At 45.5% G+C, this 72089-nt stretch overlaps 1 protein-coding gene and 1 pseudogene across 1 annotated transcript; one reads left to right on the top strand and one right to left on the bottom strand.

Moving 5' to 3' along the window:
• Positions 1-35685: 35685 nt before the first annotated feature.
• On the top strand, positions 35686-36971 carry LOC108159954 (guanine nucleotide-binding protein subunit beta-like protein 1). Its single transcript, XM_017293620.2, is given in 4 exon segments — positions 35686-35887; positions 35949-35988; positions 35991-36461; positions 36523-36971. Coding segments are annotated over 4 exon segments (969 nt in total). The 5' UTR covers positions 35686-35749; the 3' UTR covers positions 36843-36971.
• A 1226-nt stretch (positions 36972-38197) lies between these two features.
• On the bottom strand, positions 38198-71341 carry LOC117193337 (annotated as a pseudogene).
• Positions 71342-72089: the final 748 nt, after the last annotated feature.

Raw genomic sequence — 72089 nt, 5'->3', positions numbered from 1 at the left:
GGGAGGATCTCAATGCACTCTGGTTATTACTTCTGATGTTAACCATTGTCAGTGTTTTACAATTCCTTTTAACATTGTATGTAAAACATAATAAGATAACGAGGGGGAACGTTGTGAGTTGCTGCGGACACCGCAACTCTACAGTTATACCCGATACTAAGTCAGTATGGCTCTCCTCCGGCAGACGCCGCTAATATTAAACGACACGACAAAGAGTGCGTGCGAGAGAGACAGAAAATCAGTCTGAGCGTGACGTCGGGCGCTGCGTAGCCAGTGCAAATTGATTTGTTCCTTTTGGCTATAAAAATGATCTGATCTGATTCAGATTCACCAATCTGATAGATATGATCATTATCTAAGATTCTGCGTTTTTAGTTTTCTCGAATGTGCAATATTGTGGATGCAACAGATTTTCGTCCTTTGTGGGGGCGGAAAGGGGGGGGGAGAAATCCTGAGATATACGTTTTATAGTGAGATCTAACAGAAGTGCGGATACCAAATTTGGTTACTCTAGCCTTAATAGTCTCTGAGATTTGTGGATGCCCCAGATTTTCGTCCTTTGCGTGGGCGGAAGGGGGTGTGGCGAAATTTGGACACGAAACGGTCAAGGTCCGATATCACAGGAGTGTGGATACCAAATTTGGTTGCTCTGGCTCTTATAGGTTCTGAGATCTTTGAACTCATATTTTGCAATTGGCAAAGCCGACCATGAAACCTGTGTGTTAGAGAGAGACAGAGCGAGAAAGAATGAAATTGTTTTCTTGATTCTGGCTATAATAATTATACGATCTGATCAAGAATATATATACTTTATGGGGTCGGAAACGATTCCTTCTGGACGTTACACACATCCACTTTTACCACAAATCTAATATACCCCAATACTCATTTTGAGTATCGGGTATAAAAAACCCCCCAACATTGTAGAAACCAATTTTTGAGAGAAAATCATGGGTTGGTTCGGTTCTGACGATAGTCAGACCAAAGACAATACGGCCAATGTGGTCAATAGTTACAAAATAATAGACCACAGGGAGGATCTCAATGCACTCTGGTTATTACTTCTGATTTTAACCATTGTCAGTGTTTTACAATTCCTTTTAACATTGTATGTAAAACATAATAAGATAACGAGGGGGAACGTTGTGAGTTGCTGCGGACACCGCAACTCTACAGTTATACCCGATACTAAGTCAGTATGGCTCTCCTCCGGCAGACGCCGCTAATATTAAACGACACGACAAAGAGTGCGTGCGAGAGAGACAGAAAATCAGTCTGAGCGTGACGTCGGGCGCTGCGTAGCCACTGCAAATTAATTTGTTCCTTTTGGCTATAAAAATGATCTGATCTGATTCAGATTCACCAATCTGATAGATATGATCATTATCTAAGATTCTGCGTTTTTAGTTTTCTTGTATCGTCAATATTATGGATGCAACAGTTTTTCGTTCTTTGTGGGGGCGGAAGGGGATGGGGCGAAATTTTGAGATATACGTTTTATAGTGAGATCTAACAGAAGTGCGGATACTAAATTTGGTTACTCTAGCGTTAATAGTCTCTGAGATTTGTGGATGCCCCAGATTTTCGTCCTTTGCGGGGGCGGAAAAGAGTGTGCCGAAATTTTGACATATTCCTGTCGAGCTCCGATATCACAGGAGTGTGGGTACCAAATTTGGTTGCTCTAGCTCTTATGGGTTCTGAGATCCTTGAACTCATATTTTGCAATTGGAAAAACCGACCATGAAACCTGTGTGTTAGAGAGAGACAGAGCGAGAAAGAATGAAATTGTTTTCTTGATTCTGGCTATAATAATTATACGATCTGGTTCAGATTTTGCGCTCTAGAAGATATAGTCATCCTCTATGATTCTGCGTTTTTGGTTTTCTTATATCTTTAAAATTGTGGATGCCACAGATTTTCGTCCTTTGCGGGGGCGGAAGTGGGCGGGGCGAAGTTTTGAAATATTTTTGTAGCAGTGACATATCACAGAAGTCTGGGTCCAAAACATCGTTGCTCTAGCTTTTATAGTCTTTGAGCACTAGGCGCTGAAGGGGACGGACGGAAAGACGGACGGACGGACGGACGGACAGACGGACACCGTCTATGGGTATATGGGGTATATTAGATTTGTGGTAAAAGTGGATGTGTGTAACGTCCAGAAGGAATCGTTTCCGACCCCATAAAGTATATATATTCTTGATCAGCATCAATAGCCGAGTCGATTGAGCCATGTCTGTCTGTCCGTCTGTCCGTCTGTCCGTCCCCTTCAGCGCCTAGTGCTCAAAGACTATAAGAGCTAGAGCAACGATGTTTTGTATCCAGACTTCTGTGATATGTCTGCTACAAAAATATTTCAAAACTTCGCCCCGCCCACTTCCGCCCCCACAAAGGACGAAAATCTGTGGCATCCACATTTTTAAAGATACGATAAAACCAAAAACGCAGAATCGTAGAGGATGACTATATGTTCTAGAGTGTAAAATCTCAACCAGATCGTATAGTTATTATAGCCAGAATCAAGAAAACAATTTCATTCTTTCTCGCTCTGTCTCTCTCTAACACACAGGTTTCATGGTCGGCTTTGCCAATTGCAAAATATGAGTTCAAGGATTTCAGAACCTATAAGAGCCAGAGCAACCAAATTTGGTATCCACACTTCTGTGATATCGGACCTTGACCGTTTCGTGTCCAAATTTCGCCACACCCCCTTCCGCCCCCGCAAAGGACGAAAATCTGGGGCATCCACAAATCTCAGAGACTATTAAGGCTAGAGTAACCAAATTTGGTATCCGCACTTCTGTTAGATCTCACTTTAAAACGTATATCTCAGAATTTTGCCCCACCCCCTTCCGCCCCCACAAAGGACGAAAATCTGTTGCATCCACAATATTGCAGATTCGAGAAAACTAAAAACGCAGAATCATAGATAATGACCATATCTATCAGATTGGGATCAGATCAGATCATTTTTATAGCCAAAAGCAAGAAATCAATTTGCAGTGGCTACGCAGCGCCCGACGTCACGCTCAGACTGATTTTCTGTCTCTCTCGCATGCACTCTTTGTCGTGTCGTTAAATATTAGCGGCGTCTGCCGGAGAGTGCCATACTGACTTAGTATCGGGTATAACTGTAGAGTTGCGGTGTCCGCAGCAACTCACAACGTTCCACCTCGTTTTTTGTAATATTGGTGTTGCTCGGTGCAGATGCCACAAGAAGGGGGTAGTCGACAGTATCATACGCGATCACGCGTAAACAAAACAGTGGACCAGATAGGAGAAGTGTCAGGGGCGATGTTTGATCAAGATCGGGAGGAACTTGGAGCTGTGGGTGGGTTGCCAAGAACACCGGTCCAGGCCAGGTCAGAAGAATGGCCAATGTCCGATCCTACACCCACGCTTGCTTCCGAACTGGCATCAGCAGTCAACGTATCGTTGGCCCAGGCTCATGCGACACACAGGGCAGCGAACACTGACTCGATTAGTCGGGTGTTGCAGGAGGAGTTGCGTAAGGGGTTTATCGAGATGATGCACCAACTCAACGAGGTACTCCAGCCGGTTAGACAGCTGCAGCAGCAGAAGGAACCGCATCGGGAGGAGGTTCACCACGAGCAGGAGTATCGAGGAGCAATCCCGAAAAGGAAGCCGTCTAGCACGACTGATGCGCCGATTCCGCCACGAAAACCAGTTTTGGCTCGCTCGGGGCGAGGTGGTATTGGTCCGGAACCGTCTTCAGGAGTAGGACCGACCGCATCCAGTGAGCAGCATCAACGGGGTGGGCATCAAGCGCGAAATTGCCGAAACCCAATAGCACTCAGACACTCGGGTCAGGGTAGGACAGCTGGTGGGATCCTCGAGAAGATCCGCATCCAAATCCCCCGGGTTATAGACCTTGGCCACGGTGGGGCCGAGTCGAAAAATGGGACGTGACATTCGACGGAGACAGCAACAAAATGACCGTCGAGGATTTTGTGTTCTGAATTGAATTCCTACAAGCCCAATGCCGCTGTCCGTGGGATGAAGTTCTAAAGGGATTTCATCACCTGGTTACAGGAAACGCGCGGGAATGTTACTGGCAGTACATCCGTGATCATGGCGGTGGTGTTTGGCAGGAACTAAGGGGCGACTTAATTGCTCGTTTCCGAGGCACGGCGTCCGAGTTCGACCGCATGAGAGAACTGCGAGAAAGAATGCAGCGTTCAAACGAGAGTGTGGAAGACTTTTTCCATGTCATGAGAAAGCTGGCGTCGAGGTTGGAGATGCCACCACCTGAAAAGGAGATGGTAAAAATCGTCAAAAAGGCACTCACAGATGAGATAGCGAGTTTCGTCTACGGATTACGGGTTTATTCCTTAGACCAACTGCGGGATGAGTGCGTGGAAATAGAGGCACATCTGAAGAGAAAGGCTCGATCTTCGTGGCGAGGAGCACCCAAAGCCACAAACTATGGTCGCGGGGCGAATGCGAACGTCAGCGAGGTCGCGCAGGATCGGTCGAGTAGCGATGAAGAGTCAGAGGTCATTGAGGAAGCGCAAGTGACACAGCGTGTTCCACAGAAGTTGATTTGCTGGAACTGCGGGCAGACCGATCATGGCTTTAGGGACTGTATGGCATCGGAGAGGCGAATTTTCTGCTACCGGTGTGGAAAGCCCGATGCATATTGTCCAACCTGTCCGAATTGCGCGGGAAACGTGAAGAGGGGTGCGATCCAAGCAGGCGAATCACGCTCACAGAAGGGGCCTGCGCAGAGAAAGTAGAAGAAAATAAAAATGAATTAGATAGACGTAAATTGCATGCTAGGTTAAGGAACTTATCATATGAAGAGCGCTTAAGAAATTATTTAAAAACCAGAAATAGAATATTTTCTGAACTACGAGTGGATGGAATGCGAGCACTGTCGGTGCGGGTGAGAAAGGCGAGATCCCGGTTTAAGCAAAGGCGAGCTATGAGGAGGCAGGTGATTGCTTCAGTAAAGCGTTGTTGCAAGAAAGACCCGAGAGTTTTCGCAGAAATCTCTATAATGGGCGAGTCCGTGCGAGGCCTGTTGGATTCAGGCGCTACACACAGCATGCTAGGGTGTAATGGTCAGGAATTCCTGGAGAAGCTGGGCGTGGAGGATCGTCGATATTCTTCTATAGTGAAGATAGCGAATGGGGAAGATCGCGCAATCGTTGGCCGAGTAGAATTACCGGTGAAATACAAGGGAGAGGTAAAAAGATTAACGTTTTTCGTATGCCCTTTCTTGGAACAGGAAATTTACTTGGGGGTAGACTTTTGGCGGGTATTCTCATTGGCACCTGAGGTGATGGGAGAAGGTCCAGTAGGGGCAACTCACAGATTAGTGGAAGAAGTGCTGGCTGATCAAGCCGCTCACTATGTGGAAGGCCCGGAGAAGGAGATAGTGCAGGAAGAATGGGAGTTGTCATAAGAGCAAAAGGCAGCCTTGGATCAGGTGAAGGCAGAGTTTCTGACTTTCGAAGCCGTAGGCCTGGGGAGGACGTCGAGAGAGACTCACAAAATTCAGTTGGTGGAGAAGGCCGAGCCTGTGAAGGATCGACATTACCCGCTGTCGCCAGCGATGCAGGAAGTGGTGTGTGGTGAGGTGGACAAAATGTTGGCTTTGGGAGTCATCGAGTTCAGTGATAGTCCGTGGAGCAACCGTACCACCGTGGTGCGAAGGCCGGGCAAAAATCGTTTCTGTCTCGATGCCCGAAAGCTCAACAAAGTAACCATCAAGGACGCTTACCCACTTCCTAGCATCGAGGGGATTTTGTCGATCAGACGATATATATCTCCAGCGTCGACTTAAAATTCGCTTTTTGGCAAATCGAGCTGGACGAGCAGAGTCGACCATATACGGCGTTCACGGTGCCGGGACGGCCTCTGTACCAGTTCCGTATGATGCCCTTTGGCCTCTGCAACGCCGCACAACGCCTATGTAGACTGGTCGATAAGGTGATCTCGACGACTTGCTGATTATAGCTGAGGACTTCCAAACGCACGTGAAGATTCTGCGACAGGTTGCCGAGCCTCTACGAGAAGCAAATTTAATACCTGGGATTTATCCGGATCGTGTGTCGGCCATTTTGCGCATTCCCGAGCCGCGATCTGTTCGAGAATTGCGTAGTTTCCTGGGAACTGCGGGCTGGTACCGGCGCTTTATGAAAAACTATGCTGAGATGGCCGGTCCGCTCACAGACGCCCTGAAAAAGTCGGGAAATGGAAAGTTTAAATTGACGGAGGAGGCAAAACGAGCCATGGGGAGCTAAAAGCTGCACTTACCTCGGCACCAGTCCTGGTACACGCGGATTTCAAGCGGCACTTCTACATACAGTGCGACGCCTCACATTATGGGGTAGGAGCCGTACTCTTCCAACGGGATGACGAGCAGAGCGAGAGGCCCATAGCGTTTTTCTCTGCCAAACTGAATTGCCACCAAAAAAACTACTCGGTGACAGAGAAGGAGTGTCTGGCAGCCCTCATGGCGATCCTTAAGTTTCGTCCGTACGTAGAGCTTATGCCGTTTACTGTCATAACTTACCACGCCAGTCTCAAATGGCTCATGACCATGAAGAGCCTGGATGGTTGCTTAGCTCGTTGGTCCCTTCAACTGCAGGCCTTCGATTTCGGCATAGAACACCGGAAAGGAGCGGACAATGTAGTGGCAGATACATTGTCGCGCAGTATTGAAGAGCTGGAAGTGGATCCGAGTAGTATCCTGGGTTTTGAAACGGTGGAGTTTGAATCTGGAGAATATCAGGAGTTAAGGAAGGAAATAACAGAGAACCAAGACCGCTTACCTGATCTCCAGATTGTTGACGGCATGATATTCAAGCGCATGCGCTTTGAACGATTGGATGATCCGTCTGGAAATTGTGGGTTCCGAGTTCGCTGACGGCCGCGTTGATAGACAAAGCACATTCGGAAGAGAAGACAGCGCACGGAGGAATCGCGAAAACCTTGCACTTATTGCGTAGGCAGTTTTACTGGCCGAACATGGCGATAGAGGTGCGGGATTATATCCGACGGTGCACCGTGTGCAAGGAGTCGAAAGCGCCGAATTATCGGATGCAGGTCGGGATGGGGCAAAAAGTGGTCACTGAGCGCCCGTTCCAAAAACTTTATATTGATTTTTTGGGCAAATATCCGCGGTCAAAGAACGGTCAGGCGTGGATATTTATTGTAGTTGACCAGTTCTCTAAGTTCACATTCCTAAAGACCATGACCAATTTCACAGCAAAGGAAGTTGTAAGATTCCTCGTTTACGAAGTGTTTTACAAGCTTGGAGTGCCGGAGATGATGCACTCGGACAATGGGGCTCAGTTCGTCTCGAAAACTTTTAAGGAGATGACCGATGCATTCGGAGTCACTCATATGAGGACGCCAGTGTATTCTCCGCAGAGTAACGCAGCCGAACGCGTGAATCGCACAGTACTCAGCGCGATTCGGGCGTATCTGGAAGACGATCACCGGGACTGGGATGTGCATCTGCCGGAGATAGAACTGGCTATTAGGAACTCGGTTCACGAGGCGACAGGCGTAACACCATTCTTTGCAGTCTTCGGGCAGCAAATGTATTTGCATGGGTCATGCTACAAGCTGGCAAAGCGACTGCGGTCAATCGGCGAGCTGACATATCGCTGCTGGAGGGTCAGGACAAGCGACAACTCATCCAAGAGAGGATTCGCGCTAGTTTACATCAGGCATACGAGCGTAGTGGGGTAAGGTACAACCAGCGAGCTCGGGTGTTTTACGCGAGGCCGGGACAAGAGGTATTCCGCCGAAATTTTGTCCTTAGTGACTTCGGAAAAGGCTTTAATGCCAAGTTCGCGCGCAAATTCATCCGATGCCGGGTAGTGAAGCCAGTAGGAGAGAACGCGTATGCTCTGGAGGACCTTAACGGCCGTCCCATAGGAGTGTACCACGCCAAAGACCTGAGAATGTAGTGAGGTGTGGGTGTGGCCTACGTTGTGCGCGGCAGAAGAATGCAGGGCACGCCGGCGTGTGCTCAATAGTGTTCCTTAATACGGTGGGCATGCCCACGCGTCTGTTGTCCCTCCTGGGACTGACGACATACTCGTGGTGGTGTTCCAGTCCCACCTGAACGATAGGGAGCCAGGGCTGAGGGCGACGCGCCATCTAGCGGAAGTCCAGGGAGGCTCGATGGTGTATGGGGACATCGGGGGGAGCTGGAGCCGTACTGGGGATAGGATTAGTTATATGTATTAGCAAAGACTATACAATACCAAGATGTCGCATGAGGAACAAATGCTTTTTCAATTTTCGTTTGACGCTTCATGGTACGGGCGCGCAGGGCTAGTACTTCAATTCTCTTTTACGCTACCTTCGCCTCCGAAGTGCTACTCGGCTTCGTCAATGCCTCGGTCAGCACGAGCTCGAGCCCATGATGCAATTATACAAGGTGGTCTCGTCGGGAGCCGAAGTTCGTTGGTGTTGTCCCTTATCGTCAGTGCATGCTTGCTTGTTGATGATGAAGGTTGTTCACGGACGAATTTTTTGATATATTCTTAACCCTTATGTCCCGACAACAACAAAATTATAAAAAGCATATAAAAAAATACCACAGAATTAGAAGTAATATTTATATATTATGTAAAAGAACATTTTAATATAACTAAAAATGTTGAAGAAAATTTATTAAGGGCTGCATAAAATTTAAATATTAATATATCAGTAAAATCATTTTATTTTAAAATTTTAAAACCCTCGGGCCTGTTAAGGGTTAATCAACACACTCACAATACTATGAATACTACTATCACAATACTCACAATACTGTTGCCGAACAGACGAAACCGATGGGCAGCGGGGTCGCGGTAGAGACGAAGTACAGGCGAAAAGGGAATTGAAACCCCGCGCGCTCCCTCGTGCCTTTTGGGTCCTAATGTTAGGACCCGCCATAGAACAGCTTTTTGGTCGCTCATGCGACATCTTGGTATTGTATAGTCTTTGGTATTAGTAATGGGGAAAAAGGGATAAATAGGAGTGAAAATAATAGAAAACGTGGATTGGATTATGGAAATCGTGGAGCGTGGACGGAAGAGTAACGTCGAAATTTGAAATTTTGTGCTTAAAACAGAAAGTTTGAAGTGAGTACAGAAAAAGCGGGCGAGAAAATAGGTTGTAATGCAAAAAATTTTACTCACAGCCGGCAAGGAATATAGCCACCAGTACCGGGCCAGAAGCTTTCCTGGAGAGGAACACTGGAGTTCGAGAAAGTCGACTGCAGAGAAGAAGACTGTCCAACGGAACCTGAGTGAGTTCGTTCCAGTTGCGCGTGTGTGAGCCAAGTAGCGCGGGACGTGTGAAGGGGAGGGTGAAAGAGGACGATTTAGCTGCCAGGGCGATTCTAGCCACACCGCACGATCGTTGCATCGCCTTCCAGTGCGTGCCACACGTTTGGTCTCATTCACCACGTAAAAACCCGAAACCCTATTCACACACACACACGCGCACACGTATACACGGACCTATATAAATTTGGGGCTGACCGGCCACGGCCAGCGATCGCCCGCGTCGTTTGAACTTAAAGGAAAAAAAACATAATCCGCACTCCAAACACCGTTCCACATTAAATGTTATTTTGTTCTGTGTGTTGTCCTTTATTTAGTATTTAGTATTAGCTTAAACCATTTAACGTAAAATCTTGGCCATTGAAAAAAATATGTAAAAACACCAACACCTTTCACGAACCTAAATCTGCGATCAGCTGTTCGGTTCCAGAAGATTAACCCTTAGTGGGTATTTGGTCCAGTGATTTGTGGAAAAATATTGTTTATTGTTTATGTCCCGGGGACCCTTAACAAGAGCTCTTGGTAGGTTAAGTCTCCGTAGGGGCCCGAGTTAAATTAACTCCCGTAAAACTGGATCCACTCATCTACACATATTCCATTACGTATGGGTGAGGGTATCCCTGTTGGTTGAACGAAATTTCAGCAGTTATTTCCTTGTTTGCCTTTGTGTCGAACGTTTTGGTGTTTCTTTTTGGTTAGTGATAATTTTGAGTATAGCTATTTATTAATGAGAAAGATGAAATTGTCAATTTATAATTATTAAAGCTTGGATATATACTGAAGCATGCTGCAGTAAATTTAAAATAGAGGGAGGACGCGTGGCGTAAGCCATGGATTAGGCCAGCCGTTACCGTTCCAGCAGAGGGTGGCCAAAATGAACGTTGTGTTTGGTCACAGGTAGGGCGGGCGCGCGAAGTGATAACACCCAAGCTTCACCCACTTGATAGCCGTCTGTTTATGATTTTCTTTGTCTTGTTATGATCCGCCTCTTTGCCACCCTGGCCTATCGTTCCCAGCTAGCTCACGGGGAAGTCGGGGTGTTTCCGACCCGATAAGCCAGGGGACGGATTGAACAAAACAAAAACAAAAAAAACATGCAAAAAAAACAAATCTAATTTATAGGACAGACTTGTCCTCGTTGGCACTTTCGTCAGCGGGGATAGTTGGTTTCGTTATCCCTAGCAGGGTCCCACCCTTCCATGTGCGGCACCTTTTGAATTCGCTCCCTTTTAATATTCAGGGTCCCGCTCTTCTTCTCGCTCTCGTCCCACCCAACTACCGTTTTCTATTCACTCATGACTCTTTTCAAAAATTCATTTTATATCCATTATATTTTCTTATTTATCTTGAACATTATTAATTAATAATCTCGGATTGGATAACGGAAACAAATACTAACACAAAAATACTAACAAAACTAGGGGAACGTTGTGAGTTGCTGCGGAGACCGCAACTCTACGGTTATACCCGATACTAAGTCAGTATGGCTCTCCTCCGGCAGACGCCGCTAATATTAAACGACACGACAAAGAGTGCGTGCGAGAGAGACAGAAAATCAGTCTGATCGTGACGTCGGGCGCTGCGTAGCCACTGCAAATTGATTTGTTTCTTTTGGCTATAAAAATGATCTGATCTGATCCAGAATCAGCAATCTGATAGATATGGTCATTATCTATGATTCTGCGTTTTTAGTTTTCTCGAATCTGCAATATTGTGGATGCAACAGATTTTCGTCCTTTGTGGGGGCAGAAGGGGGTGGGGCGAAGTTTTGAGATATACGTTTTATAGTGACATCTTAAAGGAGTGTGTGTACCAAATTTGGTTACTCTAGCCCTAATAGTCTCTGAGATTTGTGGATGCCCCAGATTTTCGTTCTTTGCGGGGGCGGAAGGGGGTGTGGCGAAATTTTGACACGAAACGGTCAAGGTCCGATATCACAGGAGTGTGGATAACAAATTTGGTTGCTCTGGCTTTTATAGGTTCTGAGATCCTTGAACTCATATTTTGCATTTGGCAAAACCGACCATGAAACCTGTGTGTTAGAGAGAGACAGAGCGAGAAAGAATGAAATTGTTTTCTTGATTCTGGCTATAATAATTATACGATCTGGTTCAGACTTTGCACTCTAGAAGATATAGTCATCTTCTACACTTCTGCGTTTTTAGTTTTCTCGTATCGTCGAAATTGTGGATGCCACAGATTTTCGCCCTTTGTGGGGTCGGAAGTGGGCGGGGCAAAGTTTTGAAATATTCTTGTAGCAGTGACATATCACAGAAGTCTGGATCCAAAACATCGTTACTCTCGCTCTTATAGTCTTTGAGCACTAGGCGCTGAAGGGGACGGACAGACAGACGGACGGACGGACGGACGGACGGACAGACAGACGGACAGACGGACAGACGGACGGACGGACAGACAGACAGACAGACATGGCTCAATCGACTCGGCTATTGATGCTGATCAAGAATATATATACTTTATGGGGTCGGAAACGATTCCTTCTGGACGTTACACACATCCACTTTACCACAAATCTAATATACCCCAATACTCATTTTGAGTATCGGGTATAAAAAACGAGGGGGAACGTTGTGAGTTGCTGAGGACACCGCAACTCTACGTTTATACCCGATACTAAGTCAGTATGGCTCTCCTCCGGCAGACGCCGCTAATATTAAACAACACGACAAAGAGTGCGTGCGAGAGAGACAGAAAATCAGTCTGAGCGTGACGTCGGGCGCTGCGTAGCCACTGCAAATTGATTTGTTCCTTTTGGCTATAAAAATGATCTGATCTGATCCAGATTCAGCAATCTGATAGATATGGTCATTATCTATGATTCTGCGTTTTTAGTTTTCTCGAATGTGCAATATTGTGGATGCAACAGATTTTCGTTCTTTGTGGTGGCAAAAGGGGGTGAGGCGAAATTTTGAGATATACGTTTTAAAGTGAGATCTAACAGGAGTGCGGATACCAAATTTGGTTGCTCTAGCTTTTGTAGTCTCTGAGATCTAGGCGCTAATGTTTTACTCTAAGCAAAGCCGGCTATACTACGTGTGTGTTAGAGAGAGACAGGGCGAGAAAAAATGAAATTGTTTTCTTGATGCTGGCTCTAATAATAATACGATCCAATTCAGATTTTGTAGTCTAAAAGATATAGTCATTCTCTACGATTCTGCGTTTTTGGTTTTCTCATATCTTTAAAATTGTGGATGCCACAGATTTTCGTCCTTTGTGGGGGGGAAAGGGGGCGGGGCGAAGTTTTGAAATATTTTTGTAGCAGTGACATATCACAGAAGTCTGGATCCAAAACATCGTTGCTCTAGCTCTTATAGTCTTTGAGCACTAGTCGCTAATAGGGACGGACGGACGGACGGACGGACAGACGGACAGACAGACATGGCTCAATCGACTCGGCTATTGATGCTGATCAAGAATATATATACTTTATGGGGTCGGAAACGATTCCTTCTGGACGTTACACACATCCACTTTTACCACAAATCTAATATACCCCAATACTCATTTTGAGTATCGGATATAAAAATGAACAAACAGAGAGAAACGAACCTTTTTAAAACATCTCAATAAATATGAAATTTTTACAACATAACATTCAATCTATTAAAGCCAATAAAAACGACCTAGTATTCTACTTAAACAATGTAAACTTCGACTTTGCCATTCTGGCTGAAGTTTTCTCTCACGATCTCCGTTTTAGGAAACTAGCCAACTTCAATATGTTAGAAAAACATAGAGAGGACGGTTATGGAGGAGTGGCGATTGCCTACAAAAAAGACTTAAGAGTTAAAAGACTGATATATGAGACAGAGCAAGATATAATTATAGCAAGGACCATCAACAACAAAAATAAATTTTTTATCACCTCAGTATATTTTGAACCTTTGTTGTCTCTTGCATCCTTCAAGCAAGCGATTAACAATCTCCTTGAATATTTAGATGCATTCGGAAAAGTCATAATTGCAGGAGATTTTAGCGCAAGACATACCTTTTCTGGAGACAGAACCAACAGTGGAAAGGGAACTTTTCTCATGCAAGCTATGTCAAATGCTGGCTATAGTCTAGCAAATGACCACATTCTCACATTCAGAAGACACATCGACTCAACATCAGGGTCTGTACTCGATTTAACTTTCACAAAGGGTATTCATATAGAGAATTGGAAATGTGAAAAGTTTTACCTAGGAGGCAGCCACCATCACCCAATAACCTTTGAAACAGCAGGATATCAACACAAACTCAAAACTTTCCTTGCCAAAAACAGGCTACTGAAAAAGCTAAGCCAGTTTGAGGCCGACAAAGATATGGATAATTTAGCGAAGAACATCCAACAGGAAATAAAAGCAGCTACTTATGAAATCAAAAACAAATGTCCAAAATTATGGTGGGACGAGAATTTAGCCAAATTATTCAGGGAGTTTGCAGAGTCGCAGAAGAAGGCAGCTTCAGAACCCTGCTTTCAAAATTATTGTTCTGCTGTTAACCTCAAGGTTAAATGGAAAAAATCTGTTAAAATTGCCAAAAGAACTAGCTATGCCAGGAAGTTAACAGAGTTAAATGTACAATCGAACTCAAGAGAAGCCTGGAGATTCCTCAGAAATCTAAAAAACTGTCAAGAGGACACCCCAGAAATTTTCGACCCTGACAAAGCTGGGCAATACCTGGAATTCCTTAACGAACAAATAACCTCAGAAGCAAAGGATGTAGACGAAGAAATGTACTCAACCAAGAACAATGAAAATCCTTTCTTTTCCTTGGAAGAGTTAGAGGCTGTGTTAGTCAGAAACAGAAAAACGGCAGGAGGAATAGATCACATCACATACGAGATGCTGATTGCTCTTAACACTAGTATAAGAGTTCGGTTCTAGCCAAGACAGTAAATGGCATGGTGAAAGCCAGGCTGGAAAAGCATATACAAGAAAACAAGATTATACCCTACAGATCTTATGCATACCAAAACGAGGGGGAACGTTGTGAGTTGCTGCGGAGACCGCAACTCTACAGTTATACCCGATACTAAGTCAGTATGACTCTCCTCCGGCAGACGCCGCTAATATTAAGCGACACGACAAGGAGTGCGTGCGAGAGAGACAGAAAATCAGTCTGAGTGTGACGTCGGGGGCTGCGTAGCCAGTGCAAATTGATTTGTTCCTTTTGGCTATAAAAATGATCTGATCTGATCCAGATTCAGCAATCTGATAGATATGGTCATTATCTATGATTCTGCGTTTTTAGTTTTCTCGAATGTGCAATATTGTGGATGCAACAGATTTTCGTTCTTTGTGGTGTCGCAAGGGGGTGGGGCGAAATTTTGAGATATACGTTTTATAGTGAGATCTAACAGAAGTGCGGATACCAAATTTGGTTACTCTAGCCTTAATAGTCTCTGAGATTTGTGGATGCCCCAGATATTCGTCCTTTGCGGGGGCGGAAGGGGGTGTGGCGAAATTTGGACACGAAACGGTCAAGGTCCGATATCACAGGAGTGTGGATAACAAATTTGGTTGCTCTGGCTCTTATAGGTTCTGAGATCCTTGAACTCATATTTTGCATTTGGCAAAACCGACCATGAAACCTGTGTGTTAGAGAGAGACAGAGCGAGAAAGAATGAAATTGTTTTCTTGATTCTGGCTATAATAATAATACGATCCAATTCAGATTCTGTAGTCTAAAAGATATAGTCATTCTCTACGATTCTGCGTTTTTGGTTTTCTCATATCTTTAAAATTGTGGATGCCACAGATTTTCGTCCTTTGTGGGGGCGGAAGTGGGCGGGGCGAAGTTTTGAAATATTTTTGTAGCAGTGACATATCACAGAAGTCTGGATCCAAAACATCGTTGCTCTAGCTCTTATAGTCTTTGAGCACTAGTCGCTAATAGGGACGGATAGACGGACGGACGGACGGACGGACAGACGGACAGACGGACAGACAGACATGGCTCAATCGACTCGGCTATTGATGCTGATCAAGAATATATATACTTTATGGGGTCGGAAACGATTCCTTCTGGACGTTACACACATCCACTTTTACCACAAATCTAATATACCCCAATACTCATTTTGAGTATCGGGTATAAAAATGAACAAACAGAGAGAAACGAACCTTTTTAAAACATCTCAATAAATATGAAATTTTTACAACATAACATTCAATCTATTAAAGCCAATAAAAGCGACCTAGTATTCTACTTAAACAATGAAAACTTCGACTTTGCCATTCTGGCTGTAGTTTTCTCTCACGATCTCCGTTTTAGGAAACTAGCCAACTTCAATATGTTAGAAAAACATAGAGAGGACGGTTATGGAGGAGTGGCGATTGCCTACAAAAAAGACTTAAGAGTTAAAAGACTGATATATGAGACAGAGCAAGATATAATTATAGCAAGGACCATCAACAACAAAAATAAATTTTTTATCACCTCAGTATATTTTGAACCTTTGTTGTCTCTTGCATCCTTCAAGCAAGCGGTTAACAATCTCCTTGAATATTTAGATGCATTCGGAAAAGTCATAATTGCAGGAGATTTTAACGCAAGACATACCTTTTCTGGAGACAGAACCAACAGTGGAAAGGGAACTTTTCTCATGCAAGCTATGTCAAATGCTGGCTATAGTCTAGCAAATGACCACAGTCTCACATTCAGAAGACACATCGACTCAACATCAGGGTCTGTACTCGATTTAACTTTCACAAAGGGTATTCATATAGAGAATTGGAAATGTGAAAAGTTTTACCTAGGAGGCAGCCACCATCACCCAATAACCTTTGAAACAGCAGGATATCAACACAAACTCAAAACTTTCCTTGCCAAAAACAGGCTACTGAAAAAGCTAAGCCAGTTTGAGGCCGACAAAGATATGGATAATTTAGCGAAGAACATCCAACAGGAAATAAAAGCAGCTACTTATGAAATCAAAAACAAATGTCCAAAATTATGGTGGGACGAGAATTTAGCCAAATTATTCAGGGAGTTTGCAGAGTCGCAGAAGAAGGCAGCTTCAGAACCCTGCTTTCAAAATTATTGTTCTGCTGTTAACCTCAAGGTTAAATGGAAAAAATCTGTTAAAATTGCCAAAAGAACTAGCTATGCCAGGAAGTTAACAGAGTTAAATGTACAATCGAACTCAAGAGAAGCCTGGAGATTCCTCAGAAATCTAAAAAACTGTCAAGAGGACACCCCAGAAATTTTCGACCCTGACAAAGCTGGGCAATACCTGGAATTCCTTAACGAACAAATAACCTCAGAAGCAAAGGATGTAGACGAAGAAATGTACTCAACCAAGAACAATGAAAATCATTTCTTTTCCTTGGAAGAGTTAGAGGCTGTGTTAGTCAGAAACAGAAAAACGGCAGGAGGAATAGATCACATCACATACGAGATGCTGATTGCTCTTAACACTAGTATAAGAGTTCGGTTCTAGCCAAGACAGTAAATGGCATGGTGAAAGCCAGGCTGGAAAAGCATATACAAGAAAACAAGATTATACCCTACAGATCTTATGCATACCAAAACGAGGGGAACGTTGTGAGTTGCTGCGGAGACCGCAACTCTACAGTTATACCCGATACTAAGTCAGTATGACTCTCCTCCGGCAGACGCCGCTAATATTAAGCGACACGACAAGGAGTGCGTGCGAGAGAGACAGAAAATCAGTCTGAGTGTGACGTCGGGGGCTGCGTAGCCAGTTCAAATTGATTTGTTCCTTTTGGCTATAAAAATGATCTGATCTGATCCAGATTCAGCAATCTGATAGATATGGTCATTATCTATGATTCTGCGTTTTTAGTTTTCTCGAATGTGCAATATTGTGGATGCAACAGATTTTCGTTCTTTGTGGTGGCGCAAGGGGGTGGGGCGAAATTTTGAGATATACGTTTTATAGTGAGATCTAACAGAAGTGCGGATACCAAATTTGGTTACTCTAGCCTTAATAGTCTCTGAGATTTGTGGATGCCCCAGATTTTCGTCCTTTGCGGGGGCGGAAGGGGGTGTGGCGAAATTTGGACACGAAACGGTCAAGGTCCGATATCACAGGAGTGTGGATAACAAATTTGGTTGCTCTGGCTCTTATAGGTTCTGAGATCCTTGAACTCATATTTTGCATTTGGCAAAACCGACCATGAAACCTGTGTGTTAGAGAGAGACAGAGCGAGAAAGAATGAAATTGTTTTCTTGATTCTGGCTATAATAATAATACGATCCAATTCAGATTCTGTAGTCTAAAAGATATAGTCATTCTCTACGATTCTGCGTTTTTGGTTTTCTCATATCTTTAAAATTGTGGATGCCACAGATTTTCGTCCTTTGTGGGGGCGGAAGTGGGCGGGGCGAAGTTTTGAAATATTTTTGTAGCAGTGACATATCACGGAAGTCTGGATCCAAAACATCGTTGCTCTAGCTCTTATAGTCTTTGAGCACTAGTCGCTAATAGGGACGGACAGACGGACGGACGGACGGACGGACAGACGAACAGACGGACAGACAGACATGGCTCAATCGACTCGGCTATTGATGCTGATCAAGAATATATATACTTTATGGGGTCGGAAACGATTCCTTCTGGACGTTACACACATCCACTTTTACCACAAATCTAATATACCCCAATACTCATTTTGAGTATCGGGTATAAAAATGAACAAACAGAGAGAAACGAACCTTTTTAAAACATCTCAATAAATATGAAATTTTTACAACATAACATTCAATCTATTAAAGCCAATAAAAACGACCTAGTATTCTACTTAAACAATGAAAACTTCGACTTTGCCATTCTGGCTGAAGTTTTCTCTCACGATCTCCGTTTTAGGAAACTAGCCAACTTCAATATGTTAGAAAAACATAGAGAGGACGGTTATGGAGGAGTGGCGATTGCCTACAAAAAAGACTTAAGAGTTAAAAGACTGATATATGAGACAGAGCAAGATATAATTATAGCAAGGACCATCAACAACAAAAATAAATTTTTTATCACCTCAGTATATTTTGAACCTTTGTTGTCTCTTGCATCCTTCAAGCAAGCGATTAACAATCTCCTTGAATATTTAGATGCATTCGGAAAAGTCATAATTGCAGGAGATTTTAACGCAAGACATACCTTTTCTGGAGACAGAACCAACAGTGGAAAGGGAACTTTTCGCATGCAAGCTATGTCAAATGCTGGCTATAGTCTAGCAAAAGACCACAGTCTCACATTCAGAAGACACATCGACTCAACATCAGGGTCTGTACTCGATTTAACTTTCACAAAGGGTATTCATATAGAGAATTGGAAATGTGAAAAGTTTTACCTAGGAGGCAGCCACCATCACCCAATAACCTTTGAAACAGCAGGATATCAACACAAACTCAAGACTTTCCTTGCCAAAAACAGGCTACTGAAAAAGCTAAGCCAGTTTGAAGCCGACAAAGATATGGATAATTTAGCGAAGAACATCCAACAGGAAATAAAAGCAGCTACTTATGAAATCAAAAACAAATGTCCAAAATTATGGTGGGACGAGAATTTAGCCAAATTATTCAGCGAGTTTGCAGAGTCGCAGAAGAAGGCAGCTTCAGAACCCTGCTTTCAAAATTATTGTTCTGCTGTTAACCTCAAGGTTAAATGGAAAAAATCTGTTAAAATTGCCAAAAGAACTAGCTATGCCAGGAAGTTAACAGAGTTAAATGTACAATCGAACTCAAGAGAAGCCTGGAGATTCCTCAGAAATCTAAAAAACTGTCAAGAGGACACCCCAGAAATTTTCGACCCTGACAAAGCTGGGCAATACCTGGAATTCCTTAACGAACAAATAACCTCAGAAGCAAAGGATGTAGACGAAGAAATGTACTCAACCAAGAACAATGAAAATCCTTTCTTTTCCTTGGAAGAGTTAGAGGCTGTGTTAGTCAGAAACAGAAAAACGGCAGGAGGAATAGATCACATCACATACGAGATGCTGATTGCTCTTAACACTAGTATAAAAGTTCGGTTCTAGCCAAGACAGTAAATGGCATGGTGAAAGCCAGGCTGGAAAAGCATATACAAGAAAACAAGATTATACCCTACAGATCTTATGCATACCAAAACGAGGGGGAACGTTGTGAGTTGCTGCGGAGACCGCAACTCTACAGTTATACCCGATACTAAGTCAGTATGACTCTCCTCCGGCAGACGCCGCTAATATTAAACGACACGACAAGGAGTGCGTGCGAGAGAGACAGAAAATCAGTCTGAGCGTGACGTCGGGGGCTGCGTAGCCAGTGCAAATTGATTTGTTCCTTTTGGCTATAAAAATGATCTGATCTGATCCAGATTCAGCAATCTGATAGATATGGTCATTATCTATGATTCTGCGTTTTTAGTTTTCTCGAATGTGCAATATTGTGGATGCAACAGATTTTCGTTCTTTGTGGTGGCAAAAGGGGGTGAGGCGAAATTTTGAGATATACGTTTTAAAGTGAGATCTAACAGGAGTGCGGATACCAAATTTGGTTACTCTAGCCTTAATAGTCTCTGAGATTTTTGAATATACCCAGGTTTTCGTCCTTTGCGGGGGCGGAGGGGGTGTGGCGAAATTTTGAAACAAACTCGTCTCGGTCCGATATATTAGGAGTGTGGATACCAAATTTGGTTGCTCTAGCTTTTGTAGTCTCTGAGATCTAGGCGCTAATGTTTTACTCTAAGCAAAGCCGGCTATACTACGTGTGTGTTAGAGAGAGACAGGGCGAGAAAAAATGAAATTGTTTTCTTGATGCTGGCTCTAATAATAATACGATCCAATTCAGATTCTGTAGTCTAAAAGATATAGTCATTCTCTACGATTCTGCGTTTTTGGTTTTCTCATATCTTTAAAATTGTGGATGCCACAGATTTTCGTCCTTTGTGGGGGCGGAAGTGGGCGGGGCGAAGTTTTGAAATATTTTTGTAGCAGTGACATATCACAGAAGTCTGGATCCAAAACATCGTTGCTCTAGCTCTTATAGTCTTTGAGCACTCGTCGCTAATAGGGACGGACAGACGGACGGACGGACGGACGGACGGACAGACGGACAGACGGACAGACAGACATGGCTCAATCGACTCGGCTATTGATGCTGATCAAGAATATATATACTTTATGGGGTCGGAAACGATTCCTTCTGGACGTTACACACATCCACTTTTACCACAAATCTAATATACCCCAATACTCATTTTGAGTATCGGGTATAAAAATGAACAAACAGAGAGAAACGAACCTTTTTAAAACATCTCAATAAATATGAAATTTTTACAACATAACATTCAATCTATTAAAGCCAATAAAAACGACCTAGTATTCTACTTAAACAATGAAAACTTCGACTTTGCCATTCTGGCTGAAGTTTTCTCTCACGATCTCCGTTTTAGGAAACTAGCCAACTTCAATATGTTAGAAAAACATAGAGAGGACGGTTATGGAGGAGTGGCGATTGCCTACAAAAAAGACTTAAGAGTTAAAAGACTGATATATGAGACAGAGCAAGATATAATTATAGCAAGGACCATCAACAACAAAAATAAATTTTTTATCACCTCAGTATATTTTGAACCTTTGTTGTCTCTTGCATCCTTCAAGCAAGCGATTAACAATCTCCTTGAATATTTAGATGCATTCGGAAAAGTCATAATTGCAGGAGATTTTAACGCAAGCCATCCCTTTTCTGGAGACAGAACCAACAGTGGAAAGGGAACTTTTCTCATGCAAGCTATGTCAAATGCTGGCTATAGTCTAGCAAAAGACCACAGTCTCACATTCAGAAGACACATCGACTCAACATCAGGGTCTGTACTCGATTTAACTTTCACAAAGGGTATTCATATAGAGAATTGGAAATGTGAAAAGTTTTACCTAGGAGGCAGCCACCATCACCCAATAACCTTTGAAACAGCAGGATATCAACACAAACTCAAGACTTTCCTTGCCAAAAACAGGCTACTGAAAAAGCTAAGCCAGTTTGAAGCCGACAAAGATATGGATAATTTAGCGAAGAACATCCAACAGGAAATAAAAGCAGCTACTTATGAAATCAAAAACAAATGTCCAAAATTATGGTGGGACGAGAATTTAGCCAAATTATTCAGGGAGTTTGCAGAGTCGCAGAAGAAGGCAGCTTCAGAACCCTGCTTTCAAAATTATTGTTCTGCTGTTAACCTCAAGGTTAAATGGAAAAAATCTGTTAAAATTGCCAAAAGAACTAGCTATGCCAGGAAGTTAACAGAGTTAAATGTACAATCGAACTCAAGAGAAGCCTGGAGATTCCTCAGAAATCTAAAAAACTGTCAAGAGGACACCCCAGAAATTTTCGACCCTGACAAAGCTGGGCAATACCTGGAATTCCTTAACGAACAAATAACCTCAGAAGCAAAGGATGTAGACGAAGAAATGTACTCAACCAAGAACAATGAAAATCCTTTCTTTTCCTTGGAAGAGTTAGAGGCTGTGTTAGTCAGAAACAGAAAAACGGCAGGAGGAATAGATCACATCACATACGAGATGCTGATTGCTCTTAACACTAGTATAAAAGTTCGGTTCTAGCCAAGACAGTAAATGGCATGGTGAAAGCAAGGCTGGAAAAGCATATACAAGAAAACAAGATTATACCCTACAGATCTTATGCATACCAAAACGAGGGGGAACGTTGTGAGTTGCTGCGGAGACCGCAACTCTACAGTTATACCCGATACTAAGTCAGTATGACTCTCCTCCGGCAGACGCCGCTAATATTAAACGACACGACAAGGAGTGCGTGCGAGAGAGACAGAAAATCAGTCTGAGCGTGACGTCGGGGGCTGCGTAGCCAGTGCAATTGATTTGTTCCTTTTGGCTATAAAAATGATCTGATCTGATCCAGATTCAGCAATCTGATAGATATGGTCATTATCTATGATTCTGCGTTTTTAGTTTTCTCGAATGTGCAATATTGTGGATGCAACAGATTTTCGTCCTTTGTGGGGGCGGAAAAGGGTGAAGCGAAATTCTGAGATATACGTTTTATAGTGAGATCTAACAGAAGTGCGGATACCAAATTTGGTTACTCTAGCCTTAATAGTCTCTGAGATTTGTGGATGCCCCAGATTTTCGTCCTTTGCGGGGGCGGAAGGGGGTGTGGCGAAATTTGGACACGAAACGGTCAAGGTCCGATATCACAGGAGTGTGGATAACAAATTTGGTTGCTCTGGCTCTTATAGGTTCTGAGATCCTTGAACTCATATTTTGCATTTGGCAAAACCGACCATGAAACCTGTGTGTTAGAGAGAGACAGAGCGAGAAAGAATGAAATTGTTTTCTTGATTCTGGCTATAATAATTATACGATCTGGTTCAGATTTTGCACTCTAGAAGATATAGTCATCTTCTACGCTTCTGCGTTTTTAGTTTTCTCGTACCGTCGAAATTGTGGATGCCACAGATTTTCGCCCTTTGTGGGGGCGGAAGTGGGCGGCGCCAAGTTTTGAAATATTCTTGTAGCAGTGACATATCACAGAAGTCTGGATCCAAAACATCGTTACTCTCGCTCTTATAGTCTTTGAGCACTAGGCGCTGAAGGGGACGGACAGACAGACGGACAGACGGACGGACGGACGGACGGACAGACGGACAGACGGACAGACGGACAGACGGACGGACGGACAGACGGACAGACAGACATGGCTCAATCGACTCGGCTATTGATGCTGATCAAGAATATATATACTTTATGGGGTCGGAAACGATTCCTTCTGGACGTTACACACATCCACTTTACCACAAATCTAATATACCCCAATACTCATTTTGAGTATCGGGTATAAAAAACGAGGGGGAACGTTGTGAGTTGCTGCGGACACCGCAACTCTACGATTATACCCGATACTAAGTCGGTAGCGGCAGACGCCGCTAATATTAAACGACACGACAAAGAGTGCGTGCGAGAGAGACAGAAAATCAGTCTGAGCGTGACGTCGGGCGCTGCGTAGCCACTGCAAATTGATTTGTTCCTTTTGGCTATAAAAATGATCTGATCTGATCCAGATTCAGCAATCTGATAGATATGGTCATTATCTATGATTCTGCGTTTTTAGTTTTCTCGAATGTGCAATATTGTGGATGCAACAGATTTTCGTTCTTTGTGGGGGCGAAAGGGGGTGGGGCGAAATTTTGAGATATACGTTTTAAAGTGAGATCTAACAGGAGTGCGGATACCAAATTTGGTTACTCTAGCCTTAATAGTCTCTGAGATTTTTGAATATCCCCAGATTTTCGTCCTTTGCGGGGGCGGAGGGGGTGTGGCGAAATTTTGAAACAAACTCGTCTCGGTCCGATATATTAGGAGTGTGGATACCAAATTTGGTTGCTCTAGCTTTTGTAGTCTCTGAGATCTAGGCGCTAATGTTTTACTCTAAGCAAAGCCGGCTATACTACGTGTGTGTTAGAGAGAGACAGGGCGAGAAAAAATGAAATTGTTTTCTTGATGCTGGCTCTAATAATAATACGATCCAATTCAGGTTCTGTAGTCTAAAAGATATAGTCATTCTCTACGATTCTGCGTTTTTGGTTTTCTCATATCTTTAAAATTGTGGATGCCACAGATTTTCGTCCTTTGTGGGGGCGGAAGTGGGCGGGGCGAAGTTTTGAAATATTTTTGTAGCAGTGACATATCACAGAAGTCTGGATCCAAAACATCGTTGCTCTAGCTCTTATAGTCTTTGAGCACTAGTCGCTAATAGGGACGGACAGACGGACGGACGGACGGACGGACAGACGGACAGACGGACAGACGGACAGACAGACATGGCTCAATCGACTCGGCTATTGATGCTGATCAAGAATATATATACTTTATGGGGTCGGAAACGATTCCTTCTGGACGTTACACACATCCACTTTTACCACAAATCTAATATACCCCAATACTCATTTTGAGTATCGGGTATAAAAATGAACAAACAGAGAGAAACGAACCTTTTTAAAACATCTCAATAAATATGAAATTTTTACAACATAACATTCAATCTATTAAAGCCAATAAAAACGACCTAGTATTCTACTTAAACCATGAAAACTTCGACGTTGACATTCTGGCTGAAGTTTTCTCTCACGATCTCCGTTTTAGGAAACTAGCCAACTTCAATATGTTAGAAAAACATAGAGAGGACGGTTATGGAGGAGTGGCGATTGCCTACAAAAAAGACTTAAGAGTTAAAAGACTGATATATGAGACAGAGCAAGATATAATTATAGCAAGGACCATCAACAACAAAAATAAATTTTTTATCACCTCAGTATATTTTGAACCTTTGTTGTCTCTTGCATCCTTCAAGCAAGCGATTAACAATCTCCTTGAATATTTAGATGCATTCGGAAAAGTCATAATTGCAGGAGATTTTAACGCAAGACATACCTTTTCTGGAGACAGAACCAACAGTGGAAAGGGAACTTTTCTCATGCAAGCTATGTCAAATGCTGGCTATAGTCTAGCAAATGACCACAGTCTCACATTCAGAAGACACATCGACTCAACATCAGGGTCTGTACTCGATTTAACTTTCACAAAGGGTATTCATATAGAGAATTGGAAATGTGAAAAGTTTTACCTAGGAGGCAGCCACCATCACCCAATAACCTTTGAAACAGCAGGATATCAACACAAACTCAAGACTTTCCTTGCCAAAAACAGGTTACTGAAAAAGCTAAGCCAGTTTGAGGCCGACAAAGATATGGATAATTTAGCGAAGAACATCCAACAGGAAATAAAAGCAGCTGTAAACTTTTAATAGCACGGTTTTATTATATGTTCTTCTTTCTTGATCGGCGTATTCGAATGAATGTGTGTTGGCATATCGATACTTGTCGAGGACAAGTATCGATATATCGAGTACATTGGTATTTCTTATAATACTATCGATGAGTAAATCTTAAACTAATATTCAAATCTTATAAACTAATATTCATATCTTACATTCGGGCAACCTGACTACAGATCGCCCACGATCTACACACTAAGGCATACAGTTGGTTAAACATTTCTTATTCGGTATTATCTTACTTAACATACTATTTCATCGATTAACAACATGAGACCATGGTTTTATCCTTGCACTCTACCCAGGGTTTAAGCCTTGCTGGTTCTAATATACTTCGGAATGGCATTTGCGTCAACTGACAGTCCTCAATGTCGACAACCTCATAACGATCATTATCCAATACTCTATTGATCCTGTACGGTCCTCGATACTTTGGTGCGAACTTCTTATTGATCCCCGGTGTTGTGTCCACATGCGAGACTGCTACATAGTCACCAGGTTCATACTTTAATGGGGCTCTATGTTTATGGGCATACATCTTCTCATTTCTTTTCTGCGACAACCGTATGTTCTCACTTGCTATTTCTCTTATAGTTTCCAACTCTCTAAGTTCTGACGCTAACTTCTCCTCTAGGTATTCGGTTAATTCATCTACAACGGGTCCTTTCTGGGGTATTCCAAATAACAATGTGCTAGGTGTCTTTTTCGTACTGCTGTTAACGGAGTTATTAATGGCGTGCTCTACCTTGCTCATCAACCTATACCAATCGGCTTGCTCAAGGGGCTCTGACAGTTTTCCTAACATAGGAGTAAGAACACGATTCACCCGCTCCACTTGGCCATTCGCCTGCGGTGCACCTGTAGCTACCTTAATGTGCTCTATCCCTCTCTCCTGCAGAAAACTAGAGAACTCTAACGAGGTGAAACAGGTACCACGATCTGATATTATCCTAGTAGGGCGACTATAGAAATCAAAATATTTACTTAAGGCATCCTTCGCTTCCCGCGTGCTGGTACTATTAACCGGGAACAATTTGACAAACTTAGTGAATGCATCTTTTACCACAAGGAGGTGTTTTCGCTTAGATCTAATACTCGGCAACGGACCCAAATGATCAACATGTAGGGTATGAAAAGGAACACACGACTTTGGGATACTATGGAGCGTTCTGTTATGGATTGTTTTAGGCATCGAGTGTAGTATACACGGTAGACAGTTTCTGATTAAACTTGCCACTTTACTTCTCATTGACGGAAACCAGTAGGTCCTCAAAAGGTCACTCACGCACTTCTCTGCGGCCAGATGTCCTAGTTTTTCGTGTGACCGCCTTATCAACTGCTCTTCCATACACATTGGTACATAGAAACATAGTTTGTTTTCACAACTCCTCTTGTAAACAATACCATCTATCATTTCAAAATCTACTTCAATTCCATCCTCTAGCATTTTTCGAATCCTAACTACTTCCTTGTTTCGCATCTGTTCTGTTTGCAATATCAAATCAACATCTTCTGGCGTTGCACCTACTAACCCAACTATCAATGATTTTAGTAATCTTTCCTCCTGAAACTCTAATTTGTCCCTCTCTACTGTATCCTCAACACATTTTTTCTCTTTATCTGAATTCCTACTACTAATGTACTTTACTCCCCCACCACATCGTTAACGCTTCCTCTACATTGGCTCAAATCTCTAATTTCAATCTTCCATCCATCCTTTTCCCTATATTCACTATTCTCTATGTTATCTCTACAATCACCACAAAGGTTCTCTCTATCATCAGACTTCCACCTATTTCCCAATCTACTTCCTACTGCACTTGATTCTCCACACTCAATCGCAGGGGTCTGTACGGTACTACTACGCTCTCTATTGATATTTAATTCTCTACACTTAATCACAGGGTTCTCTACGGTACCTCTATGCTCACTACCAGTGTTGTCTCTACTTACACTATTCCTTGTATATTGCTTTCTACTCTCATCTTTTTCTAAATTAGACTTTTCTAAACCGTATTTGACTCTATAACCAACCTCTAACATATTCGTCACTTGATCTTGTCTGCTCAGCGCATCAACGTGCGCCATACTGGCCCCAGGTCTGTGCATAATGGAGTAATCATAGTTCTCTAACTCTAGGGACCACCGTGCTATCTTAGGACTAATTGACTTTCTGGTTAACGTCTGTACTAACGAATTGCAATCCGTGATTATTTTCAAGGACATATGCTCCAAATATGCTCTAAAACGCCTCAATGCATAAATTATAGCCAATGTCTCTAGTTCGAAACTATGATAACGTGATTCTCTTTCTGTTGTTTTGCCGGAATAATAGGACACAGGGTGCATCTTCCCATCATCTTGTCTTTGCATCAGTATTGCGCCATAACCGTATGAACTTGCGTCTGTATGTAATTCCGTTTCTCTATTTGGGCTAAAAATGGCTAATTCCGGAGGATTTGCCAACGCATTCTGTTCTCTATTCATGGGAAACGGACCACCTTCTTTTAACAACTGCACCAAGGGCTTAGCTGTCGTCGCAAATGACAACATGAAACGTCGAAAATACGAAAAGAATCCCAAGCATGAGTGCAGTGCTTTTACATTTTGAGGGACTGGGTATTTTTTCAAGGCCTCAATATGGGAATCACTAGGAACTATTCCGTTTTGATTAACTTTATACCCCAGGAAATCGATGTTTCGATTGACAAACCTACACTTTTTTAGATTTATCTCTAAATTTTGCTCGCTAAACCGAATGCATAGTCTTTTTAATATATCCATGTGTTCTTCAACTGTTTTAGTCGCTACTAATATATCATCCATGTACACTACAATGCTTTTGTTCCTAATAAAGTCTCTCAAGAGCTCCGAAATAAATCTCTGAAAAATAGCGGATCCATTTTTTAACCCAAAGGGCATTCTCAAGTACTCATACTGTCCTTGCGGTGTCACAAACGATGTATACGGAACTGATTTTTCTTCTACGCCTATTTGATGATACCCACTTTTCAAATCTATAATGGAAAAACAGCACTTGTTTTCTAAAAACTCAAGACAGTCCTCAATAAGGGGCAATGGGAAATTATCTTTAACAATTCGTTTGTTCAGACCACGGTAATCGACACACATTCGAAGTTCTCCTGATTTTTTTTTTACTAGGACCAACGGGGAAGCATAAGGAGACTCACTATGACGGATTACTTTCTATTCTAACAGATCATCTACTATTTCAGCTACTTTCTCTCTCTCATGGTAGGATAAACGTCGCGGTGTACAATGAAATGGAGTTGTTTTTGTTACACGAATCTGCATCTGATACTTTGGTGGTGCTTTAAAGTCAAATTCTTTGTGTAAATAGTATGTCTTAATAACTTCCCTACACTTTTCTGCAAGAGTGAGGCCAAATTCGAAACCTACGTTAATATGTTCCTCTTCATCAATCTCTAGCGACGCACAAAAGTTACTGAATTCGTCGCCTTGATTCATATTCTCGATGGCCATTTTGTCATTCCTTGAGTTTTCTTGTGTCTGATTTTTAAATGGATTAGAACGTTTGATTAATCAATCTTTCTGATTGATTACCATCTAACTTATCATATAGTCTTATGTTAATATTATTTTTACGTTCGGTGAATAAAGACGCGCAGGTTAAACTAATAGCTTTTTGCTTTAACGAACTTAATGATGTGTGTTGCTTCGCATTGATATTTTTCTTATGAACTAATTTTACTTCAATAACTTTAAGGGCATCGCGTCCCAACAATACCGGCAAAGGCAGCATGTTATCATCTACGATGTTTAATAAAACGATATATTTCTTTGTGCAAAATTCAATATGGCACTTAAATTTTCCCCATATGGGAATTGGTTGTCCTCCTAGTCCATAGTATTTCGTAACTTCATTATAGGCTTCAACTATAGCCGACTTCGGTATCAAAGACTTATGAATAAAACTTACAGGGCTACCTGTATCAAATAGACTAAAAATACTGACGCCTCTTTGTTCACCAAACGGAAGTCATAAAGTGATTAACTGGACAGCCGCTAAATCGTCGTTGTTTTTTTCTCCTGGTCGCTCCTCATCTTGAACTACAGCTACCCTAGTGGCCATCTTTCGTTTCGGGCACTGCGAATATAGGTGGCTGGTACTCCAACAGTTAAAACATGCCCCATCCGGTCTCTTTGGCTGACTGCATTCCTTCATAACGTGCCCAAATTGCCGACAGTTGTAGCAACGCATTGCGCCACCACCTTGCTGCTGCCCAACTGCCATACTCACATTTAGTTTTCCCTTTGTCATACCTTCGCTACGAATTGCTACGACGCCAGGAGCTCTTCTGACCTTATCATAGGTGACCATCTTGTCACGCAACTCGTTGAGTGTGCTGCAATATAGCATGGATGCTGCCATGCCCGTCTTGTCCTGCAGTCCCTCTACGATGAATTTGACCACATCGCTCGTGGCCATGTCTGCTTGCGACGCTATGCTGCACATTGCGACGAAATATTGCAATGCGCTTTCATTATTTGCAATTTTCCGTGCCTCCAGTCGCTTTCCAATGTCCCACGCTGTCACTTTCTGCTCAAAGACGTTGAGCAATTCTGCTCGCATCAATTGCCAAGTCAAAGGCGCCACATGGTCGATGTACGCCTTCGCCGATCCGCCTAGCAGCCGCTTCGCTAATATCCAGCATTTAGACTCGGATACACCATGGAAATGCATAATGTCCTCAAAGTTACTTATCCAACTGGTTACAGCCTGTTCGTCATCTCCAGAAAATGGACGCATCAACGCCTCAATGTGTGTCAAGTCGATGCAATCTCTCGGCGTTTCCAACTCCATACCCTCTTTCTCCGTTTTCAATTTGCTTAATTTGAGATCAGCTAAGCGCTTGCGAGAAACGTACAATTTTTCCAACTGCTGCAAACGGCGCGATTCTTCTTCGTATTCTTCTGATCGCATGGTCAATTTCGAACAAGCGTTGTCTTGTCGCGGCATGAATGCTTCTCGAGCCTTCTGCACATTTTCACCATATTCTTCTGGCGCCGCTTTTACTGCGTGTTGTGCACTACGGTTGTCTCTATCTATCTCGCGATCAACCGGGACTGCAAAAATGTCTGCCTGCATAGTCTCGTCTGCGCTTGGCGCCGTATTTCCTAGCTCATGCGTGTCTTCCATGATTTTTTTCACTGCTGTACGTAATTGGTGTATGTTGGCATCTTGATCAAAATATACGTTATGTCGCTACGCAATATGTCGCTAAGTTCACTTTTGGTTTTCGCTCTTATGTCTGCATTGTTCATCGCAGCTTTTTTTTTTTTTTTTGGGCAAACCCCACACCTGATATGTAAACTTTTAATAGCACGGTTTTATTATATGTTCTTCTTTCTTGATCGGCGTATTCGAATGAATGTGTGTTGGCATATCGATACTTGTCCTCGACAAGTACATTGGTATTTCTTATAATACTATCGATGAGTAAATCTTAAACTAATATTCAAATCTTATAAACTAATATTCATATCTTACACAGCTACTTATGAAATCAAAAACAAATGTCCAAAATTATGGGGGGACGAGAATTTAGCCAAATTATTCAGGGAGTTTGCAGAGTCGCAGAAGAAGGCAGCTTCAGAACCCTTCTTTCAAAATTATTGTTCTGCTGTTAACCTCAAGGTTAAATGGAAAAAATCTGTTAAAATTGCCAAAAGAACTAGCTATGCCAGGAAGTTAACAGAGTTAAATGTACAATAGAACTCAAGAGAAGCCTGGAGATTCCTCAGAAATCTAAAAAACTGTCAAGAGGACACCCCAGAAATTTTCGACCCTGACAAAGCTGGGCAATACCTGGAATTCCTTAACGAACAAATAACCTCAGAAGCAAAGGATGTAGACGAAGAAATGTACTCAACCAAGAACAATGAAAATCCCCTCTTTTCCTTGGAAGAGTTAGAGGCTGTGTTATTTAGACGCAAAAAAACGGCAGGAGGAATAGATCACATCACATACGAGATGCTGATTGCTCTTAACACTAGTATAAGAGTTCGGTTCTAGCCAAGACAGTAAATGGCATGGTGAAAGCCAGGCTGATAAAGCATATACAAGAAAACAAGATTATACCCTACAGATCTTATGCATACCAAAACGAGGGGGAACGTTGTGAGTTGCTGCGGAGACCGCAACTCTACAGTTATACCCGATACTAAGTCAGTATGACTCTCCTCCGGCAGACGCCGCTAATATTAAACGACACGACAAGGAGTGCGTGCGAGAGAGACAGAAAATCAGTCTGAGCGTGACGTCGGGGGCTGCGTAGCCAGTGCAATTGATTTGTTCCTTTTGGCTAAAAAAATGATCTGATCTGATCCAGATTCAGCAATCTGATAGATATGGTCATTATCTATGATTCTGCGTTTTTAGTTTTCTCGAATGTGCAATATTGTGGATGCAACAGATTTTCGTCCTTTGTGGGGGCGGAAAAGGGTGAAGCGAAATTCTGAGATATACGTTTTATAGTGAGATCTAACAGAAGTGCGGATACCAAATTTGGTTACTCTAGCCTTAATAGTCTCTGAGATTTGTGGATGCCCCAGATTTTCGTCCTTTGCGGGGGCGGAAGGGGGTGTGGCGAAATTTGGACACGAAACGGTCAAGGTCCGATATCACAGGAGTGTGGATAACAAATTTGGTTGCTCTGGCTTTTATAGGTTCTGAGATCCTTGAACTCATATTTTGCAATTGACAAAACCGACCATGAAACCTGTGTGTTAGAGAGAGACAGAGCGAGAAAGAATGAAATTGTTTTCTTGATTCTGGCTATAATAATTATACGATCTGGTTGAGATTTTACACTCTAGAAAATATAGTCATCCTCACCGATTCTGCGTTTTTGGTTTAATCGTATTTTTAAAAATGTGGATGCCACAGATTTTCGTCCTTTGTGGGGGCGGAAGTGGGCGGGGCGAAGTTTTGAAATATTTTTGTAGCAGTGACATATCACAGAAGTCTGGATCCAAAACATCGTTGCTATAGCTCTTATAGTCTTTGAGCACTAGGCGCTGAAGGGGACGGACGGACGGACGGACGGACGGACGGACAGACGGACAGACAGACAAGGCTCAATCGACTCGGCTATTGATGCTGATCAAGAATATATATACTTTATGGGGTCGGAAACGATTCCTTCTGGACGTTACACACATCCACTTTTACCACAAATCTAATATACCCCAATACTCATTTTGAGTATCGGGTATAACGAGGGGGAACGTTGTGAGTTGCTGCGGACACCGCAACTATACAGTTATACCCGATACTTAGTCAGTATGGCTCTCCTCTGGCAGAGGCCGCTAATATTGAACGACACGACAAAGAGTGCGTGCGAGAGAGACAGAAAATCAGTCTGAGCGTGACGTCGGGCGCTGCGTAGCCACTGCAAATTGATTTGCTCCTATTGGCTATAAAAATGATCTGATCTGATCCAGATTCAGCAATCCGATAGATATGGTCATTATCTATGATTCTACGTTTTTAGTTTTCTCGAATGTGCAATATTGTGGATGCAACAGATTTTCGTTCTTTGTGTGGGCGGAAGGGGGTGGGGCGAAATTTTGAGATACACGTTTTATAGTAAGATCTAACAGGAGTGCGGATACCAAATTTGGTTACTCTAGCCTTAATAGTTTATGAGATTTTTGAATATCCCCAGATTTTCGTCCTTTGCGGGGGCGGAAGGGGGTGTGGCGAAATTTTGAAACAAACTCGTCTCGGTCCGATATATTAGGAGTGTGGATACCAAATTTGGTTGCTCTAGCTTTTGTAGTCTCTGAGCTCTAGGCGCTAATGTTTTACTCTAAGCAAAGCCGCCTATGCTACGTGTGTGTTAGAAAGAGACAGGGCGAGACAGGGGTTGGTGTGTGGGGACAGAAACGTGTCTCCAGTCGGTGCTCCGCTGACGGTTCCTTGGTGGCGGTGCTCCGCTGACGGTTCTCGCACTAGTTTTCCGGCCTGGCCAGTACCGGGCTGCTGCTGCCGATGTCCGCCGCTTTCGCTGATGTTGATGCCTGCCGCTGATGTCTTGGTGGGATCGTCGTCTCCACGATCACCAATTTTGTTTCCTTTTTATACCCGATACTCAAAATGAGTATTGGGGTATATTATTATACCCGATACTTAAAATGAGTATTGGGGTATATTAGATTTGTGGTAAAAGTGGATGTGTGTAACGTCCAGAAGGAATCGTTTCCGACCCCATAAAGTATATAGATTCTTGATCAGCATCAATAGCCGAGTCGATTGAGCCATGTCTGTCTGTCCGTCTGTCCGTCCGTCCGTCTGTCCGTCCCCTTCAGCGCCTAGTGCTCAAAGACTATAAGAGCTAGAGCAACGATGTTTTGGATCCAGACCTCTGTGATATGTCACTGCTACAAAAATATTTCAAAACTTCGCCCCGCCCACTTCCGCCCCCCCAAAGGACGAAAATCTGTGGCATCCACATTTTTAAAGATACAATAAAACCAAAAACGCAGAATCGTAGAGGATGACTATATGTTCTAGAGTGTAAAATCTCAACCAGATCGTATAATTATTATAGCCAGAATCAAGAAAACAATTTCATTCTTTCTCGCTCTGTCTCTCTCTAACACACAGGTTTCATGGTCGGCTTTGCCAATTGCAAAATATGAGTTCAAGGATCTCAGAACCTATAAGAGCCAGAGAAACCAAATTTGGTATCCACACTCCTGTGATATCGGACCTTGACCGTTTTGTGTCCAAATTTCGCCACACCCCCTTCCGCCCCCGAAAAGGACGAAAATCTGGGGCATCCACAAATCTCAGAGACTATTAAGGCTAGAGTAACCAAATTTGGTATCCGCACTTCTGTTAGACCTCACTATAAAACGTTTATCTCAGAATTTCGCCCCACCCCCTTTCGCCACCACAAAGGACGAAAATCTGTTGCATCCACAATATTGCAGATTCGAGAAAACTAAAAACGTAGAATCATAGATAATGACCATATCTATCAGACTGCTGAATCTGGATCAGATCGGATCATTTTTATACCCAAAAGGAACAAATGAATTTGCATTGGCTACGCAGCGCCCGACGTCACGCTCAGACTGATTTTCTGTCTCTCTCGCACGCACTCTTTGTCGTGTCGTTTAATATAAGCGGCGTCTGCCGCAGGAGAGCCATACTGACTAAGTATCGGGTATAACTGTAGAGTTGCGGTGTCCGCAGCAACTCACAACGTTCCCCTCGTTTCTTTCAGGGCACGTGCGGCCTCCACTATTCTCCACTGGAAACTTCCTTTTTTTCTTCCTCGCCCCGTTTTCTTTTCTCCCACGCAACTCTGCCACTGCTTCCCAGGATCCACTATAGATGCCGCTGTCTCTTTCTTCTCCAGCCCTGATACCTATCGGCTCTCTACAAAACCGCCCATAACAGTCTTTAGGCTGTTGTTAGTTTTGATGTCCCGAGAAGTAGTATGTCTCCTTTTTTGTCTACATTTGGTTGGCAAGGGGAACTACCCAGCTCTGGGGTCGACAGCTAGCCGGCATTGCCCTCTGGGAAACAAGCCAAGTGTAACAATATCATGTTTATTTTTCGATCTTTGTTGCGGCAGACACACACAGATAAACCCCAAGCCACCAGACTCACATTCTGGAAGGTTTTTGACCCGTTTTCGTTGGTCGCAATCTGACCACTGGCCCAAGTACAACTGACAAGCGAGTCTTTTATGATTGTGCCTTAACGTTGGAGGCACCGACACAAGCACTGCGCTGCTGACAAAGTCCCATAAAGCCGGTAAGCCTTTGGTGCACGATATGTTTTTAATAGTCCGCGCATTTAGAGGCTTAATGATTTTTCGCTGTTATGATTTAAGCCTGTTTTCTTTTTGAGAGGCTCCAGTGAACGTCAACTGGATAACATTTCCGATGGGCTCTAATTCGCAGACAACCAACTGTTCAAAAAACACACCATTTGAATTTGCTGTGTTGCGCGCCAACCACAGCGCCCTCTATTGCATTTGCGTCGCACACTGCTATCGATATAAATAAATCGTTAACATTTCAGTTGATTTGATTGAATTAAAAGAACCAAAAAATGTTAAATTCAATGAAATTGCTTTTTGAGTTCCGTTTTTTTTTTATCAAAAAACTCAGCAGATCATAAAAGTTCAGTTAAAAATATCGCACAAAATAACTAAGATAGGGTATTTTTTGAATAAATTTCGAAAAATTGCAAGGTGCGCACGAACCTCACCTCGTCGTGTAAGGACAATATACTTTGAAAGCAAGGTATATTAGGAAAAGGGGTGGATTTTACCCTGCATGCGTTGGATTTTCTGGGCCGTTCTGCCTCTCGTCCATACCATCTTTTCCCTTATCATCACTAACCATACAGTATACTGTATGTATACATACAGTATATATACAGTATATATACAGTATATACTGTATATACAGTATACTGTATGGTTAGTGTTATCATGTAGCAAATGTGAAGCAAGTGTGTAGTTGCCGTGTAGTTCGGGTCGTGTAAATTGTAAATATTGATAAAAACAAAACACTGTAAACCACGCACTTACAAATCTAATTTGTTGAACGATTTGATTATGGCTGTGCTACCACCAGATCCTGTGTTCAGCCTGCGTTCCCCGGACATGGGCGCCGTGAATTCGGTTTGCTTCCAGGAAAACGAGCGTCTCCTGGCGGGCACCATCAAGGGCAGCGTTTTCCTGTGGGATCTACAGGTAGGTTCCGTGCTAAACAAAAACAAATTGCCAAATCAATTCAAGCACGTTTCTGCTGCAGACAAATCGCTCGGATCTGCACTTTGAAGTGGGCAGCGAGCCATCACAAGCCTGCATCACACGTTCGACCGACTGGTGACCCAGGAGAAGGGTGGAACCGTCACGATGTTCTCCATAGGCAACAGCAGCTATGTGAAAGAGCACAGTATTCTGGGAAATCATCTGGGGTACTGCCGTTCAGCCCTTTATATGAATACGAGCAACACCAACGAGCAGCTTCTGTTCTATCCCTGCGAGGAGTCGTCCATTGGAGTGCTGCATGTGACGGACTCGGCTGCCCCTACCCAAATGCTTGTGCCTGACGATCCGCAGCTGCCCAAGCTGGGCAGCGTCACCTGCTTCAAGCCCTTCGACTGCGCCTCCTCACTGTTCCTACTGGCCGGCTACGAGTCTGGGCACTTCTTGACGTGGGACATTAGCTCTGGTGTTATGGTGGATGTCGTCGAGCTGGCGACTGATGCCATGGCAGTGGATTATGACCCCATAACGAATAGAGGCATCGTTGGCGGTGCCTGTAAGTGTATGCTGGGGGTTCACTAGCGACTTTTAAATCTACTTCTCCGCTTCACTTACAGCGGACAAGCTGACCACCTTTAGCTACCAGCGGCCATCCATGCAGCTGCAGCGCGGCTCGGAGCTGAGCATCAAGAATCCGGGCGTCAACTGTGTTCGCATTCGCGCCGACCAGAAGGTCTTTGCCAGCGGTGGCTGGGATGGTCGCATTCGGATCTTCTCGTGGAAGAGTCTCCGACCTCTGGCCGTGCTCACCCAGCACAAGCAGGGCGGTGTCATGGACCTGGCCTACTCCCAGCAGACGGTGGCTATGTGGCGGGCTCCCATCATGGCGGCAGCGGGCATGGACGGCCAGATCTCGCTCTGGGATCTGTACAATTAAAAGGTGCTACCAGAGTAGTCACAAGTGCTACCTTCAGTTTGAGTTATATTTGTTTAGCATGCAGCAGAGCACCCTGTAAGCTGCTCAGGGACTGATAACGTTACAATTATACACATTGCAAATTAATAATTTAAATTTTGTATTTATTTCAATTTCATTCTGACTCTTCGAGCACTTTGTGCCTTCCGCCTTCCGCTCTCTATATTGCGCTTTCGCATACATATATTCAAGTCCAGTTTACACACATACACACGCCATTCATGGATTAATACGTACTAATATTTTGTAAAGTCTACTATTAAGTCTAATACATTTACTTTTTATACCCGATACTCAAAATGAGTATTGGGGTATATTAGATTTGTGGTAAAAGTGGATGTGTGTAACGTCCAGAAGGAATCGTTTCCGACCCCATAAAGTATATATATTCTTGATCAGCATCAATAGCCGAGTCGATTGAGCCATGTCTGTCTGTCCGTCTGTCCGTCCGTCCGTCTGTCCGTCTGTCCGTCCCCTTCAGCGCCTAGTGCTCAAAGACTATAAGAGCTAGAGCAACGATGTTTTGTATCCAGACTTCTGTGATATGTCACTGCTACAAAAATATTTCAAAACTTCGCCCCGCCCACTTCCGCCCCCACAAAGGACGAAAATCTGTGGCATCCACATTTTTAAAGATACGATAAAACCAAAAACGCAGAATCGTAGAGGATGACTATATGTTTTAGAATGTAAGATCTCAACCAGATCGTATAATTATTATAGCCAGAATCAAGAAAACAATTTCATTCTTTCTCGCTTTGTCTCTCTCTAACACACAGGTTTCATGGTCGGTTTTGCCAATTGCAAAATATGAGTTCAAGGATCTCAGAACCTATAAGAGCCAGAGCAACCAAATTTGGTATCCACACTCCTGTGATATCGGACCTTGACCGTTTCGTGTCCAAATTTCGCCACACCCCCTTTCGCCCACGCAAAGGACGAAAATCTGGGGCATCCACAAATCTCAGAGACTATTAAGGCTAGAGTAACCGAATTTGGTATCCGCACTTCTGTTAGATCTCACTATAAAACGTATATCTCAGAATTTCGCCCCACCCCCTTCCGCCCACACAAAGGACGAAAATCTGTTGCATCCACAATATTGCACATTCGAGAAAACTAAAAACGCAGAATCATAGATAACGACCATATCTATCAGATTGCTGAATCTGGACCAGATCAGATAATTTTTATAGCCAAAAGGAACAAATCAATTTGCACTGGCTACGCAGCGCCCGACGTCACGCTCAGACTGATTTTCTGTCTCTCTCGCACGCACTCTCGGTCGTGTCGTTTAATATTAGCAGCGTCTGCCGGAGGAGAGCCATACTGACTTAGTATCGGGTATAACTGTAGAGTTGCGGTGTCCGCAGCAACTCACAACGTTCTCCCTCGTTAGCTTTAGCATTGCCATGGTTGTTGCTATTGCACTCTCCGTCCTCGTCCTTGGTGGGACTGCTCTCCTGGTTGTGGCCGCCATCGCCCGGCTCCAGCTCCCGCAGTGCCATCTTCTGGAAGGCGCAGTCAATGATCCGCTTGCGCTTGCGCAGCGGTCGACTGCATTCGGACGAAACGTTGCTGCCCGAAGGTGTCGCTGGAAATGACGGTGGAGCTGAAGACGATGTGGACGCGGTTGGCTCTTTGGTTTGGATAAGGGTCCGTTTGGTTTGCAGTCGCGTGATTTTGCTGCCCGAAGGTGTCGCTGGAAATGACGGTGGAGCTGAAGACGATGTGGACGTGGTTGGCTCTTTGGTTTGGATAAGGGTCCGTTTGGTTTGCAGTCGCGTGATTTTTAGCTTGGGCAGTTTCTGGTTGTCCTGGTCGGCCTCCGAATCGGTTTCATCCCGGACAATGCAGTGTGTCTCAAGCGCGGTCGCATCAGTGGCTGGCGATGATGACGAAGGCGACGGCGAAGCAGAAGCTGAAGCTGGAGAAGCGTTCCCGGCAGAGGTTGTCTTTGGTATGGATTTCTTATCCTCATCGTCATCATTATCATTACAGTCATCGTCAATATCGACATCTTCGTCTTTCTCCTTCTCGTCCTCCTCCTTGAGCTCTGGTGGAGGTTTCGGCTCCTCCTCTGGTTGCCTATCCTGATCCTGATCCTTATCACTCCTGGCCTTGCTGCAGTCCAGTGGCTGTGGCTGGTCCTCCCTGCGACTCGTCGTGGCACGCTCCTCGTCGAACTGCTTCCGCTGCTCGGGTGTCAGATGCGCCTTGTAGAAGTCCATGACGGGCAGGGGCACGGGTATGGGTATGGGCAGCGGTATGATTATTGGATATGGCACCATCACGGTTACGGGCGGAACCGCACCCATCATTGCCGCGAAAGCACCAAGATGCTCTGGCACCTGTGTCGGCATCGGTAGCAAGAAGTGATGTGGCGGCTGCGCGGGATGCCTTCCAAATGGAAGTCCCATCGGATGCCCATTGGGCGGTGGGGCAAAGTAGCTGGAAGGTATGGCAGTTGGGCCCCTGCCCAGGACCTGGGGTGGCACCACTGTGGGAGGCTGCTGCTGTTGTTGGTGGGGATGGGCCGGCTCTGGCATGGGGGATAACGGCGGCAGCGGCACACTGGATCCGGAAAAGTCTGCGTGGAGCGTCGGCTGTTGCTGCTGCTGCTGTTGATGATGCTGCTTTTGGAGCATGCTGGCCACCGTCTCCGAACCGGAGGAGGACGATAGCCCCGTTGCGGACGCTTGCGGCGACCAGGCTTTAGTCCAGGACCCGATCCCAAGGAGTTGTGGTGCCGCTGCTGGGGTGGGGGCGGCGGTGGAGGGACTGCATCAGCTGGCGCGGGACTCTTCTGGGCCAGCAGCTTGGACACGGGCGCCACTGAGATCAAGGGTTTGCTCGGATTGCTGGGCGGAGTAACGCTAGGCGAGATTCGCTTGGCTGTGGCCCCCACCGACCTCTCGGCTGGAGGCCCTGGCGACACCGATACCGTGGAGGCTGGCGAGGCCGAGCGACTGCGGCAGTTGCGTAGCCAGAGATCGGGCGTGATGAGACCCGCTTCGCTGTCCGCCTCCAGGCCCTGGTCCCGCAGGTGTGGATTCATGTCCAGGTGGGCCTGGGTCTCGTTGCAGAAGATCTGCATCTTGTACTGGTTGAGGCACTTCTCCGAGCAGAACTGCAGCTGCGAGGCCCCATCCTGGAAGTCCACATAGCTGGCATAGCTGACTGCATGGCGGACGTGCTTGCACCAGTCACAGGTCTTGGCCTTCTTAAAGCACGCCCTCCGGCTCTGTGTGAAGCAGGACTCCGAGCAATAGCGAGGTCCATCGCTGCTGGTCAGATAGTCTGGAGCGTTCTCGGCAATCGGTCGATGGCACCAGCAACAGTTGTTGAAGTCTGCAACGGAGATAAACGTAAGATTCAACATTAGCAAAAGGTAGAGATGCTCCGCAAATGCTAAAGGCTCCTGAAAGGTACACAGCTCCTATTTTCCATGGTATCCATCAGAATTCATTTAGAATCCAGCTCCTAGCATCGGTGGGGAAAGACTTTGCTTTCCGAAATTGTGAAAGACATATTTGGAGCTTAATGAATCTGTTATTCGATAATGCAGGCAGCCGCATCACCGCCAGCGCAGCCCCCAAAATTTTGTTGGGAATTTATCAAAAGTTTTCAAGCTGCCAGCTCTCCCAATTACTCATAACGGGAATTGGTGGAGCGTGGGCTGCGTGGGGCCGACGGTGTGCCAGAGATGAAAAGTCCGACTTATCAAATTCCAAAAAGCAATAGACATGGAAAGATTTAGCACCCTCATCGGCTTCGAAAACCCCCGCAAACCATAATTGTAATATCCTCAACAAAAACTAGAAGCTGTAGGGAGATGAGTGGGGGGAGACTCGGACATACTCTAATTTTGGCCAGACTGCAGCCTGGCACTCAGAGCTTCGCCCGCACTCGTACTCGAACTTGGCAGCTGGGATCTCGAATTACTTGACTGTTGGCATGCCCTCTGTGCTAGGCGGTACTCACCTATTTTCTCCTCTGTGGTCAGCATCCCCACTGTCGTGACCGGCTTGCCGATTGAGTTCGGCCTTTTGGAGTCATCCTCCCGCGAGCTGCGCGTATCATGATGCGAGGGAGTCGTCGTCGTTCTGTTGCAATATTGAATGCCGCCCTTGCGCCCACACCCACTCCCACCGGCACCGGCACTGGCATTCCCATTCCAATTTCCATTGCTACTGGTATTGTTTTTCGTGTTGTTATTGTTGTTGCTATGATACGCGGCTGCAAGGGAGCTGCGACTGCTCCGAAGGAAACCAGTCATCCTCCTCTCCAGCATCTGGTGCTGGTGCTCCTGGTCCTGATGGTGCAGGTGGTGCTGTTGGCTGGCCACCGCAGCCGCAGCGGCGGCACTCTGAAGCAGACGCGATGTTTTGGCGGTGAGGTCCAGGCGATCCACGTCGACGCCGTCGAAGCCATACCAGCCGTGCAGCTCATTCATGGTGCTGTGAGCGAACTCCTGGAACAAGACAGAGGCAGAACAATGAGTTTCTAGAAAGTGATGCCACAGTTTCGTGCTCCCCAGCTCCCCAAGAGCCATTCGATGCTCCCTCTGACTGTGGCCTGGCCAAAACCTCTCGATAAGCGGCATGCAGCTGTAACTGGCGCAGTCCAATACCCCAATCATTGTGTGGTGGCAGGTGTCTTCACTGAGTCGCGAAAAAGGACTGGTTCAAAGCAAGGGAAAAGAAACAATGAAAGGAAAGTCGAATTACATGCCGAATGAAGAGTCTTATCATTGTTTAATTGCTTCAATCGGGGTTATTTCTGAAAGGTATACTCTAAACCTCCAATCGTGGTGACCTTTAAACTTTAAGAGTCCAATTAATGCACGCATGGGCCCAGCCCTGCAGTGACCGGGTAATCGATAGTGTTTACGTATCCCAGAAGCACACACCCAAAAGCCCACACGCCCAACGCCCACACGCCCATATGCATACACTCCCACCTCCCACTTGCTCTCCTGCAAGGATATCAATAACCGTACGAGGAACGAACGAATTCATTACGGCCAGCGGGCTGGATGTTGGTTTTTCGGGCGGGGGCGTGGTGGGTGGCATTTGCAACAAGGGTGTTGGCACGGATGCTGCTACGACATGGATAGCTAGCTGTCTCTGTGTTGCCTCTTCTTTAAAATTTAAGGGAAAAACTGTCTTAGTCTGGACCTGCCTTTGAAGTTGTCTCTTTTGGGCATACTCATTTGAGATTGAAACAACACAAGAAGATATTTCTGTGTCCACTTTTGCGAGTTTTGTACATGCATATGTACATATATGTATTCTTGGAAGCTGAACACGAAACATTTCGCACAAGGCTGCGAGAGCTGCACAACCTCGGGATCGGGTTACATTGAAATTCTAGTATTTAAAGTTTTAGCCATTGCTGTCTGCGGCCAGAGGAGTGGCAGTGTGGATACAAACTGTACATCTGTACAAAGGGAACTTCAATTTCAGAAAATCTTAATAATTCGCCTGCCAATCGCCTGAGACACTGCCCTTTGGTGCTTCTCAGGAATTCCACATTGTTCATACGCCATGTCGACACAAGCCTCGGTAGTATTCAAGGGAAATGACTACAAATTTGAGAACACTGAAAGATGATTCCCCAATTGGCGGAGGCCGAGGCGGAGGCGGACAGTGCAACTAGATGAGTCACTATTCCCTACAATCCCATACCATCCCAAGAGCCAATAGACCAGTGATAGCCCCACTCCCCAGAAAAGCTGTCCGATGGGACACCCGATACGGCGTGCAAATTAAGCGGTGCTGCCAACTTGCTGACAAATGCAAGTCGTCTAATAACTACGAACCACCCTCTGACTCGCACTGCACCCGCACCCCGCTCCCTGCAACCCACAGCAGCTAAAGGCATGGTCGAGTATCGGTGACAGACGCATTCAGGCTTTGTCCGATGCCGTGAAAAGAGTATTAACAATTTGCACGATAAAAATCTCTGGGACGACGACTCGACTGCCTGGCCGTATCGATTACATGCCTCAGGTGCGACCTCGTCCCCAGGGGGAATGGGGAATCGTGTAGATCCGTGACCAGAGACCAGGGGGCAGAAGACAGAAGAAAGAGAGCGACGCACGCTTGTCTCAAGTTCAGTTTTTCGCAGTTCGGAGTACCAACTGTGCGGTAATCGGAGGAGCGCAGCGCTGGAGGATTGTCCTTACCTTTCCGTTCGCCCGCTCGCTCTCCCTCATTATCCCATGCGCCATCTCCATCTCGAACTTCATCTCGGAACCGCGCTCTGTCTCGGCTTTTAGTATCATTTGTCTGTTAATTTATGTTCGGTTTTTATACCCGATACTCAAAATGAGTATTGGGGTATATTAGATTTGTGGTAAAAGTGGATGTGTGTAACGTCCAAAAGGAATCGTTTCCGCCCCCATAAAGTATATATATTCTTGATCAGCATCAATAGCCGAGTCGATTGAGCCATGTCTGTCTGTCCGTCTGTCCGTCCGTCCGTCTGTCCGTCTGTCCGTCCCCTTCAGCGCCTAGTGCTCAAAGACTATAAGAGCGAGAGCAGACTTCTGTGATATGTCACTGCTACAAGAATATTTCAAAACTTTGCCCCGCCCACTTCCGCCCCCACAAAGGGCGAAAATCTGTGGCATCCACAATTTTAAAGATACGAGAAAACTAAGAATCGTAGAAGATGACTATATCTTCTAGAGTGCAAAATCTGAACCAGATCGTATAATTATTATAGCCAGCATCAAGAAAACAATTTCATTTTTTCTCGCCATGTCTCTCTCTAACACACACGTAGCATAGACGGCTTTGCTTAGAGTAAAACATTAGCGCCTAGATCTCAGAGACTACAAAAGCTAGAGCAACCAAATTTGGTATCCACACTCCTAATATATCGGACCGAGACGAGTTTGTTTCAAAATTTCGCCACACCCCCTTCCGCCCCCGCAAAGGACAAAAATCTGGGGATATTCAAAAATCTCAGAGACTATTAAGGCTAGAGTAACCAAATTTGGTATCCGCACTCCTGTTAGATCTCACTATAAAACGTGTATCTCAAAATTTCGCCCCACCCCCTTCCGCCCACACAAAGGACGAAAATCTGTTGCATCCACAATATTGCACATTCGAGAAAACTAAAAACGCAGAATCATAGATAATGACCATATCTATCAGATTGCTGAATCTGGATCAGATCAGATCATTTTTATAGCCAATAGGAACAAATCAATTTGCACTGGCTACGCAGCGCCCGACGTCACGCTCAGACTGATTTTCTGTCTCTCTCGCACGCACTCTTTGTCGTGTCGTTTAATATAACCGGCGTCTGCCGGAGGAGAGCCATACTGACTTAGTATCGGGTATAACCGTAGAGTTGCGGTGTCCGCAGCAACTCACAACGTTCCCCCTCGTTAATTTCTGATTTGTGCGTTCGTTCAGTTTTCCTGCTCCGGCTGCCTGACAGTTGCTCAACAGACAGACAGACTCACGGACGGATGAACGGGCTGGTATTCGAGGTGGAGAAGCAGACAGACACAGCCCCCAACAACATCGAATGCTGGGAACTCCAGCCACAGCACCAGCTCCAGCTTCGGCTCCAGCTCATTGCAGTCGGGTGAAATTCTAAACCGAAATGCAAATAAAATTCAATTAATTAAAAGCTTAATTGTATGCCGTCTGTTGTTGTTGCCGTTGTTGCTGTTGTTATTGCTGCTGCTGCTGGAGTTTGGATCTGATTCTGCCTGCTCTCTGTGGTATAATCGAGTGTTCGAGTATATACATACCATACCATTCCATACATACAATACATACATTTACAATTCCAGTTTCAGACATCCGCATCTGTTGTGCAACAAGATCTCGGAGGAGTCGGTTTTCCTTTCATTTCACTGTTTTTTTTTGTTTTTTTTTTTGTTTCTTTCTTTCGTAATTATGTATTTCTGGAATATCTTGTGGGAAAACATTTGCCAATTCCAATACTTCAACCGTTCCGTACCGTACACGTTCTGCTCCGACTGACTGTTCTCCGTTCTCTGTCTGCTTTTGGCTAGGGCTCTCGCTTGGCGCGGCTCAAGTTTGTTCAGCTTTTTTTCGTTTTTGCAAAATCTCAACTTACAAAAACATATCAGATTTTCATTTTTATTATGAATCGTAATGAACCGACTTGACGAGTATGAGACCGAGAACCGAGAACCGGGAACTGCGGACCGAGTGCTCAGTTTCTGTCTGGCAATGAGTAGTACTAGTACACTGAGCGAAACACTCAAAAAGCTGGCCAAAGGAATGCCTCAACGGGAACAAGCTCGTATCGATCGGTCCCTAGGATACTTCTGTAAGAAAACCTCCTTCATTTTTCTGACCTAGATACGGCCCAAACCCTATCTAAGGTAATCCGAGTGGGCTGCTTATCCCCACTGCATTACAGCACTGGAGGCCCCGGGCTATGTTAGTCGGCCACATTAATACACGTCTACGGTTACTGGCAAGGAAACCTAATAGAATAATGTAAAATACACGACAACGACAACGACAACGACAACGAGGCTGGCAATGGCTAACGACTACAACTGAGAGAGAAGACACGCAGAGTGGGAGGCGCGAAGGCGAGGGAGAGCAACCCAATACGCTTATAATAACTCACCCTGAACCCAGTAAACTGAGCTGAGACGAGAGCTAAAACTAAAGCGAACTAAACCAAACTGCAACAGAGCACCCAGAGCCGGTGTCCGGACCGAACCCAATCGCAATCGCGTCGACACCGACACCGCCATAACCATCGCCATCGCCATACCACCCCAAAAATACGAGTATGCGAGTACAATGTATGCTATAGGGAAAACAACACCCAATGGCAACAAATTCTAGAATTACGCTAGTTTTCTCAGACATCTCTATGTGTGTGTGTGTGTGGTGTGTGTGTTGTGTGTTGGAGTCGAGCACAGTCAGTCGGTTTTTAGTTGGTTGTAATCGAATATCGATACCTCAGGATTGAATGACGCGCGTACTTCTTTCGAATTCTTACATGACATACTTGGCCTTTGGCTGCTGCTGCCGTTGTTGTTTCTTCTGCGCCAGTTTTCAGTTTCTCTTCTCTTTTTTATGGTATTGTTATACCCGATACTCAAAATGAGTATTGGGGTATATTAGATTTGTGGTAAAAGTGGATGTGTGTAACGTCCAGAAGGAATCGTTTCCGACCCCATAAAGTATATATATTCTTGATCAGCATCAATAGCCGAGTCGATTGAGCCCTGTCTGTCTGTCCGTCTGTCCGTCCGTCCGTCCGTCCCCTTCAGCGCCTAGGGCTCAAAGACTATAAGAGCTAGAGCAACGATGTTTTGGATCCAGACTTCTGTGATATGTCACTGCTACAAAAATATTTCAAAACTTCGCCCCGCCCACTTCCGCCCCCACAAAGAACGAAAATCTGTGGCATCCACATTTTTAAAGATACGATAAAACCAAAAACGCAGAATCGTAGAGGATGACTATATGTTTTAGAATGTAAGATCTCAACCAGATCGTATAATTATTATAGCCAGAATCAAGAAAACAATTTCATTCTTTCTCGCTCTGTCTCTCTCTAACACACAGGTTTCATGGTCGGTTTTGCCAATTGCAAAATATGAGTTCAAGGATCACAGAACCTATAAGAGCCAGAGCAACCAAATTTGGTATCCACACTCCTGTGATATCGGACCTTGACCGTTTCGTGTCCAAATTTCGCCACACCCCCTTCCGCCCACGCAAAGGACGAAAATCTGGGGCATCCACAAATCTCAGAGACTATTAAGGCTAGAGTAACCAAATTTGGTATCCGCACTTCTGTTAGATCTCACTATAAAACGTATATCTCAGAATTTCTCCCCACCCCCTTCCGCCCCCACAAAGGACGAAAATCTGTTGCATCCACAATATTGCACATTCGAGAAAACTAAAAACGCAAAATCATAGATAACGACCATATCTATCAGATTGCTGAATCTGGACCAGATCAGATAATTTTTATAGCCAAAAAGAACAAATCAATTTGCACTGGCTACGCAGCGCCCGACGTCACGCTCAGACTGATTTTCTGTCTCTCTCGCACGCACTCTTTGTCGTGTGGTTCAATATTAGCGGCGTCTGCCGCAGGAGAGCCATACTGACTTAGTATCGGGTATAACTGTAGAGTTGCGGTGTCCGCAGCAACTCACAACGTTCCACCTCGTTTTTCTTTTCGTTGTTGTTGTTGCTGTTGTTGCTCTCTTGCAACTTGATATTTTATTTTATTTTGATGTGCGTACACCCAGTATATTATATATGTACGATATATGCCAGAAGGGGTATATGGCAGAAAGATTTATTTATATCGAAACTAGTATTATATGCTCACTAAATCATTAAGAAGGTATTTATCTGGAATCCCTATCTCCTCGATTCTCCCTGCCACTCATACAGACTACTATCAATAGAGTCAATGGAAGTGGAGTACATCCACAGGTGCAGGGCCGCTGCTGCTGCCTAGGGTCGTGTTCCCTTGGGTGCTTTGTTTTCCCATCGGTGGCTCGAATTAATTTAGCGCTCTATTAATTTGAGCCTCCAGTGCTGCTGCTGCTGCACGTCGCCTGCCACTTGCCTGTCACTTGCCTCTTGCTACTGGCAGCCACGTCATATGCTGCTTGTGGGTTCTTCAACAGGCAGCACACAGGGTGCTTCATGTTACGTCCGCTCTTTGTGTCCGGGGCAACTATGTACTACGTGTGGTCGTCGCTCTCTCTCCAGCCCCAGCCCCAGCTTTGAGCTCTGGGTCCTGGTGTTTTGTGTAGAATTTATCATATTCTATTTTGTTTGTAATTCAATCTTCGGCGTTGTTATTAAAGTTCTGCTGCTGCGGCGTCATTCGAGCTGCGCTGCTGCTCCACCTTACCTCGCCCCCACCCGCCGGGGCAGGATCTGAGTGGCTGACTGGCACTGCCGGGCCCACGATGTCATTGCGCCCGACCCCCTGTGTGGTGTGTGTGTGTGTGGGTAACCCAATCCTGAATGCCCTGCGTCCTGCCTTGGGGCTATACGATCCCAGCAGCACTTAACTACTGGATGTGCAGGTTCTCAATCGACTGATGCCCCTGCGGCTGGGAATAACTAAAATAGTCGTACTGTAGATCTGGTTTAAATTTACCCCTTTAGACTAAAACAGACAGAATAATGCTAAACTAATGATTGCCATTGATTGCTGGCCCAAACATGCTATCCCCGAGGTGGATATCCTAATTATAGGCAATCTATCGACTGTATTCCTTCCTTCTCTATGAATGAACACCTCTTAAGGCAACACACATTGTTTCCATTTATCAATCACATCACTCACTCCTACCTCTTTCCCTTGATGTCCTGTGTACCCCATATCCCTATTTCATAACGCCCAGCCTCAGCTTCGGGAGACGTAAGCGCCCTAAAGCGGAAACCTTGAAGGATATAGTCTTACAAAGCCCTATCGAATTACACCCATGAGGCGCGTTCCTTCTCCTCTCGCCGCTGCTTAATTGTATTGTGTGTGTGTTTTCGGCGTCCCCTGGATCCATTATACATTGTATGTATGTACATACCACAACTTTTCGGTGCCTTTCGGTGTCTTTGCAGCAAATGCAGCTTGTAATTATACAAGAAACTGACACTATTTCAGAGCAGGTGAGCATGGTGAAGGGATCAATTTCAATATTTTTAATTTATATCGATCTCGAAGGGGTTCCCAAGGTAAAAGAAATACAAATCAATACATCTGAGAGTTTCATTTTTAGTAAACACCAACTTACTTTATTCCATTCAAAGTCCATTCAACATTTCTGATTCGATTCTGACCTAGTTCAAACTAGCCCAGACCTACTCCCACAACTCCTCACTGTAATCGTACGAAATCGTTTCCAGGTAATAAAGGCCCACTTTAACACACATTTAAGCGAAGTATCCATACATCCACCCACCCGACCGTGGGCACGCTCAGCTCAGCGCATATTGGGTTCTCAAGCAGCTCATTCATTATAACAATTTTTGGTATTTTTTTTATACCCGATACTCAAAATGACTATTGGGGTATATTAGATTTGTGGTAAAAGTGGATGTGTGTAACGTCCAGAAGGAATCGTTTCCGACCCCATAAAGTATATATATTCTTGATCAGCATCAATAGCCGAGTCGATTGAGCCCTGTCTGTCTGTCCGTCCGTCCGTCCGTCCGTCTGTCCGTTTGTCCGTCCCCTTCAGCGCCTAGTGCTCAAAGACTATAAGAGCTAGAGCAACGATGTTTTGGATCCAGACTTCTGTGATATGTCACTGCTACAAAAATATTTCAAAACTTCGCTCCGCCCACTTCCGCCCCCACAAAGGACGAAAATCTGTGGCATCCACAGTTTTAAGGATACGATAGAACCAAAAACGCAGAGTCGTAGAGCATTACTATATGTTCTAGAGTGTGAAATCTCAACCAGATCGTATAATTATTATAGCCAGAATCAAGAAAACAATTTCATTCTTTCTCGCTCTGTCTCTCTCTAACACACAGGTTTCATGGTCGGTTTTGCCAATTGCAAAATATGAATTCAAGGATCTCAGAACCTATAAGAGCCAGAGCAACCAAATTTGGTATCCACACTCTTGTGATATCGGACCTTGACCGTTTCGTGTCCAAATTTCGCCACACCCCCTTCCACACGAAAATCTGGGGCATCCACAAATCTCAGAGACGATTAAGGCTAGAGTAACCAAATTTGGTATCCGCACTTCTGTTAGATCTCACTATAAGACGTATTTCTCAGAATTTCGCCCCACCCCCTTCCGCCCCCACAAAGAGCGAAAATCTGTTGCATCCACAATATTGCACATTCGAGATAACTAAAAACGCAGAATCATCAATGACCATATCTATCAGATTGCTGAATGTGGATCAGATCAGATCATTTTTATAGCCAAAAGGAACAAATCAATTTGCAGTGGCTACGCAGCGCCCGACGTCACGCTCAGACTGATTTTCTGTCTCTCTCGCACGCACTCTTTGTCGTGTCGTTTAATATTAGCGGCGTCTGCCGGAGGGGAGCCATACTGACTTAGTATCGGGTATAAATGTAGAGTTGCGGTGTCCGCAGCAACTCACAACGTTCCCCCTCGTTATACCCGATACTCAAAATGAGTATTGGGGTATATTAGATTTGTGGTAAAAGTGGATGTGTGTAACGTCCAGAAGGAATCGTTTCCGACCCCATAAAGTATATATATTCTTGATCAGCATCAATAGCCGAGTCGATTGAGCCATGTCTGTCTGTCCGTCTGTCCGTCCGTCCGTCTGTCCGTCCGTCCGTCTGTCCGTCCCCTTCAGCGCCTAGTGCTCAAAGACTATAAGAGCTAGAGCAACGATGCTTTGGATCCAGACTTCTGTGATATGTCACTGCTACAAAAATATTTCAAAACTTCGCCCCGCCCACTTCCGCCCCCACAAAGGACGAAAATCTGTGGCATCCAAAATTTTAACGATACGAGAAAACCAAAAACGCAAAATCGTAGAGAATGACTATATCTTTTAGACTACAGAATCTGAATTGGATCGTATTATTATGAGAGCCAGCATCAAGAAAACAATTTCATTTTTTCTCGCCCTGTCTCTCTCTAACACACACGTAGTATAGCCGGCTTTGCTTAGAGTAAAACATTAGCGCCTAGATCTCAGAGACTATAAAAGGTAGAGCAACCAAATTTGGTATCCATACTCCTAATATATCGGACCGAGACGAGTTTGTTTCAAAATTTCGCCACACCCCCTTCCGCCGCCGCAATGGACGAAAATCTGGGAATATTCACAAATCTCAGAGACTATTAACGCTAGAGAAACCAAATTTGGTATCCGCACTCCTGTTAGATCTCACTATAAAACGTATATCTCAAAATTTCGCCTCACCCCTTTCCGCCCACACAAAGGACGAAAATCTGTTGCATCCACAATATTGCACATTCGGGAAAACTAAAAACGCAGAATCATAGATAATCATCATATCTATCAGATTGCTGAATCTGGATCAGATCGGATCATTTTTGTAGCCAAAAGCAAGAAATCAATTTGCAGTGGCCACGCAGCGCCCGACGTCACGCTCATACTGATTTTCTGTCTCTCTCGCACGCACTCTTTGTCGTGTGGTTCAATATTAGCGGCGTCTGCCGCAGGAGAGCCATACTGACTTAGTATCGGGTATAACTGTAGAGTTGCGGTGTACGCAGCAACTCACAACGTTCCCCCTCGTTTTATTTTGTTTTCATTATGCTTTATAATAAGTATCATTGCGCGCAACTGCAGACCGGCGGCCATAATTTCGATTCACCGATCACATTTCACGTGCTGCAAAAATGTTGCTGTGGGAGAGTTTTTATACCCGATACTCAAAATGAGTATTGGGGTATATTAGATTTGTGGTAAAAGTGGATGTGTGTAACGTCCAGAAGGAATCGTTTCCGACCCCATAAAGTATATATATTCTTGATCAGCATCAATAGCCGAGTCGATTGAGCCCTGTCTGTCTGTCCGTCCGTCCGTCTGTCCGTTTGTCCGTCCCCTTCAGCGCCTAGTGCTCAAAGACTATAAAAGCTAGAGCAACGATGTTTTGGATCCAGACTTCTGTGATATGTCACTGCTACAAAAATATTTCAAAACTTCGCTCCGCCCACTTCCGCCCCCACAAAGGACGAAAATCTGTGGCATCCACAGTTTTAAGGATACGATAGAACCAAAAACGCAGAGTCGTAGAGCATTACTATATGTTCTAGAGTGTGAAATCTCAACCAGATCGTATAATTATTATAGCCAGAATCAAGAAAACAATTTCATTCTTTCGCGCTCTGTCTCTCTCTAACACACAGGTTTCATGGTCGGTTTTGCCAATTGCAAAATAAGAATTCAAGGATCTCAGAACCTATAAGAGCCAGAGCAACCAAATTTGGTATCCACACTCTTGTGATATCGGACCTTGACCGTTTCGTGTCCAAATTTCGCCACACCCCCTTCCGCCCACGCAAAGGACGAAAATCTGGGGCATCCACAAATCTCAGAGACTATTAAGCCTAGAGTAACCAAATTTGGTATCCGCACTTCTGTTAGATCTCACTATAAAACGTATATCTCAGAATTTCTCCCCACCTCCTTCCGCCCCCACAAAGGACGAAAATCTGTTGCATCCACAATATTGCACATTCGAGAAAACTAAAAACGAAAAATCATAGATAACGACCATATCTATCAGATTGCTGAATCTGGACCAGATCAGATCATTTTTATAGCCAAAAGGAACAAATCAATTTGCACTGGCTACGCAGCGCCCGACGTCACGCTCAGACTGATTTTCTGTCTCTCTCGCACGCACTTTTTGTCGTGTCGTTTAATATAACCGGCGTCTGCCGGAGGAGAGCCATACTGACTTAGTATCGGGTATAACCGTAGAGTTGCGGTGTCCGCAGCAACTCACAACGTTCCCCCTCGTTAATTTCTGATTTGTGCGTTCGTTCAGTTTTCCTGCTCCGGCTGCCTGACAGTTGCTCAACAGACAGACAGACTCACGGACGGATGAACGGGCTGGTATTCGAGGTGGAGAAGCAGACAGACACAGCCCCCAACAACATCGAATGCTGGGAACTCCAGCCACAGCACCAGCTCCAGCTTCGGCTCCAGCTCATTGCAGTCGGGTGAAATTCTAAACCGAAATGCGAATAAAATTCAATTAATTAAAAGCTTAATTGTATGCCGTCTGTTGTTGTTGCCGTTGTTGCTGTTGTTATTGCTGCTGCTGCTGGAGTTTGGATCTGATTCTGCCTGCTCTCTGTGGTATAATCGAGTGTTCGAGTATATACATACCATACCATTCCATACATATAATACATACATTTACAATGCCAGTTTCAGACATCCGCATCTGTTGTGCAACAAGATCTCGGAGGAGTCGGTTTTCCTTTCATTTCACTGTTTTTTTTTGTTTTTTTTTTGTTTCTTTCTTTCGTAATTATGTATTTCTGGAATATCTTGTGGGAAAACATTTGCCAATTCCAATACTTCAACCGTTCCGTACCGTACACGTTCTGCTCCGACTGACTGTTCTCCGTTCTCTGTCTGCTTTTGGCTAGGGCTCTCGCTTGGCGCGGCTCAAGTTTGTTCAGCTTTTTTTCGTTTTTGCAAAATCTCAACTCACAAAAACATATCAGATTTTCATTTTTATTATGAATCGTAATGAACCGACTTGACGAGTATGAGACCGAGAACCGAGAACCGGGAACTGCGGACCGAGTGCTCAGTTTCTGTCTGGCAATGAGTAGAACTGGTACACTGAGCGAAACACTCAAAAAGCTGGCCAAAAGAATGCCTCAACGGGAACAAGCTCGTATCGATCGGTCCCTAGGATACTTCTGTAAGAAAACCTCCTTCATTTTTCTGACCTAGATACGGCCCAAACCCTATCTAAGGTAATCCGAGTGGGCTGCTTATCCCCACTGCATTACAGCACTGGAGGCCCCGGGCTATGTTAGTCGGCCACATTAATACACGTCTACGGTCACTGGCAAGGAAACCTAATAGAATAATGTAAGATACACGACAACGACAACGACAACGAGGCTGGCAATGGCTAACGACTACAACTGAGAGAGAAGACACGCAGAGTGGGAGGCGCGAAGGCGAGGGAGAGCAACCCAATACGCTTATAATAACTCACCCTGAACCCAGTAAACTGTGCTGAGACGAGAGCTAAAACTAAAGCGAACTAAACCAAACTGCAACAGAGCACCCAGAGCCGGTGTCCGGACCGAACCCAATCGCAATCGCGTCGACACCGACACCGCCATAACCATCGCCATCGCCATACCACCCCAAAAATACGAGTATGCGAGTACAATGTATGCTATAGGGAAAACAACACCCAATGGCAACAAATTCTAGAATTACGCTAGTTTTCTCAGACATCTCTATGTGTGTGTGTGTGTGGTGTGTGTGTTGTGTGTTGGAGTCGAGCACAGTCAGTCGGTTTTTAGTTGGTTGTAATCGAATATCGATACCTCAGGATTGAATGACGCGCGTCCTTCTTTCGAATTCTTACATGACATACTTGGCCTTTGGCTGCTGCTGCCGTTGTTGTTTCTTCTGCGCCAGTTTTCAGTTTCTCTTCTCTTTTTTATGGTATTGTTATACCCGATACTCAAAATGAGTATTGGGGTATATTAGATTTGTGGTAAAAGTGGATGTGTGTAACGTCCAGAAGGAATCGTTTCCGACCCCATAAAGTATATATATTCTTGATCAGCATCAATAGCCGAGTCGATTGAGCCCTGTCTGTCTGTCCGTCTGTCCGTCCGTCCGTCCGTCCGTCCGTCCGTCCGTCCGTCCCCTTCAGCGCCTAGGGCTCAAAGACTATAAGAGCTAGAGCAACGATGTTTTGGATCCAGACTTCTGTGATATGTCACTGCTACAAAAATATTTCAAAACTTCGCCCCGCCCACTTCCGCCCCCACAAAGAACGAAAATCTGTGGCATCCACATTTTTAAAGATACGATAAAACCAAAAACGCAGAATCGGTGAGGATGACCATATCTTCTACAGTGCAAAATCTGAACCAGATGGTATAATGATTAAAGCCAGAATCAAGAAAACAATTTCATTCTTTCTCGCTCTGTCTCTCTCTAACACACAGGTTTCATGGTCGGTTTTGCCAATTGCAAAATATAAGTTCAAGGATCTTAAAACCTATAAGAGCCAGAGCAACCAAATTTGGTATCCACACTCCTGTGATATCGGACCTTGACCGTTTCGTGTCCAAATTTCGCCACACCCCCTTCCGCCCACGCAAAGGACGAAAATCTGGGGCATCCACAAATCTCAGAGACTATTAAGGCTAGAGTAACCAAATTTGGTATCCGCACTTCTGTTAGATCTCACTATAAAACGTATATCTCAGAATTTCTCCCCACCCCCTTCCGCCCCCACAAAGAACGAAAATCTGTTGCATCCACAATATTGCACATTCGAGAAAACTAAAAACGCAAAATCATAGATAACGACCATATCTATCAGATTGCTGAATCTGGACCAGATCAGATAATTTTTATAGCCAAAAAGAACAAATCAATTTGCACTGGCTACGCAGCGCCCGACGTCACGCTCAGACTGATTTTCTGTCTCTCTCGCACGCACTCTTTGTCGTGTGGTTCAATATTAGCGGCGTCTGCCGCAGGAGAGCCATACTGACTTAGTACCGGGTTTAACGGTAGAGTTGCGGTGTCCGCAGCAACTAACAACGTTCCACCTCGATTTTCTTTTCGTTGTTGTTGTTGCTGTTGTTGCTCTCTTGCAACTTGATATTTTATTTTATTTTGATGTGCGTACACCCAGTATATTATATATGTACGATATATGCCAGAAGGGGTATATGGCAGAAAGATTTATTTATATCGAAACTAGTATTATATGCTCACTAAATCATTAAGAAGGTATTTATCTGGAATCCCTATCTCCTCGATTCTCCCTGCCACTCATACAGACTACTATCAATAGAGTCAATGGAAGTGGAGTACATCCACAGGTGCAGGGCCGCTGCTGCTGCCTAGGGTCGTGTTCCCTTGGGTGCTTTGTTTTCCCATCGGTGGCTCGAATTAATTTAGCGCTCTATTAATTTGAGCCTCCAGTGCTGCTGCTGCTGCACGTCGCCTGCCACTTGCCTGTCACTTGCCTCTTGCTACTGGCAGCCACGTCATACGCTGCTTGTGGGTTCTTCAACAGGCAGCACACAGGGTGCTTCATGTTACGTCCGCTCTTTGTGTCCGGGGCAACTATGTACTACGTGTGGTCGTCGCTCTCTCTCCAGCCCCAGCCCCAGCTTTGAGCTCTGGTTCCTGGTGTTTTGTGTAGAATTTATCATATTCTATTTTGTTTGTAATTCAATCTTCGGCGTTGTTATTAAAGTTCTGCTGCTGCGGCGTCATTCGAGCTGCGCTGCTGCTCCACCTTCCCTCGCCCCCCCCCGCCGGGGCAGGATCTGAGTGGCTGACTGGCACTGCCGGGCCCACGATGTCATTGCGCCCGACCCCCTGTGTGGTGTGTGTGTGTATGGGTAACCCAATCCTGAATGCGCTGCGTCCTGCCTTGTGGCTATACGATCCCAGCAGCACTTAACTACTGGATGTGCAGGTTCTCAATCGACTGATGCCCCTGCGGCTGGGAATAACTAAAATAGTCGTACTGTAGATCTGGTTTAAATTTACCCCTTTAGAGTAAAACAGACAGAATAATGCTAAACTAATGATTGCCATTGATTGCTGGCCCAAACATGCTATCCCCCGAGGTGGATATCCTAATTATAGGCAATCTATCGACTGTATTCCTTCCTTCTCTATGAATGAACACCTCTTAAGGCAACACACATTGTTTCCATTTATCAATCACATCACTCACTCCTACCTCTTTCCCTTGATGTCCTGTGTACCCCATATCCCTATTTCATAATGCCCAGCCTCAGCTTCGGGAGACGTAAGCGCCCTAAAGCGGAAACCTTGAAGGATATCGTCTTACAAAGCCCTATCGAATTACACCCATGAGGCGAGTTCCTTCTCCTCTCGCCGCTGCTTAATTGTATTGTGTGTGTGTTTTCGGCGTCCCCTGGATCCATTATACATTGTATGTATGTACATACCACAACTTTTCGGTGCCTTTCGGTGTCTTTGCAGCAAATGCAGCTTGTAATTATACAAGAAACTGACACTATTTCAGAGCAGGTGAGCATGGTGAAGGGATCAATTTCAATATTTTTAATTTATATCGATCTCGAAGGGGTTCCCAAGGTAAAAGAAATACAAATCAATACATCTGAGAGTTTCATTTTTAGTAAACACCAACTTACTTTATTCCATTCAAAGTCCATTCAACATTTCTGATTCGATTCTGACCTAGTTCAAACTAGCCCAGACCTACTCCCACAACTCCTCACTGTAATCGCACGAAATCGTTTCCAGGTAATAAAGGCCCACTTTAACACACATTTAAGCGGAGTATCCATACATCCACCCACCCGACCGTGGGCACGCTCAGCTCAGCGCATATTGGGTTCTCAAGCAGCTCATTCATTATAACAATTTTTGGTATTTTTTTTATACCCGATACTCAAAATGAGTATTGGGGTATATTAGATTTGTGGTAAAAGTGGATGTGTGTAACGTCCAGAAGGAATCGTTTCCGACCCCATAAAGTATATATATTCTTGATCAGCATCAATAGCCGAGTCGATTGAGCCATGTCTGTCTGTCCGTCTGTCCGTCCGTCTGTCCGTCCGTCCGTCTGTCCGTCCCCTTCAGCGCCTAGTGCTCAAAGACTATAAGAGCTAGAGCAACGATGTTTTGGATCCAGACTTCTGTGATATGTCACTGCTACAAAAATATTTCAAAACTTCGCCCCGCCCACTTCCGCCCCCACAAAGGACGAAAATCTGTGGCATCCAAAATTTTAACGATACGAGAAAACCAAAAACGCAAAATCGTAGAGAATGACTATATCTTTTAGACTACAGAATCTGAATTGGATCGTATTATTATTAGAGCCAGCATCAAGAAAACAATTTCATTTTTTCTCGCCCTGTCTCTCTCTAACACACAGGTTTCATGGTCGGTTTTGCCAATTGCAAAATATAAGTTCAAGGATCTTAAAACTTATAAGAGCCAGAGCAACCAAATTTGGTATCCACACTCCTGTGATATCGGACCTTGACCGTTTCGTGTCCAAATTTCGCCTCACCCCTTTCCGCCCACACAAAAGACGAAAATCTGTTGCATCCACAATATTGCACATTCGGGAAAACTAAAAACGCAGAATCATAGATAATCATCATATCTATCAGATTGCTGAATCTGGATCAGATCGGATCATTTTTGTAGCCAAAAGCAAGAAATCAATTTGCAGAGGCCACGCAGCGCCCGACGTCACGCTCATACTGATTTTCTGTCTCTCTCGCACGCACTCTTTGTCGTGTGGTTCAATATTAGCGGCGTCTGCCGCAGGAGAGCCATACTGACTTAGTATCGGGTATAACTGTAGAGTTGCGGTGTCCGCAGCAACTTACAACGTTCCCCCTCGTTGTTGCTGTTGCTGTAGCTGTTGTTATTGTCGTTGCTCTCCGTACCCGTACCCGTCTCCGTCACCGGCCCCGTCTCTGCGGTTAGATGGCTCCCCGTCTGTGGCATTAAATTAATTTTGCTCATTTGGCGGATAAGCCCAGCATGGGAAGAGGTGGTGGTGGCGGTGGCAGTGGGGGGGCGGTGTGCCTTTCTGCGTAAATTTGCAACCCACTTGGACTCGGTTTCGGAATCGGATTCGGACTCAGCGCAACTCCGCCGCTCAGTCATTCACTGGCGCACTCACTCGTTAAAATGATTATAAAAATTCATCAATATAGGGTTTCCGACCCATCGCGCTCGGTTTACATCCATGGACGAACATTGTTGGCGAAATCTCGTAATCGTCATCGCTGGCTGCAACTTCGATGCGAACTCCAATTACAAATGACGGACCCAGCACTCCCAGCACTCCCATCAGTGGACTGGCCTTTTTGTTGCACTTTTCTAAATTCTCTCCAACACAAGCCACCATCATCATCCTTTTCCGCAGAATAATTGGAATTGCAAATTGAAAACTGAGACGATTCCGATGGTTTGACTCTGATTCTTGTTTTTCAGTATTTACTTGGAAATGCTCGAATTCTAATGATGTGCAATGTGAATAACATATTTTAAACGCTTCAATTAATCTTTGGTATCTTTAGAACAAAACGAGGGGGAACGTTGTGAGTTGCTGCGGAGACCGCAACTCTACAGTTATACCCGATACTAAGTCAGTATGGCTCTCCTCCGGCAGACGCCGCTAATATTAAACGACGAGAGAGACAGAAAATCAGTCTGAGCGTGACGTCGGGCGCTGCGTAGCCAGTGCAAATTGATTTGTTCCTTTTGGCTATAAAAATGATCTGATCTGATCCAGATTCAGCAATCTGATGGATATGGTCATTATCTATGATTCTGCGTTTTTAGTTTTCTCGAATGTGCAATATTGTGGATGCAACAGATTTTCGCTCTTTGTGGGGGCGGAAAGGGGTGGGGCGAAATTTTGAGATATACGTTTTATAGTGACATCTTAAAGGAGTGTGTGTACCAAATTTGGTTACTCGAGCCTTAATAGTCTCTGAGATTTGTGGATGCCTCAGATTATCGTCCTTTGCGGGGGCGGAAGGGGGTGTGGCGAAATTTTGACACAAAATGGTCAAGGTCCGATATCACAGGAGTGTGGATACCAAATTTGGTTGCTCTGGCTCTTATAGGTTCTGAGATCCTTGAATTCATATTTTGCAATTGGCAAAACCGACCATGAAACCTGTGTGTTAGAGAGAGACAGAGCGAGAAAGAATGAAATTGTTTTCTTGATTCTGGCTATAATAATTATACGATCTGGTTCAGATTTTGCACTCTAGAAGATATAGTCATCTTTTACGATTCTGCGTTTTTAGTTTTCTCGTATCGTCGAAATTGTGGATGCCATAGATTTTCGCCCTTTGTGGGGGCGGAAGTGGGCGGGGCAAAGTTATGAAATATTCTTGTAGCAGTGACATATCACAGAAGTCTGGATCCAAAACATCGTTGCTCTCGCTCTTATAGTCTTTGAGCACTAGGCGCTGAAGGGGACGGACAGACGGACAGACGGACGGACGGACAGACGGACAGACAGACATGGCTCAATCGACTTGGCTATTGATGCTGATCAAGAATCCTTCTGGACGTTACCCACATCCACTTTTACCACAAATTTAATATACCCCAATACTCATTTTGAGTATCGGGTATAAAAACTATCAACGAAACGAAATGTGAGGATTTGAAATTATTATATTACATTTCAGCAAAAGGGAAACTGTAAGTCTTTGATTAAGTCCAATTACCGAACAATGGGGAAATAGGATAATAATTTCATAATAATGAGCATTACTCGTTTTTTGCGTGTGGGTGCTGTTCACCTTTGCTGCCGACCAATTCGAAACCAATTCAAGAAAACGCAATACACACTGCCGTATAATTTGTGGTCATCTTTGACTCGCACTCACCTTGATCTCATCGCTGGGGAGTTCCTTTTTGATCTGCACGGGTCCGGCCACGTTCGTTTTGGCGGACATTTCTGCTTGACCTGGAGGTGGACGGGGCGTGGCTGGAACACAAGACTGAAGAAGACAAGGGACAAAGTGGATCCGCGTGATATCTACTGAGGGTGCTTCTATTGCAAGCAAGAAGCGCGTATTTATAGCTGGCCAAGTCTTGATCTTGCCACTGTAAACAACTGAACTTTCGAGTACATCAATCACTGGATATGGGGGATACTCGTACGCGTACTCGAACTCGTACTCGTGTACTCCATCCTATACCATTCCATCCCATCTCATCCCCCATTCAACATAATTAATTACAGAGTCGCAGCGTCTCACAGTTTCAGCTACTCGTACTTTTTCGGTTCTTTCTTGGGGTCTCTGCTTTGCATATTGTTTCGCATCCATTGGATACGATACGCATGCACGCATACGCATGACCTAGTTACCAGTAACTAGTTCCGAACTGACTACTGGTAGTAGTCAATCTGGCAGTCTGGAATAATACAAAAATAAAAACACAATGTCTTTCAATATAACGAATAATTTTTAATTATATGATGCTTAGCCTACTCCTGGTTTTTGGCAAGACACTTCTTTTTAAACACCCTTTTCTTCATCCTTTGCATTGCCTTCCGTACAGTGTTTTCGGGGGGCTCATCGCCAGGCGGAATACATTCTGTAATTAATATTTATGTTAATTTATATGCAAAATTTTTAAATCTCTAGAAGTGTAAATGGTATTTTACCTAGCAAAGCTGCAAAAAATTCTTTGTGGGTCCTAAGGGCCTTCTTGGCTGGCGAAAATCCTCTAGCTGAACCCTCCACGAGGGTGCCGGCTGGGCAATGGACACTGCATTACCCGGGACAAGGGTAATGCACTGTCGCTTGCTCTGTCCGGGGTAATGCAGTGTCTAGCTAAGGCTATGGTCCGGCGTCTTCCCGATTCAAAGTCGGGGGAACCGAACCAAGGCCATGGCTAGAGGTGCCTGGCGGTCAGGCCTAAAACGCTAGGGGGTGGTCCCCCCGAAAAATATTAACCAGTATGGACCCTCGGGCCAAATATGGAGGCGAAGAAGGAGAAAGCACGGGTTGGGATGTCAACCCAAACGTCGGTGGGAAGCTTGACTGCTACCACCGGCGGGCACGGGGAGGAGCAATCCTCTCTGCGTGTCGCCAGCGGTCACACCTCAGACTTGGCGGGAGCAGGCCAAGTCAGTTGTAAAGCTACTGCCACAACAACAACAACAAAAACAACTCACTCCGCAGCCTGCAAGTTGAGCCGCACAGATGCCGTAGTCGACACAGACACGGATCTGGAGAGCGTGCTCTCTATGAGCAGGACGGAGGAAGAGAGCCTTCTCCGCTCACCGGAACCAGGCACCAGCTCCCTGCGTAGGGAAGGGCCGAAGCGTTCCAAGGAGGGGATGAAGGCCAAAGCACAATACAAAGCGGCCCTCAATATCAAAAGCCGGCTGCAAGGTAAAGTAGACATCTCCCAGGAGGAGAAGGTCAAGCTAGCCTGGGCCGAGCAGCGAGTAGAGGAGGGCCGACTACATTACGCCCAGATGCCACAGATGAGGGCGTCGAATGGCGAATATGCCAATAAGGTGGAGGAGATGATGGCCACCAAGAGGCAACGCTCGACTGAGAGTGCCATTAAAGACACTCCGGCGAGCAAGCGGCAACGCGGGCCCAAGAGTGCAGCCCCTCCACCGAAAGTGGCCAAGAAGCCATCGAAATCGAACGCGAAGGTCAGCGATGTGACCAAACGACATTTGATCGTGGCACTTATCGACCGGAGCGAGGAAAACGGCAAGATGTCAGCGGCACAGTGGAAGCTTGTGCACGCGCGTCTCGTCGACGCACTGTTTGCACACATGGAAGAAGACCCCGCGGCCCCTATGCCCACGTTCGATGGTGCTGGGTGGCTAAATGGGGTTAAGATCCTAAAGTGCAACGACGATCCAACCCTAAGGTGGCTGACGCGTACGGTCTGCCAACTGGAGGCGATGTGGGAGGGGGCCAAGCTGGAGGTTGTGGACCGGGAGCTTATCCCGTCCAAGCCTAAGGCGAAGGTACTCTTCCTCAATACTACACAATCCAGCGAGACCGAGCGCTGAAGCTCCTTCAGCGGCAAAACGTGCCAACGACCGATTGGAGGATCCTACACATTGGTAGCCCACTACCCAACGAGGGGGGCCAATGTGTGATCCTCCAAATAAACAAGGAGGCAGAGGATCTGCTGTATCCCAAGTTCGGGAAGATGGCGTGGGGCATGGGTAGCGTCTACCTGCGCCTCAAAAAGCGCCACCCTGAGGACAAGGACGCGCATACCCTGCAGGTAGGCGAGGTGGAAAAGGACTTAGGTCTCGAGTCCATCGTGGAGGCCGCCCAGGGTCTTGCGCTTGAGGACGAAGACGAGGAAGACGGTGACCTGACGTTAGTAGTCAACCCGTCGGATGCAAGTGAGCCAGCCACCCATGCTGAGTGTGCTGCAGCTAAACTTGCATAAAAGCAAGGTAGCGTCGGCGGAGCTCCTCATCGCCATGGAGCAAGGGCTCGCCGACATAGCTCTAGTCCAGGAGCCCTGGATTGCGACAGGCAATTCAGTGGCCGGACTAAAGTCCTCAAATCACAAACTGTTCTACGCAACATCGGTAAGCAGGAACAGAACCGACTTACTCGTACGAAAGGGAATCCATGCTTACCTTATGTCTCATTACAGCACGGATGACCTAACGGTTGTGATGCTGGAAAGCGAGGAAAAGTGCCTTCTGGTGGCTTCCTGCTACATGGCTCACGACAGACCCGCACCACCCGACGAACTCAGGAGCCTGGTGACAGAAGCCGGCACCAAAAACTATCAACTCGTCATCGGGACGGATGCCAATGCCCACCACAATGTGTGGGGAAGCACCGACATCAATGATAGAGGTGAGTCACTCTTAGACTTTATACTTTATACTAATCTATATATAGCAAACGTCGGGGAGGAGCACACCTTCGTGGGTCCGACTTCATCCAACGTGCTAGACCTAACACTAGCAACGGGAAACAGATCACAAGTACATTCAGTTTAAGTGCGACTTCAAACATTCTTCGAAGGTAATAGTCTATAGAAACCCCCGGAATACAAACTGGGAAAAGTTTAAAAAGACAGTTACTTCGAAGCTCGCGAGTCCGGGCACAGTGAAATCCGCGGAGGACATAGAGAAGTCTCTAGAGACCCTATCCAACGCGTTGCTGGACGCCTACCACACATCGTGCAAACCCTCGAGGACGAAGAAGAGGTCCAAGCCACTCTGGTGGAGCCGGGATCTCTCTCTTCAAAGGGACAACCTCAAGGAATTCTTTAAGATCGCCAAACAAGCGAACGAAGGGATCGTCTATGAGGAATACAGACTCCTACTCAGGAGCTACAAGAAGGAAATACGTAAAGCACAACGGAACTCGTGGAGGACCTTCTGCTCCAACATCGAGAAAGTACCAGAAACCGCACGGCTACGGAAGCTGCTCTCTAAGCAGCCTACCATACAAAGCCAATTAAAGCTAGATGAGGGACAGTGGACAGAGGGCAGTGACGAAGCCCTAACAGCACTAATGGAGGAACATTTCCCTGGTTGCACCGAGGTCGCTGATGCCAAAGAGCACCAGGACCTAGCAACCGAGGAACAACACCCCCCAACAGATTTGTTAACCACCAAGCGAATCCACTGGGCAATAGACTCCTTTGCGGGCACAAAAGCACCAGGACTTGACGGGATATTCCCAGCCATGATGCAGGTGACCAAAGAGGCGATTACCCCATGGCTCTCCGCAATATTCACAGCTTGTATAAGTACTGGCTATATCCCTATCCAATGGAGAACCTCGAGAGTTGTCTTCCTCCCAAAGGCAGGAAAGTGCAGCCATGCGAGTCCCAAGGACTATAGACCGATAAGCCTTACCTCCTTTATATTAAAAACGCTAGAAAAGCTGCTGGACTTACACATCAGAAATGGGGTAGGGGGACTGATGTCAACCAACCATCATGCCTATACTAAAGGGAAATCGGTGGAGACCGCACTACATTCGGTAGTAGCTACCATTGAGAAAGCCCTTCACAATAAAAAGTATGCACTGGGAGTATTCGTGGACATCTCCGGAGCATTCAACAACGTGGCTACGGAAGCAATAACAAATTGCCTGGTAGCAACTAATACACACCCAGCAATCAACCTGTGGATTAGTTTTCTCGTATCGTCGAAATTGTGGATGCCATAGATTTTCGCCCTTTGTGGGGGCGGAAGTGGGCGGGGCAAAGTTATGAAATATTCTTGTAGCAGTGACATATCACAGAAGTCTGGATCCAAAACATCGTTGCTCTCGCTCTTATAGTCTTTGAGCACTAGGCGCTGAAGGGGACGGGCAGACGGACAGACGGACGGACGGACAGACGGACAGACAGACATGGCTCAATCGACTTGGCTATTGATGCTGATCAAGAATCCTTCTGGACGTTACACACATCCACTTTTACCACAAATTTAATATACCCCAATACTCATTTTGAGTATCGGGTATAAAAACTATCAACGAAACGAAATGTGAGGATTTGAAATTATTATATTACATTTCAGCAAAAGGGAAACTGTAAGTCTTTGATTAAGTCCAATTACCGAACAATGGGGAAATAGGATAATAATTTCATAATAATGAGCATTACTCGTTTTTTGCGTGTGGGTGCTGTTCACCTTTGCTGCCGACCAATTCGAAACCAATTCAAGAAAACGCAATACACACTGCCGTATAATTTGTGGTCATCTTTGACTCGCACTCACCTTGATCTCATCGCTGGGGAGTTCCTTTTTGATCTGCACGGGTCCGGCCACGTTCGTTTTGGCGGACATTTCTGCTTGACCTGGAGGTGGACGGGGCGTGGCTGGAACACAAGACTGAAGAAGACAAGGGACAAAGTGGATCCGCGTGATATCTACTGAGGGTGCTTCTATTGCAAGCAAGAAGCACGTATTTATAGCTGGCCAAGTCATTGATCTTGCCACTGTAAACAACTGAACTTTCGAGTACATCAATCACTGGATATGGGGGATACTCGTACGCGTACTCGAACTCGTACTCGTGTACTCCATCCTATACCATTCCATCCCATCTCATCCCCCATTCAACATAATTAATTACAGAGTCGCAGCGTCTCACAGTTTCAGCTACTCGTACTTTTTCGGTTCTTTCTTGGGGTCTCTGCTTTGCATATTGTTTCGCATCCATTGGATACGATACGCATGCACGCATACGCATGACCTAGTTACCAGTAACTAGTTCCGAACTGACTACTGGTAGTAGTCAATCTGGCAGTCTGGAATAATACAAAAATAAAAACACAATGTCTTTCAATATAACGAATAATTTTTAATTATATGATGCTTAGCCTACTCCTGGTTTTTGGCAAGACACTTCTTTTTAAACACCCTTTTCTTCATCCTTTGCATTGCCTTCCGTACAGTGTTTTCGGGGGCTCATCGCCAGGCGGAATACATTCTGTAATTGATATTTATGTTAATTTATATGCAAAATTTTTAAATCTCTAGAAGTGTAAATGGTATTTTACCTAGCAAAGCTGCAAAAAATTCTTTGTGGGTCCTAAGGGCCTTCTTGGCTGGCGAAAATCCTCTAGCTGAACCCTCCACGAGGGTGCCGGCTGGGCAATGGACACTGCATTACCCGGGACAAGGGTAATGCACTGTCGCTTGCTCTGTCCGGGGTAATGCAGTGTCTAGCTAAGGCTATGGTCCGGCGTCTTCCCGATTCAAAGTCGGGGGAACCGAACCAAGGCCATGGCTAGAGGTGCCTGGCGGTCAGGCCTAAAACGCTAGGGGGTGGTCCCCCCGAAAAATATTAACCAGTATGGACCCTCGGGCCAAATATGGAGGCGAAGAAGGAGAAAGCACGGGTTGGGATGTCAACCCAAACGTCGGTGGGAAGCTTGACTGCTACCACCGGCGGGCACGGGGAGGAGCAATCCTCTCTGCGTGTCGCCAGCGGTCACACCTCAGACTTGGCGGGAGCAGGCCAAGTCAGTTGTAAAGCTACTGCCACAACAACAACAACAAAAACAACTCACTCCGCAGCCTGCAAGTTGAGCCGCACAGATGCCGTAGTCGACACAGACACGGATCTGGAGAGCGTGCTCTCTATGAGCAGGACGGAGGAAGAGAGCCTTCTCCGCTCACCGGAACCAGGCACCAGCTCCCTGCGTAGGGAAGGGCCGAAGCGTTCCAAGGAGGGGATGAAGGCCAAAGCACAATACAAAGCGGCCCTCAATATCAAAAGCCGGCTGCAAGGTAAAGTAGACATCTCCCAGGAGGAGAAGGTCAAGCTAGCCTGGGCCGAGCAGCGAGTAGAGGAGGGCCGACTACATTACGCCCAGATGCCACAGATGAGGGCGTCGAATGGCGAATATGCCAATAAGGTGGAGGAGATGATGGCCACCAAGAGGCAACGCTCGACTGAGAGTGCCATTAAAGACACTCCGGCGAGCAAGCGGCAACGCGGGCCCAAGAGTGCAGCCCCTCCACCGAAAGTGGCCAAGAAGCCATCGAAATCGAACGCGAAGGTCAGCGATGTGACCAAACGACATTTGATCGTGGCACTTATCGACCGGAGCGAGGAAAACGGCAAGATGTCAGCGGCACAGTGGAAGCTTGTGCACGCGCGTCTCGTCGACGCACTGTTTGCACACATGGAAGAAGACCCCGCGGCCCCTATGCCCACGTTCGATGGTGCTGGGTGGCTAAATGGGGTTAAGATCCTAAAGTGCAACGACGATCCAACCCTAAGGTGGCTGACGCGTACGGTCTGCCAACTGGAGGCGATGTGGGAGGGGCCAAGCTGGAGGTTGTGGACCGGGAGCTTATCCCGTCCAAGCCTAAGGCGAAGGTACTCTTCCTCAATACTACACAATCCAGGGAGACCGAGCGCTGAAGCTCCTTCAGCGGCAAAACGTGCCAACGACCGATTGGAGGATCCTACACATTGGTAGCCCACTACCCAACGAGGGGGGCCAATGTGTGATCCTCCAAATAAACAAGGAGGCAGAGGATCTGCTGTATCCCAAGTTCGGGAAGATGGCGTGGGGCATGGGTAGCGTCTACCTGCGCCTCAAAAAGCGCCACCCTGAGGACAAGGACGCGAATACCCTGCAGGTAGGCGAGGTGGAAAAGGACTTAGGTCTCGAGTCCATCGTGGAGGCCGCCCAGGGTCTTGCGCTTGAGGACGAAGACGAGGAAGACGGTGACCTGACGTTAGTAGTCAACCCGTCGGATGCAAGTGAGCCAGCCACCCATGCTGAGTGTGCTGCAGCTAAACTTGCATAAAAGCAAGGTAGCGTCGGCGGAGCTCCTCATCGCCATGGAGCAAGGGCTCGCCGACATAGCTCTAGTCCAGGAGCCCTGGATTGCGACAGGCAATTCAGTGGCCGGACTAAAGTCCTCAAATCACAAACTGTTCTACGCAACATCGGTAAGCAGGAACAGAACCGACTTACTCGTACGAAAGGGAATCCATGCTTACCTTATGTCTCATTACAGCACGGATGACCTAACGGTTGTGATGCTGGAAAGCGAGGAAAAGTGCCTTCTGGTGGCTTCCTGCTACATGGCTCACGACAGACCCGCACCACCCGACGAACTCAGGAGCCTGGTGACAGAAGCCGGCACCAAAAACTATCAACTCGTCATCGGGACGGATGCCAATGCCCACCACAATGTGTGGGGAAGCACCGACATCAATGATAGAGGTGAGTCACTCTTAGACTTTATACTTTATACTAATCTATATATAGCAAACGTCGGGGAGGAGCACACCTTCGTGGGTCCGACTTCATCCAACGTGCTAGACCTAACACTAGCAACGGGAAACAGATCACAAGTACATTCAGTTTAAGTGCGACTTCAAACATTCTTCGAAGGTAATAGTCTATAGAAACCCCCGGAATACAAACTGGGAAAAGTTTAAAAAGACAGTTACTTCGAAGCTCGCGAGTCCGGGCACAGTGAAATCCGCGGAGGACATAGAGAAGTCTCTAGAGACCCTATCCAACGCGTTGCTGGACGCCTACCACACATCGTGCAAACCCTCGAGGACGAAGAAGAGGTCCAAGCCACTCTGGTGGAGCCGGGATCTCTCTCTTCAAAGGGACAACCTCAAGGAATTCTTTAAGATCGCCAAACAAGCGAACGAAGGGATCGTCTATGAGGAATACAGACTCCTACTCAGGAGCTACAAGAAGGAAATACGTAAAGCACAACGGAACTCGTGGAGGACCTTCTGCTCCAACATCGAGAAAGTACCAGAAACCGCACGGCTACGGAAGCTGCTCTCTAAGCAGCCTACCATACAAAGCCAATTAAAGCTAGATGAGGGACAGTGGACAGAGGGCAGTGACGAAGCCCTAACAGCACTAATGGAGGAACATTTCCCTGGTTGCACCGAGGTCGCTGATGCCAAAGAGCACCAGGACCTAGCAACCGAGGAACAACACCCCCCAACAGATTTGTTAACCACCAAGCGAATCCACTGGGCAATAGACTCCTTTGCGGGCACAAAAGCACCAGGACTTGACGGGATATTCCCAGCCATGATGCAGGTGACCAAAGAGGCGATTACCCCATGGCTCTCCGCAATATTCACAGCTTGTATAAGTACTGGCTATATCCCTATCCAATGGAGAACCTCGAGAGTTGTCTTCCTCCCAAAGGCAGGAAAGTGCAGCCATGCGAGTCCCAAGGACTATAGACCGATAAGCCTTACCTCCTTTATATTAAAAACGCTAGAAAAGCTGCTGGACTTACACATCAGAAATGGGGTAGGGGGACTGATGTCAACCAACCAGCATGCCTATACTAAAGGGAAATCGGTGGAGACCGCACTACATTCGGTAGTAGCTACCATTGAGAAAGCCCTTCACAATAAAAAGTATGCACTGGGAGTATTCGTGGACATCTCCGGAGCATTCAACAACGTGGCTACGGAAGCAATAACAAATTGCCTGGTAGCAACTAATACACACCCAGCAATCAACCTGTGGATAAGGAACCTCCTAGGTTGCAGACGGGTGCAATCAGAGTGGGGCACCGCTTCCATGGTGAAAGAGGCACACAGAGGCACACCCCAGGGTGGAGTCCTGTCGCCCCTCCTGTGGAATCTGGTGGTGGACGACCTCATCAAGAGATACGAAAGGAAGGCCCCAATAATAACAGCTTATGCGGACGACATAAGCATACTTATTACGGGTGTTTGCCCATCGACCCTCAGCTCACTAATGCAACGAACACTCAGGGAGATACGCGAGTGGGCGGAAGAAGTAGGACTCAGTATCAACGCGGACAAGACGGACCTCATCCTCTTTACCAAGAGGTACAAGGTACCGATATGGACCCCCCGAAGATCAATCAAACTAGGCTAACCCCAAAAACACAAGTCAAATACCTGGGCACAGTACTGGATAGTAAACTGGCATGGAAACCCAATGTATTGGAAAGGGTGAAGAAGGCCACCATTGCGCTTTATGCATCCAAGAAGATGCTCAGCAGCACATGGGGCCTATCTCCGGCTCTGATGCATTGGATTTACATCTCGGTGGTGCGACCAACTCTGCTGTATGGAGTCTTAGTGTGGTGGCAAGCTACTGGAAAGAAAACGTATCATAAGCTTATGGAAAGGACTCAGCGACAGGCTTTGCTCTGTATTACAGGGGCGCTGAGGTCAACCCCAACAAAAGCACTCGAAACCCTACTTGGAATCGAACCCCTAGACATCCACGCCCGTCTGACTGCAGGAAAGGCAGCACAACGCCTCATCGCTTCAGGAAATATGTCGCCACAAGAATACGGGCATAGTTCAATTGGAAGGGAAATGAACAGATCAACTGATTACATGACCCCCCAAACATGCCTCGACGTAAAAAAAACTGCATCCTTGGGACCTGAAGACTGGAAAATCGGAAGAGACCAAACGGAGCACCTCAATATATATACGGACGGCTCCAAGATGGACGGAGGAGTAGAAGCGGGCCTATACTGTACAGACCCTGAGATAAGGCTGTCATATAAGCTACCGGACCATTGTAGCATATTCCAGGCAGAGGTTTTTGCCATCAGGAAAGCAGCGGAAGTCGCTCTTCTCACTGAAAGAGCACACGATGCGGTCAACCTATTCGTCGACAGCCAAGCGGCGATAAGATCCATGCAGTCGTCCGCAGTCAGTTCCAGAAATGTCTTGGCGAGCAGGGAGGCACTAGATACCCTAAGCACGACAAAGTCAGTGCGGATCTACTGGATTCCCAGCCACCAGGGCATCGAAGGGAACGAGACGGCGGACGTACTAGCTAAGGAAGGCGTCGGGCTGGCGAATACGAGAACCGAGAACGTGCCTGTCTCCCTCAGAACGCTGCAAAGCGATCTAGAAAAGCAGGCCGGATCACAAACCGAATGTAGGTGGAGGAGTACCACCGCCTCCAGAACCTCGAAAAGCATGTGCAAGGAACGCAATGACAAACTCAGCCACTACCTGCTACACCTACCACGGAAGGACTGCAGATTATTAGTGGGAATATTAACGGGCCATTGCCTGGCTGCGGCGCATGCAACAAAGCTAGGCATCACAAACAGAGACAGTTGTAGGAAATGTGACGAACCTGGGGCAACCGAAACCCTGGAACATCTCATCTGCAACTGTCCTGCTCTCTTAAGGGCAAGGAGGAAGTACCTGGGCGCCCCAGTGCTGGCATCACTGGAAGATGCCTCCAAGAGGACGCCACAGCAACTACTGGCCTATGCGAAAAATACCTCGATCCTCGAGGACTTCAAAACCCACTAAACACTGCCGCGTCGGTTCATACCCCCCCCCCCCCCCCCCCCCCCCCCCCCTATCCGGACAACTAAGGGCCATACTGGCCTATGTGGGGCCCCCTCTGAGGGCCGTCCGGGTCAACCTAACCTAACCTAAGGGCCTTCTTCCCTTGGACCCCATCGACGTTATATGCCAGAACAATGTCCTCACTCAAAATAAAGTTCAAGCCGCTCAAAACGCCAGCTGGCTGGAGAATTGATTTCATTTCTGTTATCTGTAAGTGAAACATTAAAATATAAAGATAAGACAGAGAAAAAAAGTCATAAAATTTAGAGTTTAGATTTACTTACATAAATGTCCCTATTTAATTTTATTTTTTTCTTCCAGTTCTATAAGCTCTTCCTCACGCTTTATTGGGATGCGTACCATGCGACTTACCATGTCGATTACGGTAAGTTGACCCTTCGACCGCGCTATGTCTTTGTCCTTGAGAATGTAGAATCGATATATGTAAGCAAAGACGCGCTGCATGGATCCGAATGAGTTTTGAAATTTGCAATCGTACGATACATCCCTTTCGTTTGAAACAACCAATGCTGCCTGACGACGTTCTGGTACATCGGTCGGCAATTGCAAGCCTGCAGGCCCCTCTGAGCTCTCAAGACGCAAGAATGGTGGTCCAGAGATCCAAAGGCTGCTATCCATTAGTTCAGCGGGCGTGGCTCCACGTGATATGATGTCGGCAGGATTCAACTTTGTGGGCACGTGATTCCAAGTCATTCCAGCGGTGAGCTCCTGAATCCGCTGAACTCGATTAGAAACAAATATATTAAAATTCAATGGTGATTCTCGAATCCAGGCAAGGGCTATGGACGAATCCGACCAGCAATGTATTTGGCATGGAGCTGATAATCCCTTAACTATGGTGGACACTAGTTCGGCTAATACGAGGGCAGCGGACAGCTCAAGCTTGGGGATAGTCATACTTTTCAAGGGCGCGACTCTGGACTTAGAGCATAAGAGATGACTTTGCACAATGCCAAGAGCTTCCGAACGCATGTATACAGAGGCGCCATATGCTGCTTGGCTCGCATCACAAAACGCGTGCATTTCTAATCTGGCTTGCTGCCGAAGCACGTAACGTGGAAACTTAAAGTTTTTAAACATCGACAAGTCAGCTGCGAAGTCAGCTCAATCCA

Source organism: Drosophila miranda (assembly GCF_003369915.1).
Source record: "Drosophila miranda strain MSH22 chromosome Y unlocalized genomic scaffold, D.miranda_PacBio2.1 Contig_Y2_pilon, whole genome shotgun sequence".
Taxonomy (NCBI): domain Eukaryota; kingdom Metazoa; phylum Arthropoda; class Insecta; order Diptera; family Drosophilidae; genus Drosophila; species Drosophila miranda.
The sequence above is the reverse complement of the archived record's forward strand: the minus strand, read 5'-3'. Positions and strand labels throughout refer to the sequence as shown.